This window comes from Schistocerca gregaria, chromosome 1, assembly GCF_023897955.1.
Source record: "Schistocerca gregaria isolate iqSchGreg1 chromosome 1, iqSchGreg1.2, whole genome shotgun sequence".
NCBI classification, from domain to species: domain Eukaryota; kingdom Metazoa; phylum Arthropoda; class Insecta; order Orthoptera; family Acrididae; genus Schistocerca; species Schistocerca gregaria.
This window is the reverse complement of record NC_064920.1, coordinates 996,348,339-996,420,427: the sequence shown is the minus strand read 5'-3', so window position 1 is coordinate 996,420,427 and position 72,089 is coordinate 996,348,339. Positions and strand designations below refer to the sequence as shown.

Sequence of the window (72,089 nt, the reverse complement as noted above, 5' to 3'; positions counted from 1 at the left end):
GGGGCAGACATTCTATCTGATCACCTGCATCCATTCATGTCCCTTGTGCATTCCGACGGCCTTGGGCAATTTCAGCAGGACATGCGACGCCCCACAGGTAGAATTGCTACACAGTGGCTCCAGGAACACTCTTCTGAGTTTAAACATTTCCGGTTGTCACCAAACTCCCCAGACATGAACAATATTGAGCACATCTAGGATGCCTAGAAACGTGCTGTTCGGAAGAGATCTCCACTGCCCTTGCAGTCTTACGAATTTATGGACAGCCCTGCAGAATTCATGGTTTCAGTTCACCTAAGCACTACTTCAGGCTTTAGTCGAGTTCATGCCACGCTGTCTTGCGGCACTTCTACATGCTCTCGGGCGCTCTACACTATATTAGGCAGATGAACCAGTTTTTTTGGCTATTCAGCGTAGTACAGAGTTACTATTTTCCTTGCTGGACCATGTGATAGCATTGGGAATCTTTAGATGTCGTTCCAGGCTTTGTTATTTAAGAACATGTTCCTTTGTCTATGTTCTTACTCTGAAATAGCATCCAGTACTCATTGTGATCACGTTTAGCTAACATACATGCCCGTTGTATACATTTGAAATACACAAAATTCTTGCGACTGATAAATGCATAATAAGCTATCGAGATAATGAGCAGTGGTAAAGGTCTGGAAGTTTAAAGCATTCACACGTTCCTTTCAGCTTCCCAATGAAAAATCTTCTCCCTGGGCATTCGTGTTCATTGTACAAATGAGGGTATTCTGTTTCCCAAAAACAAACATTTTACTAACTCATTTGGCATTAGTGTGAAGTGTTGCTTCGTCATTAAAATTAACCTCTTTATGTGTCGTCGTCATTGTCCACGCTTGTCAACATCGCAGTGCAGTAGTCAGATCATACAACATAATCTTCTGAAGTGAGTGCGAGGAACAACTGCAATGTGTATGGCTTCATGAGCAAGCGCTTATACAAGATTTTGGCAACGGTCTCTTATGGGATCTGATGTCACCACTTGCTCTACGTGTTTGTTTCTGTGGGCTTCGGTGCAATGCTGCTCAAACGCTAACAACGTTTTCTTCCTTTCCAAACACAGCCCTTCTCTTCAAACTATTTGCACTGGGCATAAATAGAGACTGCTGGGTGGTTCCTGACGAAATTGTGTGCGAAATTCGCGGTTGCCAATTTTCTAGCACACTCTGGCGGCTGTATCCTGCAACAAAAGTCCTACGCCCATACATAATAACACTCCAGAAACAGGCTATTAACAGGTTAAGGTTTGGAATGAATAAGCTATATCGTTTCTTTTTTATGAATTTTTGAAAGAGTAATGTTTTGTGTGTTCACCTTGTGCAAATTTCATGTTATTTGTGTTACTGTATGTGATATTTTATGTAGACAGTTTGTAGACATGTTGATATTTGTGTTATTTATTACATTCTGGTACTAGTGGAAGCAATTTCCTTCTCCAAATGGTGATTATTCTGTTCATAAGTTTGCCTTATGTGATCGGTTTCGTAATGACTAAGCAAATATAATTTGTGTTATTTTTGTTGCTATTTTCCATTTATCAATCATTCCTTTCCGCTGAATAATCAGTTAGGTTTTTACCAGTAAACCCCCGAAACTTCAAAGAATCGAATTCCTCTGTGTAAAACAGCTTCAAACGTCTGATTACAAAACAGGTGAGTATGCAAGAAAAAGATTCGTAAAGATTCAAAATTATGCTTAAAGTTTACGGGAAGTCGCTACGTACTTTCATTATGAAAAACTGCATTAATACAATCCGTGTAATTTGCGCTGCGTTTCAAGCAAAAGCAACTTTTTCACGTATTTCAGTGTCTCCTGAACTGTGTGTCGCACAATGATAGAGTATTGCAGGTATTCAGTGGTAAATGTGCATACTGTCTACAAACTTTGTCGAGAATAGAGTAAGCAGTAAAGAAGTAGTACATTAAAGCTTCATGCCTGATACTGAAGTTTGACCACATGAACAGCGAAAATGTAGTAAGCGATTACCCGACGGCAAAGTAAAAATGCAAAATTTGTCATTAACAAAATATCAGTACACTAAAATTCTGGACTAGACCAGGTTTAAACTCTAGCTTACCTGTTTATTGTGGGCAGCAGCCTTTACCATTAGGCTACCTTTTATTTTCACTGCTACTTATCCTTATAGCGCACTTCACTCTTACCAAAATCGCCTTCGTTGGTGTTAGCACTCGGCTAAAGAAATGCTTTTCTCAAGGTGGTTTACCACAATATTTGTGTTCCTCCTTATTTCAAAGGCAAATGAAGCAGCTTTGGTAGATATTTATGCCTAAACCGATGAGACTATCCTATCTTCTGAGTGTGAATTCTGTTAAAGTTGCACATCCCACCAGAGGCACCAAAGTAAAACGCACACTTCGTTCTCAAGAGTTAAGAAAATTACTACAAATAGAAAAACATAAAAGAGAGAGGAATAGACGATAAGAAAGCTACTTTTCTAGAATCTGTAGCAATCCAGCAATCATTGTCCGCCACGTTCTAGGACATGTTCCCAACTCAACTAACAGTATTCTCATCTCATATTATTATTAATAAAGTTCTAAAGAGAGAGATATTTATCTTCTAGGCAGGATTACAGCTTCTAGTGACGATCAAACTGGGTAATATCTGTAGTTCTCTCTGGTTTGTTCACTGATAGTATGTAGCAAATAAATGTAGTATGTAGTAAACAAATGTAGAAGCTTCCATGTGAACATGTGTAGGTATTATGTTTGGATGCTGGGTAGGTACTCCAGTCTGCTATCAGTACATCGCTCGAGGACATCTGTTACGTCGACCTAGTTATGAAATGAGTTCTTTGAGTCTCCATTTCTAGATCTTGTACTGGTCGGAGCACGTAAATGGTGGGATAAGGATGCCACCACATGACATGTCTCACGGTATGGAGCTATCGCTAGGTGGTGTCCAAACGTTTCTGCCTAATAGGAACTGTGTATGTGACCACTTCAGACTGTCGCTGTGGGCAAGAATTCGTTATGTACATTCACACAAATGTGGCGAAATCTCTGTTTGGGGTGTCTGTGTAGTATGGTTCTGCGAGTGACATGGGTTGTTCTATGATTTTTTTGTATATGCAAGTCGTGGAGTGATGAAGTGTCTATTCACGTATATGACAGATAGAGGTACTATACTGAGTCTAAATAATCAGTTGCAAAGGTCAGATCACCGCGTCTTAAATACTTGTTTAGTTATCGAATCTTTCATTTTGCTGCTATCTTACAGGTTCTTCTTAGGCTCACCACCTTGCAACGTAGCGCCGGTGTGGCCGTGCGGTTCTAGGCGCTTCAGTCTGGAACCGCGTGACCGCTACGGTCGCAGGTTCGAATCCTGCCTCGGGCATGGATGTGTGTGATGTCCTTAGGTTAGTCAGGTTTAAGTAGTTCTAAGTTCTAGGAGACTGACGACCTCAGATGTTAAGTCACATAGTGCTCAGAGCCATTCGAACCATTTGAATCTTGCAACGTACATTCTGAGCCTCCAGTCCCTCCTGCCATTGCTCAGAAGCATTTTGGTGATAACAGTTGGCAGTTTAAATATCTGAGCATAATGTTTCAAAGTCATACGAAATGGAACACGCACGAAAGATCTGTCAGGTAGGTGAATGATTGATTCTGGTTTTTTGGAAGAGTTCTAGGAGAGTGTGTAGCTCATGTATAAAGGAGATCATGTAGAGAACACTTACATGACCCACTCTTGAGTAGTCCTTGACTGTTTGGGATTCCCACGAGGTCAGATTAAGTGAAGACCGTTTCAGAGTCGTGCTGTTAGGTTTTTTATTAATAGATTTGATCACTGGTACTACAGTAATGCTAAGTGAACTCAAGTGGGAATCCCAGAAGGGAAGAAGACACCGTTTAGCCCTCGCATCATCTGCAGTAGAATAGGGGAAAAAATGACTATCAGTGCTACAAAGAACTCTCCACCATGGAGTGGCTTGCGGAGCATGAATATAGTTGTACTTTAAAAATGTGCATATGCTAATTGTAGTAACACACCACTGCCGAAACCACTGTCGCATAACTGGGTGACGAAGAACCGCGGCAAAGTGCTGGACATCAGCAAAAAAGAGCACTTTTTGGAACCTGTTGAGGGCTACTTGCTTTTGCGTCATTAAGGTCACATGGATGACATAGAAGTTTCCATGGATGCCACGTCTGCTGCGACACATAAGCTCGATTGCTCTTTACCTCCTCCATTTTCAACTAGGACTGGTTGGTGAAAGGGGCTTTTACCTGACTGCTTTAATTGCTGATTTATCCCTGTTCCGCATCGCCTCACCACCCTGTACACACTCCTGGCTGAGTCGCAATTTCGGCAGCCTCTTGCTTAGATAAGATTGTGATAATACCGTCTGCATGGGCAGTTGCTACCATCTTAATACCTTGAAATACTACTCTTGTTTAGGGCACTGGTCAATGTCCTCAGTAATGATGTCAGTGAGGGGGCACTGTTCCTGAAAAGCTCTCTGGATTCATATTCGTATGGGCAGGATTTCGTTAACTTTGATGAAAGCGTGTGTGCTTGAAATGCACATCCACACAGCGTTAATGATACTCTGCTGGAAACCTAGCACTTTCAGACTCAGTGACGTACGCATTTAGATGAAATTTATGTCACATGCATGTTGAAAATGCAGGAAAATCAAGGTCATTGGGTTGTCCAATACCCAAGCTACCTACGCATGTTGGAAATTGTAGCCGGCCTGTGTGGCAGTGCGGTTCTAGGCACTTCAGTTTGGAACCGCGTGACCCCTACGGTCGCAGGTTCGAATCCTGCCTCGGGCATGGACGTGTGTGATGTCCTTAGTTAGGTTTAAGTAGTTATCATTCAAATTCTAAAGGTGGCAGGGGTAAAACACAGGGAGCGAAAGGCTATTTACAATTTGCACAGAAACCAGATGGCAGTTATAAGAGTCGAGGGACATGAAAGGGAAGCAGTTGTTGGGAAGGGAGTGAGACAGGGTTGTAGCCTATCCCCAATGTTTTTCAATCTGCATATTGAGCAAGCAGTGAAGGAAACAAAAGAAAAATTCGGAGTAGGTATTAAAATCCATGGAGAAGAAATAAAACCTTTGAGGTTCGCCGATGACATTGTAATTCTGTCAGAGACAGCAAAGGACTTGCAAGAGCAGTTGTACGGAATGGACAGTGTCTTGAAAGCCGGGTATAAGATGAACATCAACAAAAGCAAAATGAGGATAGTGGAATGTAGTCGAATTAAATCGGGTGATGCTGAGGGAATTAGTTTAGGAAATGAGACAAAGTAGTAAAGGAGTTTTGCTATTTGGGGAGCAAATTAACTGATGATGGTCGAAGTAGAGAGGATATAAAATGTAGACTGGCAATGGCAAGGAAAGCGTTTCTGAAGAAGAGAAATTTGTTAACATCGAATATAGATTTATGTATCAGGAAGTCGTTTCTGAAAGTATTTGTTTGGAGTGTAGCCATGTATGGAAGTGAAACATGGACGATAACTAGTTTGGACAAGAAGAGAATAGAAGCTTTCGAAATGTGGTGCTACAGAAGAATGCTGAAGATTAGATGGGTAGATCATATAACTAATGAGGAGGTATTGAATAGAATTGGGGAGGAGTTTGTGGCACAACTTGACAAGAAGGGATCGGTTGGTAGGACATGTTCTGAGGCATCAGGGGATCACAAATTTAGCATTGGAGGGCAACGTGGAGGGTAAAAATCGTAGAGGGAGACCAAGAGATGAATACACTAAGCAGATTCAGAAGGATGTAGGTTGCAGTAAGTACTGGGAGATGAAGAAGCTTGCACAGGATGGAGTAGCATGGAGAGCTGCATCGAACCAGTCACAGGACTGAAGACCACAACAAGAAGTTCTAGGGGACTGATGACCTCAGATGTTAAGTCCCATAGTGCTCAGAGCCATTTGAACCATTTGGAACTTGTAGGTAAACAGTGCATCTAAAATCCCATGGACAATGCACTGGTTTGATAGGTGATAAGGATGGTACAGTTTACATTTTTAGTCAGCTGTTGATTGCCCATGTGAAAGCTTGAAGTCGGTATTCAGCATAGTTATGAACCTGTAGTTTCTAATTGACCTAGATTTTAGTGTCTTAAGAAAGAGTACCATCCTACCGTTTGCAAATGCTTACTGGCTGGTCAACGCCCAACAGGAGTTCCTTAAGCCCATAGGACATGAAGCACCTAAGATGTACACCTGTGCAGCAGCAGCCCGAACTTACATGTTTGGTACTGTACACTGGTTCACATTGACCAACTACACGATACACACAGGATATTCCTGGTTCGAATCTGCACTTATGCACTACACAGTAATAACGTGTGGAACTCCAATGAGACTGTCTGACTTAATGTAAAGTCGTTCATTCAAATTAAAACGTCCCACGAGCTCACGGTTCTTATTTATCAAGTAATTGTTTATATCTATTATCATAATTATTACTGTTTATTAAGTGACTCTTGCTCTCTCGTGTAGGTATCACAGAATTAATTTTATTACTGTTCAGAGTTAGGGACTCAACTGTTCGTTTTATATTATGACATTTGGTCACACATGCATGCGTTTATGTAAATTTACATTTATACAAAATTTTGCTCTTGGAGGATGCAGCTGTTTTTGGAGCTATGAACTTGGTACTGGCTGTTACTGTTAGGATTTGGTCAGAACAACGACTACTACTACCACCACTACGACGCTGATGAAACAAACATTATAGCCAACTACACTCCTGGAAATGGAAAAAAGAACACATTGACACCGGTGTGTCAGACCCACTATACTTGCTCCGGACACTGCGAGAGGGCTGTACAAGCAATGATCACACGCACGGCACAGCGGACACACCAGGAACCGCGGTGTTGGCCGTCGAATGGCGCTAGCTGCGCAGCATTTGTGCACCGCCGCCGTCAGTGTCAGCCAGTTTGCCGTGGCATACTGCGAGAGGGCTGTACAAGCAATGATCACACGCACGGCACAACGGACACACCAGGAACCGCGGTGTTGGCCGTCGAATGGTGCTAGCTGCGCAGCATTTGTGCACCGCCGCCGTCAGTATCAGCCAGTTTGCCGTGGCATACGGAGCTCCATCGCAGTCTTTAACACTGGTAGCATGCCGCGACAGCGTGGACGTGAACCGTATGTGCAGTTGACGGACTTTGAGCGAGGGCGTATAGTGGGCATGCGGGAGGCCAGGTGGACGTACCGCCGAATTGCTCAACACGTGGGGCGTGAAATCTCCACAGTACATCGATGTTGTCGCCAGTGGTCGGCGGAAGGTGCACGTGCCCCTAGACCTGGAACCGGACCGCAGCGACGCACGGATGCACGCCAAGACCGTAGGATCCGACGTAGTGCCGTAGGGGACCGCACCGCCACTTCCCAGCAAATTAGGGACACTGTTGCTCCTGGGGTATCGGCGAGGACCATTCGCAACCGTCTCCATGAAGCTGGGCTACGGTCCCGCACACCGTTAGGCCGTCTTCCGCTCACGCCCCAACATCGTGCAGCCCGCCTCCAGTGGTGTCGCGACAGGCGTGAATGGAGGGACGAATGGAGACGTGTCGTCTTCAGCGATGAGAGTCGCTTCTGCCTTGGTGCCAATGATGGTTGTATGCGTGTTTGGCGCCGTGCAGGTGAGCGCCACAATCAGGACTGCATACGACCGAGGCACACAGGGCCAACACCCGGCATCATGGTGTGGGGAGCGATCTCCTACACTGGCCGTACACCTCTGGTGATCGTCGAGGGGACACTGAATAGTGCACGGTACATCCAAACCGTCATCGAACCCATCGTTCTACCATTCCTAGACCGGCAAGGGAACTTGCTGTTCCAACAGGACAATGCACGTCCGCATGTATCCCGTGCCACCCAACGTGCTCTAGAAGGTGTAAGTCAACTACCCTGGCCAGCAACATCTCCGGATCTGTCCCCCATTGAGAATGTTTGGGACTGGATGAAGCGTCGTCTCACGCGGTCTGCACGTCCAGCACGAACGCTGGTCCAACTGAGGCGCCAGGTGGAAATGGCATGGCAAGCCGTTCCACAGGACTACATCCAGCATCTCTACGGTCGTCTCCATGGGAGAATAGCAGCCTGCATTGCTGCGAAAGGTGGATGTACACTGTACTAGTGCCGACATTGTGCATGCTCTGTTGCCTGTGTCTGTGTGTTTGTGGTTCTGTCAGTGTGATCATGTGATGTATCTGACCCCAGTAATGTGTCAATAAAGTTTCCCCTTCCTGGGACAATGAATTCACGGTGTTATTATTTCAATTTCCAGGAGTGTATTTAACATCTTCTTTGTCATATTTGGAACGACGTGCATCACTGATTCTGCAAATCAGGGATCCGACAGTTTGTTTATAGGTTTGTGGAGGTGTGTGGCATTAAATGTCTACGCACAGGTCAAGTAACATGCGTAAATAAAGAGCCGCTGATTTGCGTACGCGGCGCTGGCACCCGATAGCAACCAAGATGGATTCCGTAAGATTTACATCGGGTGTATTTGGCCGCTGACATATCAACGTGAGTACATTATAATGCTCCTCAAACCACTGTACCATGGTTATGGCTCCGAGACATGAACAATTATACTGCTAAAAGATGAAAGATGACATTGCCGTCGGGGAAGACAGCAAGCATGAAGGGATGCAAAGTGGTCGCAGCTGTCAGCGTGTCTTCGATTACTACCACACGCCCCATGCAAAAGCAGGAAAATATCTCCCATAGCATAATACTGTTACCACCAGCCTACGTCCATGGCGCACTGCACGTTTCGGGCCGCCGTTCATCTTGATGACGGCGTTTGTGGAGCCGACCATCGACCTAGTGTAGCAAAAATGTGATTCACCCGAAGAGCGATACGTTTCCAATGATTGACGGTCGAGCCCAGATGGTCAGTACCCCCTGCAATCGCAACTGATGATGTAGGTGGGTCAACGTGTGAAGACTTAGCGGTGGTCTGCTGCAGAGCTCCATGTTCAACAATGTACAATAAAGGGTTTGCTCCGAGACACTTGTGCAATGACCAGCATTGTGCTATTTTGGCAGAGATGCCACAGATCACCATCCATCCTACTTCATTGAGTAGACAAGCCTCCGAACCCTATGTTCTCCAAAGAGTCACGGACGTCCAACCATTTAGTGTCTAGTGGTAGTTTCACTGTCCTACCTCTTTTTGTACATGCTCACGACAGTAGCACGTGAATATTCGACCAGCTTCACCGTTAGTGAGATACTCGTTCACAGGCTCTGCTTAATAATAATCTGCCCTTTGTCAAAGTAGCTTATCTCAATGGATGTCCACATTTGTAGCCCACATCTTCGTTAGGGTGTTCCCCAACAGTGTTTGCTCCCCTTACATACTATTGTTACGCATGACTTGCCCGCAACGCCACCGGGTGGCACCCAACGTCGCTGTGGACAGTGGTCGTAATGTTTTGGCTTATCAGTGTATATTCCCTGTTGCTGAAGGAATCGTGGCCCAAAGATCAATTGAGGCCCAAAGATCCCCAGCAATTTGGGAAGTACGATCCCAAGACAGACTGCTACGTCCCGAAACAATAAACATTTGCTCTATTGTTGTAAAATATCCTGTCAAAACGAGGTAATTGTGTAAAAGCGTCATTGTCCTGTTGTTGTTTTGCTCAAACCAACAACCAGACCAAACAAATTATTCTACTGTACAATTGTTACGATATGATGATATACAACATTCTTGCACGCAGCACATTTGATGTAGTGTTTTCAGGTGCTTCTTAGCCAGCCGTAGACATAAAAAAATTTGTATCGTTCTTCCTACTTTTTTTTTTGAGATTCTGCTTCAAGTTTCCTCAATCTGATTTCCCTTTTGTGCTCATATTTCACGGCGCATTATCCTTTGGAGAAAAACTTACAGCCACATCTGCCGTTTTCATTGCTATACAACGTTCTTCCAGGATGGTCAACTTTACAACTACAGACAGCTCAACTCGTAAACAAAAAATATCCATTGCTACGGTAGCTTTTCTCGAGTGATATGCCTCTTTATTACGGTAATGGAAATGTCGTATGGCTAGGGCCTCCCGTCGGGTAGACCTGTCGCCTGGTGCAAGTCTTTTGAGTTGTCGCCACTTCGGCGGCTTGCGTGTCAATGGGGGATGAGACGATGATGATAGAGACACCCAGTGCCTGAACGGATAAAATCTCCGACCCAGCCGGGGCTCGACCCCGAGTCCTTGGTATGACAGTCCGTCGCACTGACCACTCGTAGCTAACTAGGCCGATTTTATTATAGCGAAAACTCAATATTGCCAAAAATGTGATATACACGTACAAACTTCTTTGAGGGATAGGATATGATCTTGCAGTGCCTGTGTTATTCCGAATTACGATGCAAAGTTTCTTTGGACATTCTTGCATGTCCAAAGGAACAGACACTGCGGCGACTGGAATGACGACTACGAAAATATGTGCCGGAGTGGGACTCGCACCTGAACTGTGTCCAAACGAGCTTCGCATCGTAATTCGGAATAACAAAATCATTGTCGTATATCGTTATTCCATTCTACAGCTCATGGTGGTCCATGTTCGCTATTGCGAATACATTTAGTGTATTCTTTGAGGGTGGAAATCAGTTGTTGGAGGTACATAGGGAAAAGTATGTCTCAACTCCTACTGAGAAAAAAAGGCAAGTCGTGAGGTTTTCACTTCGTAAGAAACGTTATTACACAACAAGCAATTACTAAGAATTCATACTTTATAAGCATCAGTAACCAGAGTAAGAGAGACTGAAGCTGCCAAAATTCAATCTTGCACGGAAATGCGAGGTAGAATTTAAAGAAAAAATGATCAGTTTTTAAGACGAGGTCATTACAGACGGAGTTGAAGATCGAATTGGAAAATAGCTAAAAAGTCAATAGGCCTTATCCTCTCGAATTAGACCATCGTGGCGTTTACCTTAAGCTAATTAGGGAAACCATGGAACACCTGAATCTGGATGGCCAGAGGGGAATTTGAACAGCTGTCTCCAGAATGAGAGTCCAGTGACTCACCATAACACTGTCAACCAGATGTCGTTACAATCGTATTCTGCACGGAAGATGGTATTCCGATCGATGGACAACCATGCCAACAATGACGTCAGGGCACATATCAAGCGGGGTAGTGTTTGAAGAGTAGTCCCACATCTTCTGTACACACAGTCACAGACGGTGTAGTATGGCACAGAGAAGACGCCTACAAACTCTCTGCTGTGGAGCGCCATAGGAAGAATGGAAGCATGGGAGTCGCATACTGATGTGGCGCGATGGTTTAATATGAATAGTTCTGTCGTTTCTCGGATGAGGCGACAATTTATAGAGACCGAAACTATATCCAGGAGACCAGAACAGTCTGACCACGTCTGACTTCAGGAAGAGTGGACAGTTATTTGACTGTGATTGCACGACAGTACCGCCTTAGTACTGCACTGCAACTGGCATCTGACCTCGCAGCATCCCCTGGACGTGTTGTATCGAGGCAAACGGTGTACGGAAGGCTTCAGCAGAGTGGCCTTTATTGTTGGAGACCTGCTGACTATCTTTGGCGTGTCTTTACAAAATGGAACGTCTAGAGGAGCCATCAACAAGCCATCTGGACAGTCGAACAATGGGTCAATATCCACAGTTGAGTTCCGATTTGGTCTGGGGAGTGATTCTTAACGGATTCGTGTTTGGTGAGCGCGTGGAACACGACTTTGGGACACAAACACTGTAGAAAGAGACTCATGTAGAGGAGGATCCCAAACGGTGTGGCCAGCGATTACGTTGACGACACGAACACATCTTGATGAAATTGTAAGGGTGGATCAGCAAGATTTAACTGCTGTCAAGTACTGTGAGACGATCTTGGCATTTCTTGCAGGGTTGTTGCGAGGTGCTATGGACCCACACTTCGCGTTGATAGACGATAGTACTCGACCTCATACAGCACGGGTGGGTGATGTTGTTTTGGAAATGGGACATATTGCACACTTGGGTTAGCCTGCTTGCTTTCCCAATTTGAACCTCATAGAGCACGTCTGGGATACACTAAGGAGACGGGTTGCATGACGTCAGCATCCACCAACCGCCCTCCAATACTTGTGAGTAGCTCTAAAGGAAGAATGGGCGTTATTACCTCAACATGAGATTGATGACATCATTCACAGCATGTCCCATCGTTGTCAGGCCTATATTGGTGCCAAAGGTGGTCGCACCCCACACTGAGCACATTGATTACTTGTCAGAATGTGTGTGCAAATCCGTAAAGTTGGTAAAAAAACCAAGAATATTTTCGTCTACCGTTATGCAAGTTGCAGTGTATTACGTTCTGTATTCCTTACATTGTTTCTACTTTACTATCATCTGTTTATCCTGTTTTGAAACAAAATAAACACAATCTTGCAAAATTTCCGTTTGCTGCATTAATTTTGGACACCAGTGCACGAGTCGGGGCGTGGAATTTCAGAAGTCTGAACGTGGGAGGGGAGCTAGAAAATCTGAAAAGGCCCAGTCTTGATATAGTGGGGGTCAATGAAGTGGAATGCAAAGATGGAAGAACATAGGTTAATATCAACAGCAGCAGAAAATGGTGTAGCTGAAGTAGGATTGTTAGGGATAGGAAGGTAGGTCAGAGAGTGAGTTGCTCAATGACAAGGTTGTGCTCATCAGTTTTGGCATCAAACCGACGGCGACGACAATAGTTCAAGTATACTTGACTATGTCGTAAGCAGAAGATGAAGAGGTATAGGAAGTATATGAGCACATTGAACGTGTGATTCAGTACGTAAATGGAGATAAAAATCTAGTCATTACGGGGATTGGAAAGCGCTTGTAGAGGAAGCAGTGGAAGAAAGGGTTGCGGGAGAATATGGGCTTGGTACTAGCACTGAGAGAGGACGGAGACTGACTTCTGCAATAAATTTCAGACAGTAATAGGGAATGCTCAGTTAAAGAATCACAGAAGGCGGCAGTTACGGGAAGATTTCGATTAGATTACATCATGGTCAGGCAGAGATTCCGAAATCTAATACTGAATTCTAAGGCGTACCCAGGAGCAAATATAGACTCACGTCACAATTAGTGATAAGGTGTAGACTAGTCAGGAAGAATCTATGCGCAAAGAAGTGGGATAAGGGAATGCTAAGGAATTAATAGATACGCTTGAAGTTCTCTAAGGCTGTAGATACTGCGATAAGTATAGCCCAGCAGGCAGTTCAGTTGAAGAAGAATGGACATCTCAAAAAGGGCAACCACAAAAGTAGTAAAGAGAAATATAGGTACAAGGAAAGTAACTGCCAAAACTATCTTTGGGTAGCAGATGAAACACTTCAATTGATCGACGAAAGAAGGAAGTACAAACATGTTCAGGGAATTTCAGGAATGCAGAAATACTAGTCACTTGCGAATGAAATGAAAAGGAAGTGATGGGAACCTAAGGTGAAATGGCTGCGTGAAAAATGTGAAGAAATTGAAAAAGAAATGATTGCCGGGAGGACTAACTCAGCCCACGTAAAAGTCAAAGCAACCTTTGGTGAAATTCAAGACATTAAGAATGGAATGGGAATTCCACACTTAAATGCAAACTAGCGGGTGGATACTTGGAAAAAGTACATGGAAGGCCTCTATGTGTGGAAGGACTTTTCCGATGACGTGAAAGAAAAAGAAATTGGAATCCATACGGAGAAGATAGGGATCTATAATTAGAGTCATAATTTAAAAGAGCTTTGCAAGATTTCAGATCAAACAAGATAGAAGGGATAGATAACAACCGATCGGAATTTCTAAAATAATTGGGGAAGCGGCAACCAAATGACTAATCAAGTTGGTCTGTAGAACCTGTGAGACTGGTGACATATCTTCCCTGCCGCCGATGGATAAGCAGCAGACAGCAGAAGTCGTACTCTTAGCTCACTTATTTGTTTCATAGTTTAATTCTTAATTTCTTTCGTGTTTTTGAGTAGATGCATAGTTTAATTCACAAATTTCGGGCGTGTTCTAGTATTTGAGAGTTGTAGCATCGCGTTTTAGTAACCGTATAGTGTAAATTCGCGTAGTCATCAGTCATGTGTTTGTTTTGAACGGCTTGTGAGACAAAATAGAGGAAAAATATTGTTAGGGATGGATAGGGACTGCGCCTGTTGTGTACGGATTCAGGGGGAATTGGCCACCGTCCGTAAACAGCTGGAAGCTGTGTTGGCTGTGGTCGACGGGCTCCAGGCCGCCTTTGGAACTGCGGGAACTGACAACAGATAACTACAGTCGAGACCATGTAAGACACTCCCTGACAGCTTGCAAGCCGGCCGCTGTGGCCGAGCGATTCTAGGCGCTTCAGTCCTGAACCGCGCTGCTGCTAAGGCCGCAGGTTGGAATCCTGCCTCGGGCATGGATGTGTCTGATGTCCTTAGGTTAGTTCGGTTTAAGTAGTTCTAAGTCGAGGGGACTGATGACCTCAGATGCTAAGTCCCATAGTGCTTAGAGCCATTCGAACCATTTGACAGCTTGCAGCACTGTTGCCAGCTTTCAACTGAGAAGTGCAAACGGCTGCAGGTGAAAACAATAGCCGTCTGCAGAGCTATGGCAACACTGAGGCGCTGCCATAGAGACGTTTATAAATTCGCGTTCATCTCGGATAGGCGAGCGAAGATTTCATGCCAAGACTACTGCAACAGTGGGAGACCTATTTGCCGACTCAACTATAGTTTTTCATCAAGTTCCATAGTCCTTGCTGCCGTTGTTCAGATCGGCATGCTTCATTTGTATTTTTTCGTGCCATTGACGCTACTATCAACGTTTGCGATCTACCAATAAGTGGCACAGAGAGCGGCAGCACGTAGAAAATTACGTATGTGTGTTTTCAGCACCGATGCAGGGGCAAAAATACTTCTCCCACACCCTCTCAATGCAGTGAACTGTTTCCTCCACTCACATGAGCACATGGTCCATATCTTCGCACTAACACTGGAAGAGTGTTACTCTTTGTTGTTCAAATCTGGTAGCGGCGAAATGGCGTTGCACATGCACGGAGGAGGCAAGACTTCCACTGGTCTACGTCATGAGCCGCAAACCCGAGGCCAGCCGAGCATCGGCGGAAATATCCGAAAGTGCGCTCTGAGCGGAGTACAAAGTGGGCACCTCTCCTCTTTCCTACGAATTTCTTCCAGGGGGCTGATTGAATCCAATATTGGGCCAGGAATGCTGCAAGCCGAGTGAGTGCAATTCTGAGCTTATCTCCAAGTTACACTTAAAGATTTTGTCTTCGTTCCTCTTCATCATTTGAATCCTTACTGTGTTGATTTATTGCAATACCACAACGTAGAAATGCTTTTCCATCAACGAATTGGCCACCACCCAATTTAACAAACGGATTCTACACATTTAACAAACGGATGATCTTTGGTTTGGCTGGTTTTACTTACAAGCTGATGGCTCCGGCTGACTTGTTTAAATTGGTTATGAGTTTCCCCAAAGCTGTAACATCTGTTCCTCAAGCTACACTTCTTTCAAGAGATCACAATAGCCTCCGGAATAGATGTTAATTTAATTGGATGTTATATTCTGTAAGGTCTGAAAATACAAGGGGCCAGAATTCTGCTAACCATAAGTTGGGTAACAGGACTTGGTGTACGTAAGCCAGGCGTCTGCCTGCCACCTGTGCATTAGCCTATGAGTAAGCTGTCGCATTTCGGAGAGATTACTTCCATGTGTCGTAGTAATGCAGTTACTGGATTAAGATTCTTAGCTCCTCTGGAAAGTTCAAATTACGAGTCTAATCATCGAAATTAAAGCCATCCCCTAAAACTGTTGGCATAAACCACTGGTAAAGATTATCACAACTTCTTTCCTATAGAAATGCCACAAGGGGCACTTGATATTGTATCCTGGGGGTACATATATGTTTATAATTTGTGCATTTATTGCACAAACAGTATGGCCATTTATTGTATAAACAGTACGGCCTCACACCACACTTTCAACATTTACCAAGCTATAAACACATAAGCCACCCCACTACAATTCTTAAACTCCAATATTTTAATACTCAAAATAATGCAACTGCAGCACAGTGTATGTATACATGACTTAAATCTGACATTGTAACTCCCTTGTCTTCCGACCAGAGATTCTTCATCCCAATATTTCTCAATGTGACTAATTTGAATTCACTTCCGTTAGACTCCCAATCTTGCTTCTTTTAATGCATGCTTAGGATGACTTTGGAGAAGATTAAAAGTATTTGACTTGTTTTCACATGTTTCTGGGTTTTTTATTTCTACGGTCTTGGTGGATTGCAGAGTCTGACCCTGTGTAGTATCGATAGGAAACTCACTGGTCAATCAAGTGGCCTCAGCAGGACAGACATTTCATACTTTCCGCATTCTTCCCTCTGCGGACGTTCAGCTGCTTTATCACGATATATTTCTTGTCCTGAGTTCCTAAGTGAAGAGGGCCTTATATAGATTCGATTGGATGATGTCTGCTTCCCATTGTGTCGCATTTCTGGCTCGTCGGTATTGTTACGCGAGTTGCTCTGGCCGCCTAAGTGTCCAAGGGTGCCTGTCTTTCTGTTGCATCCCATCTTCCTTGGGGAACTTCCTTCCCTTCAAGGAACTCTCTAAAATGATCTGCTGCACCACAAACTGCGCAGTAAGGGGCAGATCCTCATGTGCTACATCTCGTAATCCCTGTATATTTACATGCGATGGAATGTGCTCCAACAAAATCTATTCCCAGAGTTAGCACCTATAGTAATGTTAAAATGAGCCACATTACGCCATTTCTCCTGTTATGTTATATATTTTCCCATAAATGGCTAACACACACTGAATTCGATCGTTGTCCATCTCAGTGGGAACACTGTACCCCTTTGCAGTACGTAACAGTAAACCAGCGTGTGCAACTGAAACTTGATGGATTTCACCTGTGAATGGCGCATTATTTTCGTTCTTTCGTGACCATGTAGAAAGCAAAAGTGGATCGCACTACATATCAATACGGTCTTCATATGGTAATCAGTGACTGTCCTTACAAAATTGCATCATTTGACTACAGGGGTGTTGTCGCCTGATAACAACAACACACATCTATACATCATAGATGCCATGGACAGACTGCACTTTGAACATGCCGCCAGGCTTGACTCAGACTTCCCACGTATGATTTTATTTCATATATTATTGATGTTACACGTACTATTATGTCCAATTATGCTAATTAGTTCTGCATCGTATCTTGCCATTAGGATGGACACTGCCCATAAAAGGAAGAAGAATCAGCAATGATTAACAACATGAGGATGCAAAAGGCAATGGAAACAACTGTTTTGAAGACACACAATGTGGATCCTCAGGATATGGGCCTCTAACTGAAAAAGCGTCAAATGATCTCTTCACTGGCAAAGCTATCTGGACTAATCCTCCAATACGATCTCCAGGATTGAACTGCCAAGAGGCAGGCGACCACAGGAATAGATGCAAAAATGAACTAAATGGTAACAATCTACGAGTCGGGGTGTGGAATGTCAGAAGTTTGAACGTAATAAGGAAGCTAAAATGTCTGAAAAAGGAAATTAAAAGGCTCAGTCTTGACATAAAGGAGGTCAGTGAAATGAACTGGAAATATGGCAAGGACATTTGCTCTGACGAATATAGGGTAATATCAACAGCTGCAGAATATGGTATAACGGGAGTAGGACTCGTTATGAATAGGAAGGTAGGGCAGAGAGTGGCTTATTGTGAACAGTTCAGTGACAGAGTTGTTCTCATCACAATCGACAGCAAACCAACGCCGACAACAGTAGTTCAGGTATACATGACGACTTCGCTAGCAGGCGATGAAGAGAGATGGAAAGTACATGAGGATGTTGAACAGGTAATTCAGTACATAAATGGATATGTAAATCTAACAATCACGGGAGACTTTAATGCGGTTGTAGGGGAAGGGATAGAAGAAAGTATTACAGGAGAATATTTTATTAGCTAGGTAACAGTAATGAGAGAGGAGAAAAACTAATTGAAACGCAAAAAACATTTCATCTAGTGATAGCGAATATTCTGTTCAAGAATCACAAGAGGAAGAAGTGTACTTTGAGGAGACTTGGAGAGATGGAAGATTCCTGCTGAATTACATCACGGTCAGACATAGATTCCAAAATCCAAATTTGGATTGTAAGGCGTACCCAGGAGCAGATAATGACTCGGATCACAATTAAGTAATGATGAAGAGGGGACTGAAGTTTAAGAAAATAGTGAGGAAGAATCACTGAGGTAGGAAGTGAGATGCTGAAATACTGAGGACTGATGAGAAGCATTTGAAGTTTGCTAAGGATGTGGATACTGCGATAAGAAATACCAGAGGAGGAAGTCCGGTTGAAGAGAAGGGAACATCTATAAAAAAGGCAATCACAGATGTTGGACTGCTAAACATAGGTAAAAGGAAAGTAAATGTGAAGAAACCTTGGATAACAGAAGATATACTTCAGTTGATCGAAGAAAGAAGAAAACAAAAAAATGCTCAGGGAAAGACAAGACTACATCTACATAAATTGCATAGGAATGAAATAAACAGAAGTGCACAGCAGCCAAGGCGAAATGGCTGCAGGAAAAGTGTGAAGAGATCGAAAAGAATTGCTGTTAGGAGGACTGACTCCGCATATAGAAATGTCACGAAAACCTTCGATGAAATTAAAAGCGAGAATGGTAACATTGAGAATGCAAACGCAGAGGAGAGAGTGGGTAGGTGTAGGAGCGCATGGAAAGCCACTATGTGGGTTAGGAGTTGACCGATGATGTGACAGAAGAAACTGGAGTCTATATGGGAGACACAGGGAACCCAGTACGATCCTGTATTAGAGCCAAAATTTAACGGGGCTCTGGAAGACTTGAGAACAAATAGGGCAGATGGGATACATATCATTCCACTGGAATTTCTAATATAATTGAAGGAAGTGGCAACCAAATGACTATTCACATTGGTGTGTAGAATCTATGAGATTAGCGATGAAAGCAAATATTTCTGAAAAATATTATCCACACAATACCGAAGATGCAAAGGCAGATGAGAACGAGCCATCGCACAATTAGCTTAACCTCACATGCATACAAGTTGCTGACAAGGAAAATATACAGAATAATGGAAAGAAAATTAAGTAACTGTTAGATGAAGATCAGCTTGGCTTTAGAAAAGGTAAAGGCACAAGAGATGTAGTTCTGACGTTGTGGTTGATAATGGAAGCAAGACTGAAGAAAAATCAGTCTTATTACTACGAACCAAAACTTTCCAATTTCTTTTTCTCAGCTACTCTCTTTGTCCAACATTCCTATGCTCCACAAACGTGACACATCAGATATTAATAGCATATTCACAACCACGTAAATTCAATGGACAGATGAGATTAAAATATTCCGTGACAAGCTGACAGTAATTAATGAATAATGTGTGTGTAGAGCCTCTTTATATCCTGATCTACGAACAGAATGGTCATACCCTTCCCTTTCCCCTCAGAATACGACAGGCAGTAGCCGTCGTTCAAGTTACCCGATTCGTGAGGCCCAGTTGAACTAAATTAGATCCTAATCGTACTATACTCATTGAGTGTACTCAACACCCATACAGTACGATGGGGGCAGCAACGTTCATTTTAAGAAGATAATGCAGAAGTCAGTCAAGCTACTTTCACTTTTTCTGGATACCAGTACATCAGGGCACAGATGTGCATTCAGGTTCGATTCTGGGGCGAGTGACACAGTTTGTTCGTGTGGTAGGGTGTGTTTGAAAGTATGTATGTTTTATCGTCGGCGTGTCTGTAGGGAGGGAGGGGGGGGGGGGGGGAGATGAGAGCGACAAGTACACCTCATCCAGACTTCTTGTTGTTATTGACGTCTCCCCCCCCTCCTCCAAAACACACACACACACACACACACACACACACACACACACACACACACACACAGTTTTAGCATGCCTCAGATTCTAATAATAATAACAAAGTTTCCGCATTCTGCTCCTAGATGGGCGAGTCGGGACCGACCGATCGCCGCGTCATCCTCTGTCAATGGCGTCACTGGCTGCGGTGTAGAGGCGGATGTTATCGGGCTTCTTGACATTAGAACAACTACTAATCTGTCGTTTAGCTCCTCAGTAGGCCTCACGAGCTAAGTGCACCCAGTGCTAATCCTTCCAACAAGGAAAAAATTCCCTGTATTGGGAATCGAATCTCCATCCTCTGCATGGCAGTCGCAGTGCAGACCGCTCAGCTACAGAGCCGGACAATAATAACAGCAGTGCTTAATACAACTCTTTTTCGTAATTTCCATTTGCAGTTCAGAGAAACATGGCATTTAAAAAAACATTCGTCCGAAAATTTGAGAACTACTTTCGCCATGCAGATTTCTTGTTGTGGTCTTCTGTCCAAATACTGGATTAATACAACTCGCCACGTTATTCTATCATGTACAGGCCTCTTCATCTCTGAATAACTACTGTAGCCCACATCCACTTCAACCTGCTTGCAGTTGATTTAGGAACTATAAAGGCAATAGACACTCTGAACTTTGACAGCGTCGTAATTAACACGGTGTAAAATCGAAGTATGTACTCACCATTGGTATTTCACTTACCACTATGATGTGAACACAGGTCCACAGACTGACTATACAAGTGTGAAATGATGAAAGGAGGGGGGAGGGGAGGGGGCGCTGTTGCCTTTGTTTCTTCCGGTATTCGGGGAAGTTTGTCTTTCTGTTATTTTCTTCTTAGGGTGGGTGGGGGCATTGCCTTTATTGCCTAACTGCCCGTCGGTTGCGGATTCCACCTGTTGACTCACGAATCATGTTGGATGTTGTTGGCAACAGCCTTGGTCAGGAGCCCACACGATCCAGACACAGACACACACACACACACACACACACACACACACACACACACACACACACACACACACACATGTTGTGAATAGGCACCTTCACCTATCTGGAACGTTTACTGCATTCGGTCAGGCCGCAAGGTAATCTATCCATGAGGGCTAGCCTTTAAGAAGAAACTGAAAACCATCTTGTGATACACATGGTGTGTAATTTTCTAGAAACTTTCCCATGTTCGAGACCTTCAGTTTTCATACTACTTCATTCTCCGGAAGTTAACTGAAAATTTTAGGTATTGATACATGTGAAAACAAAGCACGTCGGCCTATTCCTTCACGAAACCTTCCCTGTCAACTCCACAGAATAGGCGCCATGCTTCTGAACTTGTTCGTGCAACTAAAATCACCCGTACATATCGTGTGAGCAGTATCGCAATCAGCAAGTCACTCTGTTCAACAGTTCTGTTGAAACTCTAGTATCAACACTCTTGCGTCAGCATATGCAACATCTTATACAGTCGTCAAAAACTTTTTAGAATTCGTAGCCTACAAATACATTAAGACGTCATATAGCCTTGCTGAAGCCTTGGTATAGCCCCTAGATTATGTTGCAATGTGGTTTCAGAAGAAATTCGATTATTTCTACTTATCTGTACCTTTTGTTCCCTAAATACTGTTTTTGTTGCCAGTTTCCGTAATGTGTTACGTCCAGCTATTACCCAAATTTTTAATCGTCAGATTCATCACTTATTAACGTTTATGTAACCAAACACCAATAGAAAATTTCAAAAAGCTACAACGAATCAACGTACCTTAATAACAGGACTCTAAATGTGCCCAACGCAATAATAAAATAGCACACAAATAACTGAATCCTGTTATGTTTCATTTTCATACTACTTCTTACACTGTGTTTCAACATGTACTTTCTTCCAGATAGTCTCGAAGGTTCCAAGTAAAATTCGAGTTGTAAGACACGCTAACACTCTTACAGAGGCAGCATTAGCAAGTAGACGGGAAGTAAGAGATTGAAAACGTTGACCATTTCAAGCAAACATCCTGGCATTTGGTCTGTAGTTAGGAAAATCATTATAACCCAAGTCAAAGGCCGGATGAGGGTTTGTACTCCACTCCTGTACAATCCAATAAACCAAAACTTTCCAAACTTTCTCGTGGCGACAATCATTCTAACACAGGGTTTCACAAGGCCATCACTGATGTTAAGAAAAGAGAATCTTTTTAAGCAATTTATATTTTAAAGCAATATCAGTTTTCACATTTAATTCCTGAGTGCAGTATAGTCGTACGTTAAACACCTTTCTACAGATACAAAACTTTTCGATACTATCACGAAATCAATGTCTATAGTGACCCTGACGAGAATTACAAATCTGTTATATTAGCTCGGATATAGGACACATTCACACGTATTTCCTCAGCTTTCTCAAACTTGCACATTTAACTGTTTTTGTATGTCAAAATAGAAAATACGCTCTCACACGAAAATTTTGTACAAAACTGCTGAAAAACGATGACTGCTCTTTTACACGGGTGGGGTAATATTGCTCAATAGAAATCCACTAGTTGCATAGATCTGATTCTTGGTACTTACGTTTTATAGTGCAGTTCTTCTGATCCCCTAGTTCCTCTTATCTGACGCGTGATCTGTTTACAATGAATGAAGAGTGTCCTGTATAATTTTATGCGAACTTTTTCATTTGTTTTACATATTGAATTTACACCTTACGCTACACTCCGGGTGTAGGGGCACCCAGTGTCGAAAGATCTCAAGTAAACTTAATTTTATATTTGCTTATTACTTTCATTTCAGCGCAGATCACACGTTCAAAGGAACAACAGCTTCGTAAAAAAAAAAGGAACACGAAGGGAGGTAGGACAGAGTAGCGTTTTCTAGAGTTTTTTTTTCTTATAATCAGAAACCTGTTTACCAAAAGACACACAGTTTTTCATCAGCCAATGGTCAAATTTTTTTCGCTTCTGCAAATAGACTATAGTTACATAGATGAACCGTATGAAAATAAACATGAAATCTGTAAAATCACTATGCAGTTCAACTAAAATATTTCAGTAACACGTCTTAGCTTTCAGTTTAAGAACTGATACTAGTGACTTAATCCATTGGAAACAAGGTCAAGTATGTTTAAATTAACTTCAGCCGATGGTGTCTTATTAGGGGCAAATGTTATCGCTACAATGTGATTTAATAAGGAGTATTTGCGACACTCGTGTCGCAAGGTTATTTTTCCGATTAAATTCTATAAGACAAGCGACAATTTTGCTCCCTTTACAGAAAAGGGAAACTACTGAGCTGGTTGTACTAAATTTCTAGGCCACTATCTAAAAAAAAGATATAGATTTTAAGAAAGTATAACACTTAGAGACATACTCATCAGAGACAAGTGATGTACACATGAAGAAGATGCTAGCCATCTGGATAGTCACTTTTAACTTGTTACCTTCATCGTGTGTCCTGGGTATATTGCTTTCTCGATATTTATCGGCTCAGTTTCATATCCCAACAATCGTTAAAAACAAAATTTATCGTGCGGTAAGTACCATTATTTACAGAACTAACTCGGTGTAAATACCTGCTTAATACTACTGCGTCTGGTGGATTCAGTTGTCACAATTAACAACCACCACATCTATAGCCCATCGTAAATATCTTACTTTGGGCAACAGTGTTTGGGCTTAACGTTTCCAATTGGCCCATCTCCACTATAAAGAATTATGGATAATTTCCAAAACATAACGAAATCTTCTAACAAGGCAAATGAGCTTAGGGTATTAGCGCTTTAACAGTGAATACCTAAAGGAATTGCGTGAAGACGTCCAATGTAACGAAATTTTGGTTCCCTTTTGCATTTTTCATGGTTTGAGTGCGAAATATGTACGTAACATGGACCAGGATATTCGTGGGAGCGTTTTTAGTAGCTAACAGGCCGATAAGTTTTCTGAATACACTTGCAGTTTTAGTTTTTATAACGAAAAGTGCCTTAAATATGCCGTGTGAAGTCTTTATTTCACACTGATATTCGTTGGCTTCACCAACTCACAACGAGATAGCCTTCGTCGAATCGGACCTAGACTCCCGGCTACGCTCGGTTTGTCAACACAAGTAGTGTTTCAGGAGACGATCACACACCAGCTAAATTTTAAGTAGATTTTTTCGTAAGTCCGTAAAAACTGTTTGAAATAATTTTCGTTTACCTGAAATAAAATTCGAAAATAAGGACGAAATGATGGCATCTGCGGCGCATACGAACACTTCGATGCGTTTGGTGCTGGACAAATATTCACCAAAATCAAATAAAATAAACGAATGAGATCCGCACCTAGAAAACAGCGCGAATAATTCTCTCATTTGTTGTGCTAACCATTGAGCGATTGCTCCAATCTGGTTACTGCAATTCTTCCCCGTAACACGTTTTCGAAACACTTCACCAGATGGCGCAGCGACTGGCCCCAGGTGTATCCCCACCACAAGCATCAGGCCACCTTCTGGACAAGAGCAAGCACGAGTCACGCCGCACTGTATTGTAACTGGGCGACTGTCACTTGTATACACACTTATTTTAGAAAAGTGGGAGTGGCTAGAGGTCGAGGGCGGGGAGGAAGTCGCAATTCTCTCAAAGAGATCATAACAGAATGATATAGACTCACGTGCAGCCTTCGTGTGCAAGCGATTGCACAATAAAGGAGTTGCGTCGCTGTTGCCTCATTTGCGCCAGAGATTATAACGACGACGCGATCCCACTCGGCTCACAGTTCGTCGTTGGACGTCAACTTGGGCACAAGCAATTGGTACGTTGTACATATGAGCTTACACCTTTCCAAGTGATACACCGGTACTAGTTTACATAGAGCCGATGATGTGCGGTGAGTTCGGAACGAAGGCTGGGGCGAAACTAGCTATACTGTCAGATGGAACACTCGATCTGTGCTTCCAAAAAGACGCAGCAATTAATATTCACTTTCCGTATTGTTAAGTTAATTTTCGAATTGATCCGCCGTACCAAATACATTGTACAGTCGTTTAACGGTTCTGTTTTTATAGGGTGCAAACTGTCTTCGATCAGCATGCTTTCCTTGTGTTTGTAGGCAATATTTCAGAAGCGAAAACTGAATTGTAGAGCAACAGTCAGGGTTTTCCCTTAAACGGCCGTACGCGACTGCTACGGTCGCAGGTTCGAATCCTGCCTCGGGCATGGATGTGTATGATGTCCCTAGGTTAGTTAGGTTTAAGTAGTTCTAAGGGACTGATGACCTAAGATGTAAAGTCCCATTGTGCTCAGAGCCATTTTAAACGGCCGTAAGTTTGAGAGTTTTATATAAAAAAAGGCTAAGGAATGGATTTCTTTTGAAACTGCAATTAGTGACGGTTAATATGTCGCAAGTACACATTTCGGGTGAAGAGGCTGATCAAAAAGCTCACGCTGAAAAAAAAAAGCAAGTTCTTGGACTTAAGTTTTTCAGTGCCATAAAGTTGGAGGAAAACTACCTCCCAACATGAAAATGCACTAGCTTCATTAAGAGTTTCGTACTCATTTAATTTGTATTTCCACTTAACGCTTAGTGTTCCTAAATGTTCTTCAGGGGCTACTTTTACTTTTCATAACTATGTATCGATCCATGTAAGCCTCTCGTAAATTTGTCACCGTATTGCTATATAAGAATTTAAACGTGAAAATGAGTAAATACTTCAAACTGTGGGAGAAGACAGCGACGTCAGGTACAAAAACCGTGTTCAATTAACGTTATTTCTGTCGAGGATGTTAAACGATTAACTGCCCCTCCCTTTCATCATCTTCAACCCTCAGTCCCTGCTGATTAACTTCGATATATAACAGCGCCCAAAACGTCAATGAATCATAAAAACATGGGCGAAATTTTCGATTGGTTATTGTGTGTCTAGGGCCAAGATGTGTTCACACCACAATGCCTCTTTCCTCCTCGTGCGACCGAGCTAGGTGGCGTAGTGGTCAGGACAATGGACTCTCATTCGGAAGGACGACGGTTCAATCCCGCGTCCAGCCAACCTGATTCAGGTTTTCCGTGATTTTCCTAAATCGTTTCATGCAAATGTCGGGATGGTTCCTTTGAAAGAGTCCCTAATCCGACGACTTGCAGTTTGGTCTCCTCCCCAAAATCAACCCAACCCCCTCCTCCTCGTACGCGATCATGGCTACAAGGAAATAAAAGGGCACGCACAAAATTTGTGGAAAGAACTAATTGAGCGTTCTCGTGTCTACGCGTTGCGTTATGGCGCAAGCAGTCAGCTTAGCTTTGGTTGAGCTTCTGTGCTCGGGAGCTTGAGCTGGAAAAAACAAAAACCGGACTTTAGGTAAAGTATCGGGGTACGAAAAATACGAGGTGTCGACCAGTTTGCAAATTTCAGGTCACAGCGAGATTTTAAATTTTCTGCGTGGGCAACTGCAGCGATAAGGCTGACACAAACATTTCGCTAGGTAGTAACCAGCGACTTATATACCATTCTGAACTATTTATTTCGCTTTTCAGTGCTTATTCCTGAAACTGAGAAATACTTTAGGACTGTTATTAACTTTTAATGTCATTTCTGTTTTATAAAAAGTTGTTTTCGCAACTTTAATCATGGAAGATAATATGTAGATTAACATCCTCGGACTCGGCAAATTTGGACATTTCATAGACGCCAAAATCCCCTATCATTAGTGTCCATTTCTCGTTCTAGTAGTTCATTGAGGAGCTAGACATACATTGTCAGGCTCCTTAGTTTTTGGGCTATTAAGCCGTCATAGCATAGTTCCCACAGAATTTTCATAAGACATTACTGTTTTAAGAAAAGATACAGGTTTTCCCCTATCTTGGCGTTGGGAAAAGTGTTGTTATTCAGCATATTTTTAATGTAAGGTATCTCAATTCACTTAATTTGAATTTTGGATAAAATTTGACTTCGGGCGGAGACTGCGTAGTGTGCTAGTGTTGGCAACGCGAAATCTATCTGTAAGAGCACACTAAGTGGATCAGTGGTTTTTAATTACGGAAGAAGGTAGTGGATCAATGTTTCCTTAATATACAGAATGGGCCTTGTATTATAAATGAACATTAATCCTTCAAACTCCTCATGTGACTTAATTTAAAAAAAAAAAAGATCCACTCAATCATCCAAGATAACATACAACGCTGCCTTACGTAAAATTTAAACTAAACTTGTTAATATTACAGTACTTGCTGTCTAAATATAGCTCATGGAGTAAGGGATTTGCAGCATGATCAATAGGTTGCTCCCATAGTTGAAAAGGTAAAGTTTCTATGCGCTAACATTTTAAGGTTTTCGTCAGTTTTAACACAAACCGTACGAAGAAGGTGCGTTTCGGAGACCTTTCACTGCGTCCACCCACCTCACCGCCGTCCCACACCGAACTCTGGGTTATTGTGCGGCCCAACGTTTGCGTGGTTGAGTAATTATGGTGTAGGGTAAGTGGAGAGTGTTTGCGCAGCATTCGGTGACATAGTGTAACTGAGGCGGAATATGGGGAACCAGATTTTGCCGAAATAAATGGAAAAACGCCTAAAAAATCATCCACAGAACGGCCTGGACCCCGGACCCTGACCCTAGTCCGCTCAGGAAGCAGCGCGTAAGCCCTCGAGGCTAGCCGGGCGGGCTTAAATTTGCATGATTTCCTAATGTACGTGCTTAAAATTTGTTCTGTATTTGCAGTACGTATTGCTGCAACACGAATTTGTCATTCTTTAAATTATAGGCCTTTCCCATATGTTTACCGATTTTTAAAAAAAATGTACATCTTTGTGCTCCACACAACCGGCGAATACAATGCAAGGTCGCAGAATCCATCGCCAGGTTGCGCGATCTGTATTAACAGATACAGTGTGTATAGACATGGTGCTCAGATGAATTGCATGTGAATCAGCCATGTGTGGCAATGCTGCTGCCTGCTGCGTCTCGTTTGTATAGTAATTAACGTAGTTTTGTTTCGCCACGCCCACTTAGCGTACGCACTTTAAAGTTAGAATTTATAGTTGAGAAGCACCAACTACTCTGAAACGTGAAGTTCAAGCAAGAGTTCCCACTTTACGAAAAATGAATACAAATATAAGTACACTCACTCTCACGGATTTTGCATTGCTCAGAATTTTGAAGTTTGGGATAGGAGTAGAAATTTATGGAGTATTCATAGCATCAATCATGACATACATCTAAATATCTTATTTTGAGTTATTTATGGGAACTAGTGTACCATTGAAGTTTCTACGTGCTAAATAGAACAAGATATTAAATGGACATTTGACACAGGAGCTGATGTATTCGCGAAAAAGACTGGGGGTTTACACAGCACACTTGGTGTCAATGAAAAGTGAAATGTAGCCTATTCTGTAAGCTGAGTTATGAAGCTGTGGGGTTTGTTTAGTACTAATCCTTGTGCTGCTTAGTACTGCTGCTGGGGGAAACATAGGTGGGAATGACCATTTGCTGCCATCCCCACCCCCACCCTTCTCTCCTTGGATCTGCTTATGTTCACAGCAATCTGCCCTTAGCATTTTCTTCCCCTGCTCCAAGAAGTCTACTTAAAGGTCTTTGTCCTAAGGGTTTCTACTCTCACATTTACCTGTCTTGATCCCTCCTATCTCAAATAGATGTGGCCAGCCCATCTTCTTGTCTTGGCTAGGAGATTTGTGCTGTGCCACTTTCAGTTCAGCATATTTTCGCAATGTGTCTTATATACTGATATCAGGACAGTTCTGTCTCAATTGAGATCCATCCACAATCCTCGCTGATACTGATTCCAGTATTACAACAGTAGTAAACTTCGTAAACTCTCAGGCTTCATTTCTAAATTGGTGGGGACGGGAGTCAGAATTTAATGCATTATAAACCTGCTCTGCATGTGGGCACAGCCTTTGTCCCAACCCATGAGATTGCCATGCTGGCTTTTCATCAAGGTGCCGATTGCCGTGATCTAGAGTGCCCCTCACCTAAAATAACTGTCCTTGTCTTGGCTTCTACAACATCTGATCATCATATTCCTACATTCCTCCCCCACCAATAGGTCCAATATTTTCTCCAGGATTTAAAAAATCTTCACCTTTCTTTCTTACACTTACTGTTCTGTAGATTTCTGCGCCCCATATACTAATAGGTCCTAGTCTGATTATAATTTTAGATGTCCTTTTTTGTATGACAGTGTTTCAATAAATTTCAGCGCCCATTTTCATTAAATTTGTTTTTTGTACGTTGTGGGACCCACAGATCCATCTGATAACTGCTTCTGGTGTTAATGTTGTGGAAAAATCTCATGTATGGAGACATGTCACTTTGTGTTGTTGAGTAAAGTGAAATACAAATAAAGGAAAAAAAAAGAAAAAAAATGGCAAAGAAAATCTATTGCAACAGATGTACAACCAGTCTTGGAATTCTTATGAAAATAGTGGGGTGTGCAGTGAGTTGCTATGAAGTATACTGTGCTGGAAATATATTTCATGATACTGAGTCACATTCCCATGTTTGAAACAAGTGAAAGCAAAACAGTAGCAAAAAACAAAGAATATTGAAAGGTGAATCTGAGAGAGAGAGAGAGAGAGAGAGAGAGAGAGAGAGAGAGAGAGAGAGAGAGAGAGAGAGAGAGAGAGAGAGAGAAATTACACATTCACAAGAACATCATTCTTAGACAAAAATTTAGAAATCATAAAATGGACTGAAATGTACTGTGGATTGCATTTCGTAACTTACCAGTGAAGAGTAGGTTGAACTTCAGATGATTACAGCAAATGAGATATTACACCAGAAAGTGACAAAGCAAAAGCAGTGAGACTGTTTCAGTAGAGCAGAAGCAGACTACAAGAAAAATCAAATAATTAAAGACTAAAACTGCTGCAGTGTCACTCCCTTACACTTCAAATGCTCTCTGCTAACATCCAGGGTGCAATATAGCTTCAGTAGGTGAGATGACACTGGACAAATTGTCACTAATGGATTTAAACCATCATATAAGTTTTCTGCAGTTTCCACAAATTACCTGAGGAATGTACCTGGATATGTTTTTCCAAGATGATGCAACAACTTCATTTCACCTTCTAAGATGTTACACACTTTAAATGACGACCAGAGCAGTAATGAAATGTTCTTTTGTCTTTATAGAATAATACCTTCAAGCTAACAAAACAATGCATATGAAATACACATGATCAGTGGAATATGAAACACACATGATCAGTGGACTGGCCTGTTTCTAGATTTATTCAACATCTTTCTCCTTACTTATTTGTTCTGTGGAACATTATGCAGTTGTATTTCATTTCATTGCATATCAATTTCACTTACAAGAACAGTTAATAAATCTCCACAGAAACTAATTCCTATCCTGTAATTGTTCTGATTACTGCAGAAACTGAATTTTATGAACATCATCTGTAGTACAGTTCCCACAAAAAACAGAGATAAAGTTAGTGTTTCTTGAAGTGTAAGATTTTGAGACTTGTTCAACATCATAATAATTACTTGCATATCAGTCCCTAATGAAACTTTTCCACACACAGACTGCCTAATGTAGCCCATACTATGGCTGATACAGTATTCATTTAATGATTCTAATCCAGCTTCACAAGCAAAACAGCTTGAAATATTCACCAGAATCATTGAAAAGTACTGTACAATATCGTTCTCATGTAAGATGCCTATGATTTTTCTGTGAGAAAAATGACAAACTTGTCACTGTCAATTCAAAATTGTTTAAGCTCGTGTCCAAACTGTTTTCATTGGATACAGATAGCTATTCTGTGAAAAGCTGCCCTCCATCAATAAATTATCGTACAACTTTGAACTAAGGTTCAAAAGTTGCCACTTAAACTGGGCCTATAAGAAACTATTATTGTGAGGCAAAGTCCTCAAGGTTTACAAAGTAATCAGAAATTTTTTAGACAATGTTTCCATATGAAGCTCCACTTGCTGATGTACCATGCTGCAGTCAGATTTGTGTCTAAACAGGGAGAGGCCTCTCCATGACAATGATAACCAAAGAACCATCTACATGGCCAGGTAATCGTGTATTACTGCATTGGCTAGCTGCTTTGCCTTATCCGTAGACGAGCAGCTTGTGTTAGCAGCAAACAATGTATCAAAACTAATATATAGCAATCCAAATGCCTTGCATGCGTAATGGACGTTTGCTCCCTTTAACAACTGTAAACCATCCAAAATAAAATCACCAGTGATGAAGGATATGGACGTAACAATAAACATGATGTAGAAATATTCTAACTGTACAATGAAATAGTAGAATAAGGGAAAATGAACACTGAAAGGGTTAGGTTATAATAAGTTTGACAGCTGTTTAAAAAAGAAGGGAAGAAGACAGTGATCTTAGTAAAATACTTAAGAGTTGAAATTTCTGAGTTACAGGGGAATGTCAGCGTTATTTAAAATTTATGAACTGAGATTTATTTTGATGAACTGCCTTCTCTTCAGGAAAATGCAAGAGAATTATCACACAGTCACAAGGAGAGACAATGGCTGGCCATTACTTACTTAGCGTGATATTCTAAATATTGACAGTGCAAACATATAAAAGTAGGAAAAAAGTAACCTAGCTTTGAGACCTGTTAGGAGGAAAAGGTACAGGTTGGAAAGGGTTAGAAGAGAGGGGTAGGTCATTCAGACCCCATGTTGTGAACACAAAACTTCTTTTCCTTTCTCACAACAGCTGAGTCTCAACCTGGTGTTTGAGTAACCTTACCCTTCTAATATTTTCTTGTTTGAGGAAGGAACTAACAGTTCCCAAGCCAGGATGATTTTTCCTGCTTTTGTCTATCAACATAATTGGAATTTCTCCTCTGGAAGTGCTGGCCAGTCAGCCTCTCTACTTCTAAATTTAATTTCCTCAAGTGAATTCATTGTGACTGTAAATCACCTTTATAATGTGTTTCTTTAATTTGTTGACTGGGACACACATTAATTGTTAGAAAGTTACACAGAAGAATGGAAAGAAAGGGTAATTTATCAGGTGTTATACTGTCATTAAAGGTAATAGCAAGGAAAGTAATGAAAAAATATTTTCTACTCTTGTGGTCACAGGAAAAACCTTGTACAATGTTGAATTGGAATGAAAGATTATGTAGAGAAAGCAGCAAAGTGAAAGCCCAACGAACTGTTATTTCGAGATAAAATTAATTCACTGATGTAAGGTAAGCTAAGAACTAATAAAGGGCTAGAAAAACTGCTTGTAACAGAATTAAGGTTATAAACAAATGCAACAGAAAAGTAATAGATAATACTGGTACTGGAATAACATAGCAATAGAGAAGTAAATTCAGATGTGTGGATCACAGAATGGTATGAAAGTAAATCTAGGTAGGAACTATAAACAAAACAGTAACAGAAGTTCAGAATGTTGCTATAGGTGTGAAAATATGGCATGTAGTAAAGTTTCTGCTGGTGCTTGGTGAGTAGGTTTTATCCATCCAATTACCTTATTTTCCCGAAATTTTTTTAGCCCTCCTAGGGAGCTGCATAAATGGAGAATGTTAGCTCTGACTTGCAACTATTATAGGGAGGATACATGTGTAAGTGGGAATTTAAGGAGATTGGACATGGATAAACTGACTAAACCTGAGGTTGTAGAGAGTTTCAGGGAGAACATAAAGGAAAAATTGACAGGAATGGGGCAAATAAATACAGTAGAAGAAAAATGGGTAGCTTTGAGGGATGAATTAGTGAAGGCAGCAGAGGCTCAAGTAGGTAAAAAGATGAGGGCTAGTAGAAATACTTGGGTAACAGAAGAAATACTGAATTTAATTGATAAAAGGAGAAAATATAAAAATGCAGTAAATGAAACATGCAAAAAGGAATACAAACGTCTCAAAAATGAGATTGACAGAAAGTGCAAAATGACTAAGCAGGGATGGTTAAAGGACAAATGTAAGGATGTAGAGGCTTATCTCACTAGGAGTAAGATAGATACTGCCTACAGGAAAATTAGAGGCCTTTAGAGAAAAGAGAACCATTTGTATGAATATCAAGAGCTTAGATGGAAACCCAGTTCTAAGCTAAGAAGATAGCAGAAAGGTGAAAGGGAGTATATAGAGGGTCTATACAAGGGTGAGGTACTCGAGGGCAATATTATGGAAATGGAAGAGGATGTAGATGAAATGGGAGATAAAATACTGTGTGAAGAGTTTGACAGAGCACTGAAAGACCTGAGTCGAAACAAGGCCCCGGGAGTAGACAACATTCCATTAGAACTACTGACAGCCCTGGGAGAGCCAGTCCTGACAACTCTTCCATCTGGTGAGCAAGATGTACGAGACAGGCGAAATACCCTCAGACTTCAAGAAGAATATAATTCCAATCCCAAAGGAAGCAGGTGTTGATAAATGAGAATATTGCCGAACTATCAGATTAATAAGTCACGGCTGCAAAACACTAACACACATTCTTTACAGACGTATGGAAAAACTCGCAGAAGCCAACCTCAAGGAAGATCAATTTGGATTCTGTAGAAATATTTGAACATGTGAGGCAATACTGACCCTACGACTTATCTTAGAAGATAGTTTAAGCAAAGGCAAACCTATGTTTCTAGCATTTCTAGACGCAGAGAAAGCTTTTTACAATGTTGACTGGAATCCTCTTTCAAATTCTGAAGGTGGCATGTGTCAAATACAGGGAGCAAAGGGCTATCTACAATTTGTACAGAAACCAGATGGTAGTTAGAAGAGTCAAGGGGCATGAAAGGGAAGCAGTGGCTGGGAAGCGAGAGACAGGGTTGTAGCCTCTCCCTGATGTTATTCAATCTGGTTCGTAACAGCCTAGGACTGATCATACATTGATTTCAAACATCTGACATTATTGGGAAACTTGACTGCAGAATTTGTACTCTATTACTGCAGGTTATACTTTGTTGCAGTTTGAGAAGACCCCAGCTACTAGGGAGTGCGTCCTTCCGTACCATGAAATGTCACAGCTCATTGTTATTTCTCTAGAACAAAAACATTTATTCTTTCTTTGCAGATAGTGGATTTGAATCCATAGATGAAATAAGTTTGGAACACACTTACAGTATGGCATGGGCATATGTTTGTGTGTACTAAGATTACTCTTTAGTTTAAAACTGAATATAGTCTCATAAAGCCTTAACAGAACTACTTTGTCTACAGGCATAGGGTAAGGTATTATTAAGATTAAGCTGCGCAGCAGGAGAAGCAATTGTTCTTTTGGGAACTAGGGACAGATTCTAGGTAAGCATACTGATGCATGATAACTGTATGGGGAAGTAACAGATAAGATTTGATGTTTTACGTTGGTAATATTCTGTAAAGCTGTGTATCTGCCATAACTGCAAAACTGTGGAACAAAGCATATAATCTACTGTGAATAGCCAGAGAACCAATCAATCATTTAGTGTTTGCTAAAGTAATTCTTTCTCATTGCAGTGGGCAACATTTAGTAGAAACAGCATCACCCAACATTATTTTTTAGAAATATGTAAACATTCTGTAATGAATAAGAAGTTAGCATTCAAGGTGTCTCTTTGGGGCAAGTGTCCTCTGTCTGCCCCCTCCTCCAATAATGGCAGAAAAATGCAGGCTCATGTTTGGAATGTAGAAATTAAAAAGATGGTAAATCAGCTATTATTATTATTAAATTGTTGTTGTTTTCCATTTTCACTTATTTACCATTCACGTATTTTCAAGACGAGAGGTAATCTGTCATTTCGGGAATGTAAATAAAGCTTTTCAAAGTATATTTAAAAAAAAAGTAATAGTTGAAGGTATTCTATGCTACTAATGTTATTAAATGGACAAAAGCATGAATCATGTACAAGGCGAGGAGGAGATAACAATAAGCAGTGGAAAAACAGTATTGCAGTACCATCATTCTAAAACGTAGATAGAAACAATAAAAAAATCACATATTTTTACTTTAATGTGATCAGAAAAACTGGGACAGTATAAGGAAATACAAAGTATGGTTAATTTTCTCATGTGTGGAAATCAAACTGCTTTATTTGGAAGCTGGACAATTAGAAATATAACGTACACACAATAACACAGTAATCCTCCTGCCCACACTGGCAAACATTAACCTTATTGTAGCAAACTATCTTACATTACTTTCAAATTCATCCATTAGGTGGATAATTTCACAGAACAAAATTTCACAAGAAAAGTAATCACATACGTAATTCAAGGAAACAGATATACTAAACAACAATGCATAGTGTCCTGTATGGGCACCACTTCTCTGTATTATTGCCTTCACAAAAATGTGAAATTAATAAATATATAAACGTGTCTCATCAGTTGCACAGCAGATGATGTAGATATGAATATAAAAAACTTACACTTAACTGAAGGGACATGATTTAAGAGTGCAGACAAACATGCTTTTCTACATCTACACTTTATGACCCACTATGAAGTGCAGGGCAGAAACTATGTCTCATTGTACCAGTTGTTAGGGGTTTCCCAATTCCATTAACTTGTGGAGTGTGGGAAGAATGATTCTAATGCCTGTGTATGTATTGTCATCTAATTTTGCACTCAGTCTCAATGGGAGTAATGTGGGGGGAGTTACAGTACGTTCATAGATTCATTATTTAAAGCTTGTTCTTAAAACTTTGTTTGTAGACTTTCTCTGGATAGTTCCCTTTATCTTAAGTGTCTGCCATTTCAGTTCTTTCAGCATCTCTGGAACACTCTGTTGGAGATAAAAAAAGTGATTCGTGCTGCCCTTAACTATATATATTAGATATACCCTGCTAGTCCTCTTTGAAACAGGTCCCACACAATTTAGCAATATCCTGGATGGATTACGGTGGGCGATTTTTAAGCATTCTACAATGGACTGATTGATTTCCCCAAACTTTCCTAACAATAAATCGAAGTCGTTACCAGCTTTAACCTCAACTGAGCTTATGTGATTGTCCCTTTCCATTTCCGTACTAAGTGTTACATCCTGATTACAGCTGCGACCCGCTGATATATTATACTCATAGGCCTAGTTTATTTTGAGTTTTGTCAGCAGCACAGCTTTACATTGCTGAACACTTAAAGTTCAATCTTTGCACACTGTGAAATCTGATCAAGTCTCACTTAGTATTAGTGCAGCTTAGTTTAGACTGTACTTCATTGTGGATAACTGCATCGTCTACAAAAATCAGAGATCACTGTAAATATAATATGGTAGGACATAAATATGAAACGTGAACATCAAGGTACCCTACTGACTTCCTGTGCTACACACGAGGTTTGCTATACATCTGTCCATGACTTAACTGTACAAGAAAAGAATCATCCTGCCTGCAGCGTCAGATGAGATTTTCAGCACTATTTGCCAATTTTCATAAGATGAACGTTGGACGACAACAATGCAACAACCGACAAGAATCCTACCGCCATTGGTATTCTCGAAGTATTTGTTTTTCAGCAGATGGAAAATGGTGGACAAAGGCGACTGGAGACGTAGTCAATTTTTAGAAACGAGGGGTAAAATTTCTATTTGCTGTCTTGCTTTTGCACAAAGCAGGATTAGGCAAGTTCCCAAGTCAGGCACACCGCTCTTTCACTTCAACGTTTCTATTTTGCTACTGTGCATTCGCATTCTAAAACAGCATGACCCAGTAATAGGTATTGCACATTTATTTCCTTTGAAATTGGCTGCCTTTACTCACGGCCACTTCCGTCTCGAAAGTGTTTTCTAATGTATGCAGGAAATTGCTTTTAAAAAAATATCGAAGATAGGCTGAAAAGGAATGGCAGCGTACGAAAAATAGTCAGATTTCGCAAAGTAGTAATATATGTTGATTTGTCCGTAGCTTCTAACAAGTGTGCCGATTTAAAAATATCGATCACAAACGAGTCCATGATTTATTTGATCTGCGTTTCAACAATAACATTGCGTTTGTTGATTGTTCACTGGTTCATAAGAGAACTGAATGAAAAGTACGGCACGTCTGTTATATTCTCTTCTATTTATCCATGGACTGGATGCTGGCCCTACAACCAGATGTGTGGTTAGATAATGAACATTGCATCATGTAATCCAAGTGTTGTACGTTTTTGATTTATAATATGAAGGCGCATTTAAATGAGCAGTATTTTGCAGCATAATTTAGTCGCAACCATGAACATATCCCTCTCTCTCTCAGCCGAACGAAAAATCTCTTTGCTTTTGTTAAAACCGGTTTTGTTACTTTGATGGTAATTATTCAGTGTTTGCTATGTGGAGTAATGGAGAACTAGGGCTTTCATAAATGTTTGATCTACGACCAGAGGGCGCCGTGGTTGTAACTTGTACACACTCGTATTTGTCCTGTCTGGGAGCGGTCATGCCACACTAACTGGACACTGACCTGAACCAGACGTGTAGACATATTACTGGATGTTTTAAGCCAACAAGAGTAAAACACCTATACGCCTTATCAGGAATTGTTCCGCCAAATGTCCGACGTTCAATACAGAGCAGAATTGAACGAACAGAACAGGTTAAAAGTAAACGTCATCCGCTACATGGGTACCAAATGCTACCATAATGCCTTAAGTCAAGTAGTAGTTTTGTCCACTCAACCCAACCACTCACAGATCCACCAAAAACTTCTAGAAAAAGACTGGCAGGAACAACAAGAATATGCCAACTATTCCGAGAAAGTGCTGCAACCAGGTGCGGAATTTGAGTAGGGAAATTGAAAACCCAGAACTGGTTGCGTTCAGAAATGGGCAGATGGAACAAAAATCTGCACAAGTGGGAATTAGTGTAAGTATTTTGTGTCCGTGAGGGAACATCCAGACCATGGACTTCCTGCTTCGTTTGCTAATAAACCAGCCAAAAGAGTGCACGGCCCAAGACCTGATGGCGTGCACCGAAATGGCGAGGGCATATGTGGACTTGAGGAAGAATGAAATATGAAACAAAGACTGCAAATATTTTATTATACTGTATATAATGTTCCATGTTTTTTATTTTATAAATTAGCATTGTAATATTGTAATTTATAGAGGACAAATTATTCTATGTGTAAGTTGTGAATTTATTGTTAGTTGTTTGTAGTACACACATTAAATTATACTCGTATTTGTGCTGGTTTTGGCACTTCTCGGACCAATTGCTCGTGCGAGATATTCGAATTCGTGCAGTATGGTAAAATTGTAGAAAATGTTCGAATCCATCGTTGGGAGCTGTATTAAATCTTTTTCTTTCAATTGTTTTGTGTAGTGTAAAAGCACTTTCTGCTAGCTCGCGTGCGTATATTTTGTAGCAATAGTGTGGCCTTGAAAAGTTTGACAAACATTAGCGGGAAATAATGGACGATAAAGTTCCAGCGAATATGGCTGCAATTTGCCGGATGGTATGTCGGCAACATGCAATTTTTATTGTCCGTGTAAACGTTACGTTTGTGATGTGATCAAAGAATCATGGAAACTCAACATACCCTCTGTATATTTGTTTCATATTAAGCTGTCTGATTTATTGCATTTTGTGGCGAACCTTATTACATTGAGATTCGGTTTCATCAGCAGTATGAGATATTTTTGCAAAATTCAGTTATTTGTATAATTCAGTTCAAAGAAGTGTGAATTTTGTTCCGGATATGCCGCTCGTTCTCTGACGTATTTATTTTTTTACCATCAAGACAGTTTTATACAACGTTGAAAGATTTTTTTGCTGTTGAGTTTTGTGTGTCCCTTATACCTCGAATAAGCTTAGGGTTTTATTTATTCGTGTTGTTTTTTCAGTGGTGTTAGATAGATCCCTTCAACGTTGTTACAATCTTTGGAACACACAGTATTTCACGGTTACAGAGCAGCGTAAGTTATTTAAGCAAACGCATAATTGTATCAATAAATATTTCTCACATGATATATATCTAATTTGATCAATGTCGCATATGACGGGTAGTCGTGGAGGGTTAATTTTGATTAACAGAATTCGTCAGACGCATCAACAGAACAAAATAACCACAGCTGTTACTTCGGTCACATCGAACATAACCCCAAGTAAAGTTCAGATAAAGTACGTTAAGTTAAGAAAAAAAGTAGAGAGATCGCGTACAGAAAGTACTGTTAAAAATCATATATGCACTACATGTTTGAAATGTTCTTTTCTTCCTACACAGACAACCATTGGGCTGCCATCTCTCCCACTCAAGCATTCTATCACGTGATCACGCCGAAGTTATAAATACAGCAACTGCGCGTGGTGTAAACCTCTTTTCCAAAGTAGCTTCTGACGCGGTAAGAGAGTTGGATACTAGGTTCAGAATGCCGGAGACTTCATCGCCGTACATAAATGGTTATCAACAGAATGGTCACATGGAGCCGGAAATATTGGAGGATACATTCCTGTTCACTTCGGAATCTGTGGGGGAAGGCCATCCAGGTAAGAGAGAGAGACTCAATTTGTTATATACTTTATTAAACCATGTGCTCATCATGGCGGATTTAGTTTGCTTGAATCTTACGCGCTTTACCGGTAAAGTGAATATTCAATGAAACGTAGGCGACAGCGCTATGAAGTTGTTTGCGATATTATTGAATATAATTGGAACTATATTCTTCCCGTAATATGTAATACTAATTTCAGATAAAATGTGCGACCAGATCAGCGACGCCATTCTGGATGCTCATTTGAGGCAAGATCCTGATGCCAAAGTTGCTTGTGGTAAGTAACAATATGCATGCTATTCGTGCATTTGTGTTATTAACAAGGTTTCGTTGGACAACAAACATGCATGCTAGAAATGGAATGGGGAAGGGAAGGGGGGGGGGGGAGGAGTGTCATTGTTATTGGTGATGCGCGAGGAATAAATTGTATTTGCCGAGTTCTGTTAATTCTTCGATCAGCATATAATATATTCGTGCAGATAGCGAGATAATGTTTCCAAGTTAATTTTGTCAAGCGCGCAGCCTACATAAATATTCTCTCAGACAAGTTTCCTTTCCTGTGATTAAATGTATTGAGTACAGCTAGTTTAAATAAATTTATAGTGGTTGCGTACTTTCTTAAATCTTTCCAATTTAAGTTAAAGGTTGTGTAAAATTTGTTAGCTTCATTGTTTATACTTATTGTGTACGATGTACTTTGATACTTCTGCATTGACTAATATTTTTGGTTTAATTGTAGTGCATAACTTGAATTTACTTTGTATTTTGTTTCCTCCAGAAACTGTTGCAAAAACTGGCATGATTCTTCTCTGTGGTGAAATAACATCAAAGGCAAACGTTGATTACCAGAAGGTGGTCAGGGAAACAGTGAAGCACATAGGATATGATGACTCTTCTAAAGGTACATTAAGTTTTATTGCTCTCCACTGAATGTTTTTTTAAGAAATGTTGTTGACAAGACAAAATGCAGATTGCTTAGTAAAAAAAAATGTGTGCCTACATTTCTTAACCTTTTTTTATTGGCAAAGGTAGTTCAGTGTATTAGCAAGGGCAGTTCTATTCAGCAATTGACTTTGTGGATTTTTGTTTACAACCCTTCAGGAAGTGCACGGTGATCTGCAATAACATGTAAATTCTTACAGCTGACTGGAAGTTTGTGTCCAAAGGCCAGTTTTCTTTGTCAGGTATATTATGAAGTGAAGGTTAATTTGTCGACATTATGCATAGAGCATTACTTGTATGGATTTGGTTAGTTTAATAACGTGCCTTTGCTAAGATAATGCTGATTTCTGTGCTCGCATTCGTAGGCTTTGACCACAGGACACTCAATCTTCTGGTGGCATTGGAACAACAGTCGCCAAATATTGCGGATGGAGTCCACATTGACAGGCAAGAGTTGGATATAGGTGCAGGGGACCAGGTACTAATGATTTATTGTAGGGAGGTTAATGCTTTCTGTAGCATGTAAAGTAAGAAGCAGCAGCAGCAGTGTCATCTGCTGTGTGTCTAGCAAGCAAAAATTCCACCATTGCAGATACTTGAAGCATGAATTGGCATTCAGAATTTCTTTCTCAAGAGAACTGTCAAATACGCTGGGCTATCATTCCAAACCAAAATGAACAATTGTTCATTTGTTTTGCTAGTTGGCAGGTAGATGGACGTATGTGAAAACCCTTATGGGTTCTGGCCCATGAAGTATTTTCATAAATCTTGTTTTCTACACAAATGACTCTTTTTCCAGAAACACTGTGATCTGTGCCGTATTGACTGTGCTTAATTCCTTGATGGGATGATGGCTTGTAGTATGATTATTTATTTATTTGTAAAGCAGGTAAAGAAGAAAAAATTACAACCAATTTATGGTGAGCAAACACAAATCACTATTCTAATGCAGGTGAGTGCAGCGCTGCTGTGACAACATTCTTGGAAATAGGTGGTAGCAGCTCTGCTGTAAATGACACCACGCTTTCAGATAGATGGTTTCAGCTCTGCTGTAAAATACTCGTTCCAGGAACAGGTGGTCGCAGCTCTGCTGTAAATGACACCATGTTTTCAGAAACAGGTTGCAGTGTTGTTTTGTGATGGTACCATGTTTCCAGAAAAAGGTGGTTGCAGTTATGCTGTAAATGACACCTTGCTTCCATGAGCAGGTGACTGCAGCTCTGCTGTACTGACACCCTTATGGGTATGGTTTTACTGTTATAATAGTACATTTCAGTATAATTACTTATTGTAAGTAGTGTAAGATTTAATGTAAAAGATTGCTGTTTCTTTCATTATCTTAGCTATGCATTTATAAAATAGCTTGAACACCCAGTGAAACATACATTTTGATGTCATGGGAGGCATAGACATTGATTGAAAACTGTATTTGACCCACATTTGTTTCTGCCAGCTTAAAAAAGTCAAATTGTGCACATCTAATTTGCTCAACCCTCTTCTCCCACAGTTCTGGATTTAGTGCCTTCCTAAGACACTTGATGAGTGATCCTGGGAGGCAGCTGCAATTTCCATGCTAAACGTTGCTTTGTTTGCTTTAACTTCAATTTATTATTTACTGTTTGTATGTGAGTTCTTATTATAATTGCTCTAAATTCACTGCTTCCCATGACAGAATGTTTGAATATGCTGACTGCCAGCTAAATTTAATTTGACTTAATCTTGAATTAATTCAGCAAGCTATTACAATACTTGATGCATGAGTCTAAGAATATGCATTTTTTGGCATTGGCTTTAGTTACGGCAAACTGCACCAAACCAGTCAGAAGATAGGCCATAAACTATTATTTTCTGTCATGTTTTGTCATTCATGAAATATTTCTTCATAATGAATGAGTATGATTCATTGGGTGGCTGTGGCATTTCTCTGTATGTTTTTATAAACTAAGGTAACTACTGAAAGTATTTTTAAGTTTATGTGATTACAGTGCTTGTTTATACTTGTGGAAATTGCTTGTATTGGTTTAATAACCCATTGGCAGATACTTGGCTCCTGGAAGGTTGACGTCTGGCACCAGTATTCTATATTTTACTCTTTGTGTATTGCAACATACCACCTGCATAGACAATATGCATGATAAATTAAAACCAATCTTTTGACTGATTTTTGCTTTAATTTGGAGTGCATGTGTTCAGATTTTCTGAGCTTACTGAATGTGGTAAGATTTTTAACATTGTGGCATACTAACAATTTTGGAACTTGCTCATTATGGTTTACTGAGTTCCTGTTCTTAAATTAAACTTTATTTTATTGGTATGTAAATTCTTAAGGCAGTGCAGTAATAGATGAAATAGACCTCAAGTTGTCATGAAAATAGATTTGCGTAGTATTCCACATAAAGATTTGGCTTAACAATGCCTAAAACAATGTTTGTGACGAAAATATCTTTTTGTGTGTTAATATTTATGAAAACTTGGATTAGCTCCTTCTTGTTGTTGGACATGCATTAGGTGCCACATCTCTCCATTTATTACCAAATCTGGAACATTCTCTAGCTTTTTTTTCTTTTTGGTAATTCATCCAGCAGTCAATGGTTTAGGACTTGTCATTCAGCACAGTGAAAATAAATAGTTCTAAAATGAACCTCCACACAAAATAGGAAGACTGCTTTTATGAGGATAGGACAGGTGGGCGATGGCATCAAAGTAGGTACCATCACATATTTGCTGGAAATGGAAAATCTGAATCATGATCCCAGGACACGGCAAACTCCAACCTCTCAAATATGAGGTCAGTGTCTTTCACAACTGCAATGCCTCTTTTTACTGTAAAATGTTGTTGTGGTTACATACAGTTTACGTTCTTCATTGTTGTACATATTGTTTTCATATCCTTGTGCAGTTTGATAAAGGTTTTAAGGTTTTATTTCTTGATCAAAATGTATCGGTTTTGTTTTTGCCTAACAAAGTTGAAGGCCACTATACATGCACTGACTGGCAAATAGGACACTTAGACATATTTGACTGACCAAGCAAACTTTCATAGCCAGGATGCTGACCTGACGGCTGAACCACCCCATCCAACAAATAGTGGCATGTGTAATGCTGATGTGCCAACTTCCTAGCAAGTTTTCTTTAGTCACTGTTTCTGAAGAAATTTAAAGATTGCAGTTGTTTGTGGGACACCTTGTGGAATACAGTTGCAAAAAAGTGGAGCACTTTCATTATTTCAATGAATCCATAATGGTTTTGTCACACATACAGTCTATAGAGCTTCTGTTGATATTTAAAAACCGAAGTAACATTCAGTGGATGTTGATTCTAAAATATACTTGCTTCATTGTGACATGTTAGTCCAGCCTATATTGAACCCTTCTGCTATGAAGAACAAAGCTGCGAAAGGTTGTTCTAACAATTGCTAAATTGTAGATGATGTGCACACTTTTGTGTGTAGTCTTATTCAAATTTGACTAAGTTTCTTAAACTTACATCTTTTTTTAAAGATACATGAATTAGTAATGTTTACATGAAGGTCTTTTTATTTAATTTGCTTTGCTGTGGTTTCTTTCCTCAGTATAAATTGTATAGCAGGTTTCAGAGATATTTTGTTAACAATTGTGAGAATATAACAGCACTGAATCGAAAGGTCCTCTACACTTCTGCCAGTGGCTAGAAATTGTAATGTAGCTAACAGCTTCTCCTTGCAGCTTACTGCTTCATGACTTTTTTAATAGTTTTGTGATGACAAGCAGTTCTGAAGTGCATGTTTCACTTGTTCTTAAATAACTATGAAATCTTTGGTTCCCAGCTACTTAAATAACAGAATGTGGATGAATTTCCTTCCTTGCAATGGCCACTTTACTCACAGATTTCTGTTATCTTTTCCTTTAAAACAACCAAGACACACTAGTTTTTGTTTTACACAAAAACCAATTGGGAACTCATTTAACTTGAACACAGTGAACCAAATGTAAACAAATCACTCCAGGGCAGCAATGTAATCAGAGTGCAGTTGTGTGGGACATATGTATTTCGCCACAGAATTGTTGGTCGGCCAGGAAATTCCACACCCTAGCCAGTATCCCTGATTTTTCATTTCTTTCTCCGATAAAAAGTTGAAATCGAGTTTATGCAGTGGCCTAGTGGATTTTATTATTCTTACTTGGCACTGTTTGATTAAACTTCTTGAAGGTAAATACACGGTTCAGTCTTATTAATGTGACCACCTTGTTATACGTTACTTGCAGTAGCCACCCAAGCAGCAGGTTGCAGCACTAGCTGTGGAGGTGTGTTGGGGAGGGGGGTTGCAGGAAGCAGTGCAGTCATTGTTTGTTGGAATTTGGTAATGAAGTGATATGTCTGGTGTCCAGAAGGCCATAATGGCTTTCGGACCAAGAGTGGAAGCATTTCTGAAACGGCTACATTCGTGAACAATTTGCATGTTGCCTTGATTAAAGTAAACTGTGCATGGCAAAATGGTGCTGTCAGAAAGTGCCAAACAACTGGTGTGCCATGGGTCTTAGATGATGGGTGAAAGTTGGCTGCAGATGTGTGCAGGATGGTAGGTTTCAGAGTATTGATCAACTGACCGCACAACTGAACCAAGAAGCTATCAAGTGTCTCATCGTCAGTGAGTGTCAACATGTGGCCTTTTCAAATGGATAGTGTTTCATGCTCCATTGGACAGATGGTTTTTTATGGCATGAAACGCTATGCAAAATTTGTCAGAAGGGTCCAGGCCAGGGGTCATTCCTGTAGGCAAAGTGGATCAACAAATGTATGCATTTATCCTTGGGGACCATGCCCAGCCCTAAATACAAGTTTCCTTGAAACTTTGTATGATGGCTTCTGCCAACAAGATAATACAATGTCACATAGATCACAACGTGGAGTCCTCTTACAATAATGTGCCCAGTCGGTGTGCAGTGGACAGTGCTCATGTGGGGAGAGCAGTAGTGGTGGGTGTTATGGTCAGGTGCTGTAGGGGAAATGGCTGAGTGCTGGAGAACTACTGTAGTAAACTGAAGCCTATGCTCACATATTTTGTAAGTGGAGCCTCTACACCATTCAACAAGATCTCTCACCTCTAATGTGACTAGTACTTAAACAGAATTCAGCTGAAAATATTCATTTGTGTTGTACACACACAGAGAATTTTGGAAGAGTGGTTTGAGTTAGGAGCTGTGAGGAAAAGTAAGGTTGCTAGCTTATGAAAAAACACATCCTCAGTACAGAATGAAAGTGTAATATCTTCACTTATATTTTTCCAAAACTTGACAGCATTTCCCATTTTACTAGCAACCAGTTCCTCTTATAAATCAATTTCTTTCAAAATGTGTGTTGTTAGTGAAATAATATAGTAGGTAATTAAGTTTTGCATAATAATTGTATCGTAAAATATTGTCCTGTTGCAGGCTATCATTTGCCACAATCTTTTCAGCATCTCAAACCGTTCATGAAATATGTTGTGGATATTTCACTCTGAGAAAAACAGTAAATAGTGTGCTATATCAGATCAATTATCTCGACTGGTGACGGACCACTTTCCAAGCATACAGAAAAATTCAGTATGTTAGCTATGTTTCATGTGCAGCAACACATTATGTAACATGCACCTTGCATAATTTTAATGACCCCTATTTCTTGTTGCAAACTTTTTCTTATGTCGGTCAGCACTTTACTTCCATGTACATACAGATCAACTATGACCTTTAATTAAATGATAGGCACAGCATCCTGAACCTGATAGGCAATAAATAAGGCAGATGTGAAATATTTTTAACATATTTCCTGTAAAATAGTTTGAGAAAGATTGCAGAACATGTGCATCGCTTATATTATTGCCAACTAGCCAGAATGTGGCTGGCACACACTGTGTACGAAAGTTGGCCACTGTGCATCGGCCACCATATCCTGTGTGTGTGTGTGTGTGTGTGTGTGTGTGTGTGTGTGTGTGTGTGTGTGTGTGTGTGTGGTGGGAGTTTGAAGAGTATCAGGATGAGTTCACTGCACTCCCCTGGCCACTGTAAAGGCTTTATTTAAACACAGTCAAGAATCTGTAGGTCCACCTAGCTTGTTTATGCCATGGATCCTCAACAAAGACACCTAGTGCAGCTGTATGGCACTGGGTACCTTCCAGGACCTATCTTCATGCACGTCTTGGTTTGTCAGGCTTTAGATATGTAGGTCACTTCAGTTGGGAAGTGGTTACATGATGATGAGTCCATGTATATTGCTTGTAATCAAAAGAAAATCGATAATGGAATGTAACAATATTACAAAATACTCACCATATAACACAGACGTTGAGTCTGATAGGCACAAGAAGACCAGCAATTTAAGATTTCGGCCAATAAGGCCTTTGTTGGTAGAGCTTGCAAGCCACACTGCAAGTGAAAGCAGCAGTGTTGCAACTGGGTGGTGGTAAGGGGGGTGCTGGGGTGGGGAGGGTGATGAGTAACAGGGTGGGGTATAGTGAAATACTGCTGGGGAGCATACAAAGATGAGGTGGAGAAATTATAGGGCAGCTAGGATTAGTTGTGAGCTAGACGGAGGGAAGGGGAGAAGTTGGGAGGGTTGTGGAAAACGAGAGAAGTAAAGAAAGGGTGAATTGATGAATGGAGAACTGTATGCTGGAATGGGAACAGGGAAGGGGTGGGATGAGGAGTTTGAGGCCAGGAGGGTTATGGAAATTAAGACATATTACAGGGAGAGTTTGCACCTGTGCAATTCAGAAGAGCTGGTGTTAGTGGGAAGGATCCATTTGGTAAAGGCTTTGAAGTAGTCATTGAAATGAAGGATGTTTTATTTGGCAGCTTGCTCAGCAACAAGGTGGTGGTGGTGGTAGTATGTATGGGACAGGTCTTGCATCTAGTTCTGTTAGAGGGATATGAGCTGTGAGGTAGGGGTTGGGAGCAAGAGTTGTATAGGGATGGACGAGTATACTGTGTAGGTTCAGTGAATGGTGGAATACCACTGTGGGAAGGATAGTTGGCAGGACCTCTCATTTCAAGGCATGAAACACTGGGTGGTACTGAGGACCTGAAATGCAGCCCTGAACCTTTCCTCTGAAAGCTCTAGCACCACAGAAGTAAGACTTTTCCAAAGACCTCACCTTTTGCCCCACTCACAAACTCACTTGTGCAGGACTTGTTATGGATCTCTCCTTCTCCCAGTCCCTACAATGAAAACACCTTTGCCACCGATTAATTTTCCAGAATTTCGTAACCTTCAACGGTAGTCACCATCATTCCCCAAATCCCTCAGTGTGGAAACTAACCTTACATCCACACAGAAAATTGCAGTCCACCATCTAAATAATCTAAAAACTGATCCTGGCCTAACAGTCTTAACCTGTGGACAATGTCTCTACAACTGTTGTTTTGCACTGCAGCAATTACCTGGTAGGAGGACTAGCAGTTGTCAGGTACATCTATCTACAAACCTTGCCACAATCATTCTATTCCAGAAATCTAGCAGTACCTCAGGTCACTCCTCAAATCCTTCAGTCCATCCCAGTTGTTTGTGCCCCACTGAGAGAATCTCTGCTCTTCTAAACAAGCACCTTCAGTCTATTACCAGGAACATACACTTCTATATAAAAGATATCAATCAGTTCCTCCACCAACCCCACAGTTCCTGTCCCTGTACCACATGGTGCCCTGCTTGCCACAATTGATGCCACCTTTCTTTACACCTGACATCCCTAACACCTGTGGCCTTACTACTGTTGAACACTGCCTTTCTCAATGCTGGACAGATTCAAACAAACCTCCTTCCTAGTCGCCATGACTATATCCCATCCCCTTTTCGAAGTCAATACCTACAGACAAATCGAGGGTACAGTTATGAGCACCTGCATGGCACCATCTGATGCTAACCTATTCATGGGCCATCTAGAGGATGGAGGGTAAGGACACCTTATGATCATTCCTACTGAAGCTCAACAGCTACCCCATTTGCTTCATTTGGTCGTACTCAACCCAACAAACCATCTTCGTAGATGTTGACCTTCACCTCAAAGATGGCTGCATCAGTACCTCTGTCCACATCAAACCTACTAACCCCATGCAGTACCCCTTCACTTTGAAAGCGGCCACCAGTTTCCATACTGAGAAGTCCCTTCCATACAGCCTAGCCACCCGTGGTTGTCGCATCTGCAGTAATGAGTGTTCCTTCTTGAAATATACCAAGTGTGTCACTGAGGTGTTAGCTGATCTTAATTATCCTCTCAACCTTCTACAAACACAGATCTCCTGTGCCTTATATCTCCAGTCCCTCACAACCTCCTAAAGTTTCACTGTCTGCCCACAGAGGAGAATTCCCCTGTGTGCCAGGGTTTCGACTGCCTCTCAATGTGCCCCGAATTGAGAAATGTTTCCCAGTGGTGTTCTATTGTCCACTGAACCTACACAGTATACGTGTCCATCCCTACACAATCCTTTCTCCCTCTCTCTTACCTCATGGCTCATACCTCTGTAAGAGACCTAGATGCAAGACCTGTCCCATACATCCTCCCACCACCACTTTATCTAGTACAGATACAAACATCACTTATCCCATCAAAGGAAGGGCTACCTGTGAAACCAGTAATGTAATTTACAAGCTAAGCTGCAACCACTGTGCTGCATTCAATGTTGGCATGACAAACAAGCTGCCTGTATACATGAATACCCACTGACAGTGGCCAAGAAACAAGTGGACCACCCTGTTGCTGAGCACACTGCTCAACATGACGTCTTTCATTTATTGACTGCTTCGTATGGATTCTTCCCACCAACACCACCTTTTCTGAACTCTTCCTGCAATATATCCTACATTCCCAAATGCTGGAATTTGTAAACAGAATTGTCTTGGCTAATTTACTGTAGTAAAACACATGTTTAATAGCTGCTAGATCAGCGATTACTGTGAGAGGCTTTTTTTCTGTCAATTTTGTTAAAGCTGAAACTGTCCTTGGTCTTATTAAATGTAGTTATGTTGTAGAAATAGCACTGTCTAGTCAGAGGTGCATTTATAGGCTTTTTATTTTTAGAATAAATTAAGAATACAGAGGTTGGTACAAAACCATGTCACTAATGTTTATGCAAAAATTTTCTTTGCACTGTTTCTGGCAAATCCAGTAAGATTAGTTACCCCTTTGAAAATTGTCCTGTGCAGTCTCATACAGGTGTTCTACAAAGTAACTTCAAACATTGTCAGACTGTCGTTCAGCCAGAAAACCAATGTTTGGTTTGAATTTGGAAGTGATACCTTTGCCCCAGGAATGTGTATGTTCTAAATTGAAGCAAGGAAAAATCAATATTAGAGTATTTTATTCATTGATGCACTGGGGTTAAAAAATTTCGTATATAAGTGCAGTTCCCATTTTTTAAATTTTTTGTTCATGCGCTCCCTTTAGCTTTTCTCCATTAAGAAGAATTTTAAGAACAATTTTGATGGAATTGAGGATGAGGACCTATGCTGCAGTGAACAAGAAGTTGCGTCATGTCACATTGTGTTTGTTACTGCTTATGTGCATGCTTGACTTACGAAATTCCAGAATGAAAATTTCGTTGTAGTGGTGTGATGAGTTTGTTTAAATAGGGTTCTCTTTTCTTAGGAGTCAGACACTTTCTACTTTAGTGCTAAACAGGGGCTACAAAAAATCTTGAGGTGAGTCCCAAGAAAAAGCAGTTGTATTTAAGAAATATCAACCTCTGCTTAACTTAAAACATGTCTTCATCCTTGACTGAAAGAAGCATCATTCTGCTGCAGAGTGAAAATTCTATTCTCGAAGCATCCCTTGGCTGAGCCATGTCTCTACAATGTCTGTTCTTCTTGGGGTGCTAGCTCCGCAAGTTTTGCAGCTGAGCTTCTGTGAAGTTAAGTAGGTTCATGAGGTAGTAATGGAAGTAAAGGTGTGAGGACAAGTCACGAGAATGGTGGTTGGTTAAGTGCGAAAGGTTAAGGTCCTGAGTTCAGGTCTGTCTGGCTCATGTTTTAATCTGCCAGGAAGTTCATGAGCACACACTCAACTGCAGTGAAAATTTAATTCTCTGGTATTAGAACAGTCAAACGCACATGCATAAGCAATAATAAACAGATCGTCACTCCAATAATGGAATTTTTACTTATGGAGATAAGGGAATACGTGCGAGATGGGATATTAGTGACGTGATAAAACTTCTTGCCCACTGTGGTGCGGGTTACTTGCCTTCAATTGCATAAAAGTTGAGAGTAAAAATCCTTTAAAAAGAAAAACTAAGGCATGTGTGTGAAGAAACACAAAATTTTTAAAAAAAGCCCAATTGTACACACTGATAAAGTTCCACACAGTGTATAGCACCCTGTTGTGTTCTAAAATTTCATGTAATATTAGCTTTAATATGTCCTTAAATACTGTCTAAAAATATTTTTATTACACCAGTAACTTTTGTGTGATACTGTTTCTTGTAGTATATTTATACCAGAAAATCATATTGTTTTGCTGCCGTATTCGTTTAAAATTCCATGCATTGAAAGTTGTAGATTTAGTCAGTCATTTTCAGTGAGCAATAAGGAATGTCGTGAAACCCACAGTACACACACAAATGCCCCACAAAATAGTTTGTGCTTAACTGCTTTTCAACTGTGTAATAATTTTTCTTTTTGCTGATAATCGTTTGTGCAGATAGTGTACTTTAATTTTACTGCCTATACTTTGAAGAGGAAAAAACCACTTGTAACACATACTGTTCTGAGACATTCCAGCTGTCTTGCTGAACTGTGAATTAAGACTTTTTGTTGCTGGATCTCAGTGTGCTCTGCTTTAACCATTACAAAATGCTTATAATGCTTGTTGCATTGGGTTGCCAAGTTTTAAAGTATAGCCAGATGTTGAGATTTTGATAAATTTGTGTGCTTGATTAGGTATTTGTTTTTTGCAGTGCTTCCAGATTCAGAGTAATTTAACAGGGTTGCATTGAGCTATGGTATGTTTGTGTTGTGTTAAGTTGCAAGTTGTCCTTGTCTGGTTTGTAGGGTTTGATTACAAGATCTGCAGCGTGCTGTTGTCTCTGGATCAGCAATCTCCAAACATTGCTGCTGGTGTGCACCTGAACCGTAATGATGATGATGTTGGTGCTGGTGATCAGGTGATTTCATTAAATTTGGCTAGTATTAGAATAGTACAAAGCAATAGTGTATTTTCTTTCTTACTTTCATGTGAATGTCACAAAAATTAAGTTTTATACTTTTATGTTGTGATATGAAAGGGCATTAACTGAATGTGCTTCTTTAATATCTGCATGGCAGTTAACAGGGTCCGTTCAAAATTATTTTGCAAAATTTATGCATATGCTTCAGAAGGGTATCCTTATAACCCTTCCACTGCTGTGGACTAGTACACACGTCCTGGTATGCCGTTCCACAGGTGCTGTGGAAGTGTACTTGTGCACTGCTTAGGTATTCCTAGTTTACTATGGCTGTCTGTGTGCGTCCTGAGCCACCAACCTCTCGCTGCTATGGACGAGCTACTTTCATACACGTCATTCCGTGATACAATTTGTGAAAGATCTTTTTTGGATGTCTTCAGTTCACAAGATAAGACATTTATGACAACATGATTCTTCGTGTTCAAGGATCTGAATGGCTGCATCATACAGATTCCTACTTAGGATTTAAAACCCAATAATTTGAGAATGAAATGAGAGAACATTCTGCTCCCAATTTTAAACAAAATATTGATATTTTATGTACATTTCTTTCACTGCAGTGTGAAAACTAAAATCTACCATGTGCAAAGTTCACAAAATGTGTTTTTACCTTTGCAAACTAAAAATTTTGTTCTATGTCATCAATTTGATGCGGCACAGTATGACGGCTAATGGGAAGAAACTGGGTTCCTTGAGTGAAGGTATCAGAGTGTGACGTGCAAAAAGTTTTTGGAAATCTTTATAACATTTTGTCTTGGTTGGAAGTCTCTTGGCACAGGCGCCAGTATTTGGTGAACAGTACAGCCATATCAAAAGCTGTCATCATCACGGGATGCAGAGAGTGCGTGCGTAGCAGCAAAATGGGTAACAGGAGAAATTCAGATAATTGAAATAATTGATTAAAGAGCAGCATAGCTTGACAGATGTGTAGGGTACACTTAGTGCACGGGAAGATATAAAATGTGTTTAGTTGTAAATATATTCTATTGTGCAATGCCTTTTAATTTCCCTGCCACATACCAGTGGTTGGATATTGTTTTAGATTTTCATGATCAATTGAACTGCAGCATTAGCACTTTGTTGGTTATTAGGTGAGTTGAATTGGTGTTTAACAATGAAAGCTTGCAAGGAAAAAAAGTGTGTGGGAGGGCTATTTGTTTTGGTTTCATTACAATTGATAATTATCTAAATGTGAAAATAACTACAGATATGAATATAATAGAGGGAAACATTCCGCGTGGGAAAAATATATCTAAAAACAAAGTTGATGTAACTTACCAAATGAAAGTGTAGGTATGTTGACACACACCCTTTTCTCCCCCTAAGGTAAGTCTTTCTGCTCCCTGGATTGGAATGACTCCTTACCATCTCCCTTAAAACCCACATCCTTTCGTCTTTCCCTCTCCTTCCCTCTTTCCTTATGAAGCAACCTTAGGTTGCAAAAACTCGAAGGTTGCAAAAACTCGAATTTTGTGTTTGTGTGCCTATCAACATACTAATGCTTTCATTTGGTACGTTATATCAACTTTGTTTTTAGATGAAAATAACTACATATTGACGTAATCTGTCGCACTTCAAATTATTGTTGTAAGTCAGTTTGAATGTTGGGATGTAATGGGAGACAGGGCAGACTGGCTCATTTACCATTGCAGATCTTTTGTGCAAAAAGATATAGTACGAACTAAAAATGTCTCCAGTGTTCTTATGAAACAAACTAATTTGCATTGTAAATTGTTGTTAATGCAGCAAATTAACATAGCTTCTATGGAGACATGAACAACTGTAGAGTTAAGAGTTTTGCCTTGGCCTGCTGTAAACTGACAATTTTCTTAGTACAAAGCTGTATCCTATAAAATAGTGACTATTATTGGTCGTACAAAGTTCAGAATGTAGACAGCATAAGCTCTTGTGAGCTGGGAACTGTGAAGTATAGCACTTGGAAGTAGTCTTCTAGATTACTTTCTGCCAAACATGATACCTACAAATTAGGGTATTTCTGTAAACATACATTTGTTTAATTTAGTGTTACATTAGCTCACTTGATCTTTATTTTACAATATTGTTTGTTCTTGCATCATGCTTTACATAACAAATAAATGTTCTTAAGCTCAATTCTTTTTAACTGAGTGATTTAATTTTCTTTGGTGTAATGTATTTTCAACTGGTTGGACTAACTGTGCATTTTCTTTCAGGGTCTTATGTTTGGTTATGCAACTGATGAAACAGAAGAATGCATGCCATTGACAGTAGTGTTGGCTCACAGTCTTAATCAAAAAATTGCTGAGCTTAGGAGAAATGGAGAGTTTTGGTGGGCAAGGCCAGACTCAAAAACCCAAGTTAGTTAATACTTTGTTACCAGAAATATAAATATTTATAGTACATATTCTTTCATGTCTGCTTTAATGTTTAATCTCTCTTATTTAGGTAACATGTGAATACTATATGTCCCATGGAGCTTGCATACCCCAGAGAGTTCACACAGTTGTTGTTTCTGTACAACATTCTGAGAAAATTTCATTGGAGGAACTCCGTACTGAAGTTATGGAGAAAGTTATAAAAGTTGTTATTCCTACAAGATACTTGGATGAAAGGACGACATTCCATATTAATCCATGTGGCTTGTTTGTTGTTGGAGGTCCACAGGTAATGACTGCTAATATTTCAGTAGTTCCATGATATGTTTATTGTAAATAATTTAGATAAACATTATCTTTGTAATGTAAAAATCAGCATTTTATTGGACGGGATTTACATTGCAGAGTGATGCCGGATTGACAGGTAGAAAGATTATTGTGGACACGTATGGTGGATGGGGAGCACATGGAGGTGGTGCATTTTCTGGGAAGGACTTCACAAAGGTTGACAGATCTGCTGCGTACGCTGCTCGATGGGTAGCGAAGTCTTTGGTGAAATCTGGTTTATGCAGGAGGTGCCTTGTTCAGGTGAGTTGGTCCCCTCACCCCCACTAGTGTAACAGTTTAAATGCTGTTCAGTTTTATTCTGTAAGTGGGGTGGAGGGTGGTGATAATAATTCAGTTCTTTATATAGTTTATTTTGCCACTAAATTTTCTTAATTATTGCTGCCAAAAGACTAAAACTCATCCTGTCCCAATGATGTTCATTGTATTTGCTACTCTTGACGGTTGAATGACGACAAAGTATTCTGAGGATTTGGGTGAGTCAGTAGGTATTCAACAGGTTTGGAGTACCCTTTGGTAATAAATTGTTTTGTTTCAGGTATCATACGCCATTGGTGTAGCAGAGCCCCTGTCTATAACTGTATTTGATTATGGCACTTCTCAGAAAACCCAGAGAGAACTTTTGGAGATAGTGAAGAAAAACTTCGACTTGCGTCCAGGAAGAATTGTGAAGTAAGTCTCTCTCTCTCTCTCTCTCTCTCTCTCTCTCTCTCTCTCTCTCTCTCTCTCTCTCTCTCTCTCTCTCTCTCTCTCTCGTGTCTTAGGTGGTTCCCTCTCCTTACCGATGTAACAAATACAGCACAAAATATAAGCATTGTTTTGATGCATACATAATGGTGGTGGTGGTGATGTGGTACGGGGGAGGGGGATGATTTCTGTGGAAGTAAGTTAAATGGTTTGACAGTTCCTACACACTAACTAAAACAATTTGTTAATTTTCTGTTGCAGGGAACTGAATCTCCGCAATCCTATTTATCAGCAAACAAGCACATACGGTCACTTTGGCAGAGATATTTTCCCATGGGAACAGCCAAAAAGATTGGTTGTTTGATAAATGAAGAATTTTAAATTTAGATAAAAATTGTCATGAATTCCAGTTATTGTTTTACGTCTTACTGTATGATTTGTCAGTGTAATGTTGTGCAGTATACAGTAATTCACTATTTGGTGTAAAATGTAAGCAATTTACTGGCCAGTTTGAGGCAGGAAGCTGATGAAGTCTCATTTTTAGGTGTTCTGAACCTTTGCTTGTTTTGGCTTTTCTATACATTTGTACACCTGTGTGTTATTACTTTTTGTTAGTATGTCAGTGTAAGTTCTGTACAGTTCTACTATGTTTTTCAAAGTGTGAGAATTATTTTGCTTGTACGTGGTTACAAATGTGTAGAATTGCCTAAGTGTAAGCAGGCTTTTAAACAGATTTTGTGGGGGAGACAAAGCACATCTCTTGGCAGATCACAGTTGAAGGTACTCCTTCACTGCAAAAGTGTGTGGCAAAGAAAGCACCTTTCCCACTAGAGCTCCTTCTCTTGTTGGAAACTCCACACATTTTGTGTTGTGTTTTTGAAAAAGAATCTAATGGAAAAGAGCATTTCCGAAAACACTCCGATCTGTCAAGATGTGTGGAGAGTAACAAGCAGCCATGACTTTACTTTTGCATTTATGGTAGCAGCACTGATGTTCTTTAGAAAAGGTAGTGATGTCGGTGTTCATGTAGGAAGTTACGTCTTTGTTATCTGCCCAGGTTGAAAATAATTTGCGTGATTTAATGAAATACAAGAGGAAAATGTGACGTAATCTCAAATGCTGTATTCTGCATTGAGAGAACAGTTGTGTGTGTTTTTAATTTATAATATTCCTGTGAATTGCATTGTGATTTTGTCCTGTAAGTTAGTGTTTGAAGTAAGTGTGTCATGTAAGCTCTTTAGGAATGAATGCAGCTTTAATTCATATCTGATATTCACTGTTCAAATAAACTTTTTTCTTACATTTGAGTTTTTAATTTCATTGGTCCTTGCCATCAGGAGTGTGTTTAAGCTGTTCTATTTATTTTCCTTCTGGGAAGCTGAAATGAAATGCGCAAAGTGTAACAGCTCTTATTGGAGCTCTGGAGGGGGGGGGGGGGAGTACTTGCAGCTGCAACTTGGTCTACCAGTAAAAAACAAAACTTCATTGTAAGGGAATTTTATGGAATTAAATCAGCACCTGATTGGAAATTGTGTGATACTAACTATATTGTACAGAATATTCATATGATAAAAGCTACAGTACATAACAAATTAGAATCTTATGTGATGTTTGAGGCATGTTCTCTATATTTAATTGGGTTTTCATTGGTTTGGGGAGGGGGGGGGGGGTGTTCTTGTAAAGACAGTGACTTCTTGAAATGGTGATGGATTCCTCAAAAGTCCCAAGTTTAATGCCTTCAGCAACCTCAAGGTGAGATGCTCTATGTAGATGTTGACTGTAAATTGCCTTCTTTTACTGATGGAAATAATGAATGCTTCCTGATGCTTAGCATTGGGCATGTTTTTGTAGTCTTAACAAAATACAAAATTGCAGCTGCTCAGTTGCAAATAGTTGTAATACAAAATAGGTCGCTTGTGTGAAGGGAACCTCCACAAGTATTGGTGTGGATGGCATTTAGTGCTATCACTTGCACTTTTGACTAATCTTGGAATAGTGATTTATTGTATAAAGAAATATAATTAAATAACATGAAGATTTTTCAAAATTTTGTTGAACGTTACTCAGTTGCTGCAATGAAAATGGAGGACAACTTAGGAATCTGCAGCTTATTCTGGTCCCAGAAATGGACCAGTTATTCAGTAATTCTTTGTAGTGGACAGAAAGATGATTCCTGTATTGAAAATGAACTCTGTGGTTTCAAAAAGTTTGTAGCCATATAAACAATAATTCTTGCACCAAGATTATGCAACTAGTTGTGGCTACTGTCGTGAAACATGTGAACAGAGAAACCTAGTGTGGGTAAATGAAGTTTTGTTCTGGACAGGCTGCAATGCATTTTGAAACTGCTTGTGATGTTATTTGCTGAGGATGCACTATTATCCTTTCCAGAGAAACCCTAATGAACAGATAGTAGTTTACATTTTTTACTGCACAGTTGTTTCACACTAAAGACACCAACCACTTTCTGGAATATTTCATCCATTGACACTTGCAGTCTTTCATGTAACTATCAATACAACCTTGCTACAGATAGACCTAGAACTTGGGTCCAGCAGTAAAGCACGGGCCTGATCTCACAATGCCACTGTCTCAAATTTTGGTACAACAATGGATTTTTTCTGTCTGCCTGTAAGCCAGCCTTTCTGTCAGTGGTGTGAAATTGGCCAGGAATGATACGTGGTTCAGTTCCCCATGTTAACATTGGTTGCCATGAGGCCAGTGGTAATGTAGCAGAGCTGCTGGCAGTCAATCTGTTTAACTGTAGGGTACCTTTCCCATGTGTGATTACTAGGATGGGTTGGGGACCCAAAAGTTGCAGAAGTAACATTCAACTTTTACTGGGCTGTGGAGCCAAAAGAGATTGTTGACCCTGTTGTATGTCTTCATTTCTGTGGATCATATGGAAGAAACATTCCTCAGAACGTAGGCAAATTGGCTTGGTACAGATTTATAAATATCTTTAGACCAACGGCTCATGGCAAAGAACACTATTTCCTGCAGTAGCTTGACAGTTTCTGAACTCTGTAACCTGGTCCATATCCACAGTAGCCATTCTTGATATCTGCTTCCAACCACCCTAAGTCTGTTGCACCACAGAACCCCGCAACACCTACATGAACCACCACTCCCCTACTACACCATAGATGTTGCAAACAAATCTCGTGGGCTGTACCCGTCTCTAAACTTCTTAACTCGACTCTGACTTCAAACTAACTTCATATAATAATTATATTAAAAACAAAGATTCCAAGGCTTACCAAGTGGGAAAGTGCCGATAGACAGGCACATTAAAAAAAAAAACACAAAATTTCGAGCTTTAGCAACCGACGGTTGCTTCGTTAGGAAAGTGGGAAGGAAAAGGAAAGATGAAAGGATGTGGGTTTTAAGGGAGAGGGTAAGGAGTCATTCCAATCCCGGGAGCGGAAAGAGGTACCTTTTCTCCTTCCCTCTTTCCTGACGAATCAACTGCCGGTTGCGAAAGCTCGAAATTTTGTTTGTGATTTTTTTATTGTGCCTGTCTACTGGCGCTTTCCCGCTTGGTAAGTCTTGGAATCTTTGTTTTTAATATATTTTTCCCATGTGGAAGTTTCTTTCTATTTTATTTACATCATATAATAATTAGTTCGATATGCACATTTCTAACAGACCAAGAACAAGTGTACATTTATTGTTAAATTTTTCAAGTATCACCCCTTCTGGTGCCAGGATTAAAACGAAATTTTGTTTTGTATATAGTCTGTTTGGCTTAATACCCTGTTCTCTGAAGAATTTGCTTTGACTGTGCATTGAAGTCTCAAACATCTTAATCTAAGATGGTTAGTATAATGTTTATTCTTTGTGATAAACTGCACTATGTGCATTGTAAATGTAGTATGCCACAGACATTTGTTTTCAGAAACATGTTCTTCTATGCACAAAACTTCCCTGAATGTTCAAAATCACAACAGTAACTGTAGACATTACTTTTAGCTATTACATGATGTATTTGCTGTGAGTGAAGTGATTTACAATGCCTGACTTGGGGTTAATACCACCTTTCTCCAGTAGCTGTTTCTGTAAAGGACCAAAGATGGGAAAGTGACGAGAAGTAGTAGAATGTTGTTAGGCATGCAGAGGATGTTACAGAAAAAAAACATACGTAAATATGACAGATCTGTGAAATCTGTCTTAAGTCAGAAGGCAAAAGGCTTGGAAGTCATGAGGCAGTTCACTTGCAAGTTGGGAAGTTATCACACTGCTCAACCAAGAAACAGTGAGACTTAGATTGGTGTTCATTTCAGAACACACTTTGGCATATTAGTTTTTTAGATGCGTGGTCTCGCGGTAGCGTTCTCGCTTCCCGAGCACGGGGTCCCGGGTTCGATTCCCGGCGGGGTCAGGGATTTTTCACCTGCCTCGTGATGACTGGGTGTTTGTGTCGTCTTCATCATCATCATCAATCATCCCCATTACGGTCGGAGGAAGGCAATGGCAAACCACCTCCACTAGGACCTTGCCTAGTATGGCGGCGCGGGTCTCCCGCGTCGCTCCCCTACGCTCGGTAAACGGAGTATGGGACTCATCATCATCATCAGATGGGATCTGATTGGGAAGCCATTGCTGGTCAACTTTGGTTTGACTTTAGAGACTCCTGCAGTGAGAATGTATTGCAGCTGGACAAGTGATGTATACATGATAAAATTTCGTGTGGAAGTTTTATTCTTTTATTAATAATTTAAGCCTGTTACATGCCATTGGCTTTAAAATTAGATGTAAGTGAAAAAAACATTCAGTGTTTGTCTGGTTGGACCAAAAGCTGTGAGAATTTTGTAGTAAATTTGCCCACAGAAACAGTACTGCAAGTGATATTGATAGTATTGCTATTTGTAGGCTTCACATTGGACTGTAGATAGCAGATTTTAGGCAGCAATTTAATCAGTGTAAGTGTAAATATGTCCTTAGGTGGCAAGTAATTCTGATTAATTACCAGTTGACTAATGTGGGAGAACTGACACCGTGTGGCCACTGAGCCACAGCTTAGCATTTATGCGTGACACAATGGCCTGATGTGGCAGGGAGACATCTATAGCTATGCATCCTTGCAGGCAGTCAATGTGTTAAACAATAACAGGTTACTAATGAAGTGCATTAATCAAAGTGCCTTACATACATAATTTAACAGCTAACAGACTCTTACTGGAAGACTTATGCCATTTTTAAGCTCTTCTTCCAAAAGCTAACTTTTGCAACTGCTGGGTATAATGGATTACACACTTAAGTGGCAAAATCGTTGTCATTCATAAAAATTCAATTGTTTGGGAACATGAAATCCATGAATGGCTGCAAATGGTGTCCAGGTAGCTGAAATAAACCATTTTGTCAGTGATCAGTTCACCTGGACCAGAAGACCCAGTCCATCCCATGTTAACACAGCCCATACCATTATGAAGCCACCACCAGCAGCACAGTACCTTGTTGTCAACTTCAGATCCAGGGCTTCATGAGGTCTGCACCACACTTGAACCTTACTATCAATTCATACCAACCGAAATTGAGACTCATCTGATCAGGCCATGGTTTTCCAGTCATCTAGGGTCCAACCGTAAAAGTCACGAGCCCAGCAATGTCGTACTGTTAGCAAAGGAACTCGTGTTGTTCATCTGTTTGTTGTACGTCCCACATGGATTTCTGTGGTTATTTCATGCACTGTTGCATGTCTGTAAGCACTGACAACTCTATACAAACACTCTTGGTTGTTAAATGATGATCATTGGCCACTGCATTGTCTGTGGTGAGATATAATGCCTGAACTCTGCATCCTTGTCACTCTCTTGACACTGTGGATCTTGGAATAGGGAATTTCTGGAATGGAATGTCCCATGTGTCTAGCTCCAAGTACCACTCTGCTTTTTAAGTACTAATTCACATAGTGCAGCTGTAATCATGTTGGAAACCTTTTCGCAAGAAGTACCTAAGTTCAAATGACAATTCTGTCAATGCACTGCTCTTTTATACCTTGTGTACACGGTACTACCGTCACCTCTATATGTGTGTATCACTGTCTTGTGACTTTCGTCACCTGAATGTATATGGGGTGGTTGACAGCATCATATTGCTAAGCCTTAGCATGTGCTAAGATTGAATAGCCTAAAATATTGGTATCTTTAGAATCACTGAAGAAACAAGTCACAGATGTACATTTAAGACTTCACCCAACAGGTGAAATCTGCATATTTGCAGTGCTAGTGTAATGGCACTCTAGCACTAGTCTGTAAAGTACCACATTTAACTCATACACAAATTTGTAGAAAAACATTTGATCAGTATTGTAGAGTGGAAAGAAATGAAGTTGTAGTCTCATTTTTGTGTGAAGTTCTGATTATCATAGCTCTGATCTGTTGAAGTGAGATTTCAGAATTCCACAGTTTTACACTATCATGTAGCTTTGCTATTGGTCTGAGTAGCATGTTATGTGCTGTTTTAAAACCTTGTCCTATAGGTAAGCTGCAGTACTGGATAACATTAAGGGCACCTTTATTGCTCAAATTATCCATCTGTAGTCTTTGGTGGTGGTAAATGTGTTGATGTTAGCATTGCATGAGGTGTTGCGGTTTAACTTGATAAGTATTTCTTCTCCTTTGTAGCATCGTACTTACAGCTTTTCTCCATCATGATAGAGTGTGATCTATAAGAAACTTGCTTTATTGATCAGTTTGATATAAAGTTCCCCCTTTCATTTGTTTCATTGAGTTTCCTACTTACATTGCATGACAATATTGTATTAATGTAGAAAATTGAAAGTCAAGGATGGAAATTTATGCTCCAAACTACAGTACAAGCCATTATTGTATTGAAATGGCAAAATAAGTAACATTTCTCTCCTTGTCTCCTTGTATGCTGTTTTCTTGATTTCCAGTGCCCACATGTTGCTTGGGAGTAAAATTAAAAGCACAGTAAAAAATTTGGTAATTTGTTCCTTGTTCAAAGACTACATGGCTTTAAGGATAAAACTGATGAGCAGTTATTAGTTTCATACATAAATGTGTACATTAGATCAAAACATACATATCCAAAGGAAGCTCCAATCGTTTTGGTATATTGTGCCCCTGCCTCATGTAAAACTGCCCAATGGATGGCTAATAAAATTTTTGAAGTACTGCTGCTTCCATAATACGGGGTTGTTACAATTGAAGTTCGCTACTTTAGAGGGCCCCCATGAAAAACGAGCATGTCATTGTACGACAGTGAAACTTCGTGAAAACATGCTCGTGTGGCATAATAGTAAAAAATTAGCCATTGAAAGGAACACATTTTAATTCACACATGAGATGGTAACATTTGTTAATTAAGCTCTAGGTTACAAACATTACTCAATGTGACGACCATCTGTATCTGTGACACATGGAACCAAGCTGGAGACTGCTCTACTATTGCCCAAAACAGTGGTGGAACAAGGAATGGTCAGCTGTTGTGACACTGCACATGCACTGCTTGAAGATTGCACGTAGCGTGTAGCATTATGAGCCACAGCAACAGTAACTACTTCAACAATTTGTGGTGCAATTGGCTGTCGGTCCCTCCTAGGAGCAATTCCCATGTCACCATTTAATTAAACACACAAATCATGTTCTTCAAGTGCAGAAAGAGAGGACCCATCCGTATTACTCTAATGCTTTCATACTTGTGAAGAACAGCAGCCCTTTTGCTGCTGTTTTGTTAAAATGGCTTTACGAATAATGCCCGGCACACCCTGTCCAAACCCATGGTGACTGCCTGTAACTGTAATGCACACTAATGCTTATGTTTCATCCATATATTGCCCTGCCAGTACTGATGCCTAGTGGCAAGTCATGACACTAACTACCGACAGCGCAAGTCCTGCAGTGCACAGTCTGAACATCATTCCTCGACTTGGGTTCCTGAATAGTAAATAGCTTTCTGTTTATGTGAATTTGCAGCTGTGATGCATGGGTCAGTCCATACCAAGTGGTCTAGTACTGGTTGCTTGACCATCTCAGAAAAAAACTATACAGGATGTTACAAAAATGTACGACCTAACTTTCAGGAAACATTCCTCACACGCAAAGAAAGAAAATATGTTATGTGGACCTGTGCCTGGAAATGCTTACTTTCCATGTTAGAGCTCATTTTATTACTTCTCTTCAAATCACATTAATCATGGAATGGAAACACACAGCAACAGAACGTACCAGTGTGACTTCAAACACTTTGTTACAGGAAATGTTCAAAATTTCCTCCGTTAGCGAGGATATGTGCATCCACCCTCCATTGCATGGAATCACTGATGCAGCCCTGGAGAATGGCGTATTGTATCACAGCCGTCCACAATACAAGCATGAAGAATCTCTACATTTGGTACCAGGGTTGCGTAGACATGAGCTTTCAAATGCCCCCATAAATGAAAGTCAAGAGGGTTGAGGTCAGGAGAGCATGGAGGCCATGGAATTGGTCCGCCTCTACCAATCCATCGGTCACCAAATCTGTTGTTGAGAAGCGTACGAACACTTGGACTGAAATGTACAGGAGCTCCATTGTGCATGAACTACATTTTGTGTTGTACTTGTAAGGGCACATGTTCTAGCAGCACAGGTAGAGTATCCCATATGAAATCATGATAACGTGCTCCATTGAGCGTAGGTGGAAGAAACTAAAATGAGCTCTAACATGGAAATTAAGCACTTCCAGACACATGTCCACATAACATCTTTTCTTTATTTGTGTGTGAGGAATGTTTCCTAAGAGTTTGGCCGTACCTTTTTGTAGCACCCTGTATTTGCTGGGTGAATTCTCCAATGTTTAGTAGTCACAAAAATATTTTTTAAAAACATTTATTGTTTGTTATTTTGAAATGGGGGCCACATTTATTCCAGGTCACATGTGTTTTTTCATATTTGCAAGCATCTACATTTTTTACAATTATTCAGTAGTGGATTGTCCTAAGCCTTTAAGATGAAATGCATTTAGTTCAACACACTCTGGGCTACAAATTAACATCATTATCACTTTGCTGAATGTATTATTTAATATATTTTTATAGTTCAAAGTTATCAGACACAAATTTAAAAAACTCAATTTTTGAACAGTAATTTTCCAAAGAAAGATTAATTTCTCAGCTTTAATATTTTTTCTGCTATTACACTCTATAGTTTAGTTACTTTTTCTAGAGTATCAATGGTTAGCCGCTTACACTTAAAAAAATTCTGTATTTTTAAAAAATGGATTTTTTAAATTTTCCATTTTGTGGCCTGCAATATCTTTGTTGGGGGACCAGATAAAAACCTGAAAATTTCACAGTTAATAGACCTTTATGATATCAAACTTCAAAATAAAATTCAGTTGGTAGTTATGAGGAAAAGATTACAAACATGAATCAAAAATACGTTTTTTAACGTCTTCGATATCGGGTGGGCTAATCAAATAAAGTAAACCAATTGCGTTACACTAGCGAATGATTATTTGTCAAAAAAATGCTGTGGCAATTGTTTCAGTAGGCTAACAGTTGCATCTGCAAGCTTATACAAGTCTGATTGTTGTCTTCCCCCTTGCACCAACAATTGTCCACTCACACTTATTTAGCTACAAGTTCTTGAAGTTTGAAATCTAAAAATGGTGTCTCAGTGTTCTGTTGGTGTTATTATTAATGAAGCAAGTCATAAAAGTGTTTATGGAGTGTATCCTAAAGACATTTCTTTAATGGAAGATTACAGTGAAGAAGAAAAAGTGTTGTTTTACTTACGTGTCGGTCCAGAGGTCAAATCAACATACAGGTCTCATGAAATGAAATACTTAAAAAAATTTCATCACCTTCTTGGTCCGTCTTCCATGGACCCTTTTAAGAAACATAAGAAACCTATAACAAAAGGTCTGTGAGAAATAACATTTGATCATTATTCTAAATATAAAAGCCCTTTTGTCACTCTCATACCAGGAAAATCATTGTGTCCAACGTGCTATTCTAAGATATTTGTTACTCACAAGAGAAAGGGGTAGTGAAACCTCAGATACAGAATTTTGTGACCTATCAACAACCATTAAAAAAGTAGATATAGCTTGTGAAATCCTGGGTATATTGCCTGCTAGTAAAATTAGAAAACTAAGTCAAGATAAAAGACCAAGTGCCTTGAATATAAAAGTTGAGAAAGTGGCACCTACAGTCAAAAAGAATTTGGAAGTCCCATTTCAAAATACAATTAGTACTAAAACAGATGGAAGTTCTAAAACTTCACCGGCCAAATACTCTCCTGGAAATTGAAATAAGAACACTGTGAATTCATTGTCCCAGGAAGGGGAAACTTTATTGACACATTCCTGGGGTCAGATACATCACATGATCACACTGACAGAACCACAGGCACATAGACACAGGCAACAGAGCATGCACAATGTCGGCACTAGTACAGTGTATATCCACCTTTCGCAGCAATGCAGGCTGCTAGTCTACATCTACATCTACATCTACATCCGTACTCCGCAAGCCACCTGACGGTGTGTGGCGGAGGGTACCCTGAGTACCTCTATCGGTTCTCCCTTCTATTCCAGTCTCGTATTGTACGTGGAAAGAAGGATTGTCGGTATGCTTCTGTGTGGGCTCTAATCTCTCTGATTTTATCCTCATGGTCTCTTCGCGAGATATACGTAGGAGGGAGCAATATACTGCTTGACTCTTCGGTGAAGGTATGTTCTCGAAACTTTAACAAAAGCCCGTACCGAGCTTCTGAGCGTCTCTCCTGCAGTGTCTTCCACTGGAGTTTATCTATCATCTCCGTAACGCTTTCGCAATTACTAAATGATCCTGTAACGAAGCGCGCTGCTCTCCGTTGGATCTTCTCTATCTCTTCTATCAACCCTACCTGGTGCGGATCCCACACTGCTGAGCAGTATTCAAGCATTGGGCGAACAAGTGTACTGTAACCTACTTCCTTTGTTGTCGGATTGCATTTCCTTAGGATTCTTCCAATGAATCTCAGTCTGGCATCTGCTTTACCGACGATCAACTTTATATGATCATTCCATTTTAAATCACTCCTAATGCGTACTCCCAGATAATTTATGGAATTAACTGCTTCCAGTTCCTGACCTGCTATTTTGTAGCTAAATGATAAGGGACCTATCTTTCTATGTATTCGCATCACATTACACTTCGCTACATTGAGATTCAATTGCCATTCCGTGCACCACGCGTCAATTCGCTGCAGATCCTCCTGCATTTCAGTACAATTTTCCATTGTTGCAACCTCTCGATACACCACAGTATCATCTGCAAAAAGCCTCAGTGAACTTCCGATGTCATCCAGCAGGTCATTTATGTATATTGTGAACAGCAACGGTCCTATGACACTCCCCTGCGGCACACCTGAAATCACTCTTACTTCGGAAGACTTCTCTCCATTGAGAATGACGTGCTGCGTTCTGTTATCTAGGAACTCCTCAATCCAATCACACAATTGATCTGATAGTCCGTATGCTCTTACTTTGTTCATTAAACGACTGTGGGGAACTGTGTCAAACGCCTTGCGGAAGTCAAGAAACACGGCATCCACTTGTGAACCCGTGTCTAAGGCCCTCTGAGTCTCGTGGACGAATAGCGCGAGCTGGGTTTCACACGATCGTCTTTTTCGAAACCCATGCTGATTCCTACAGAGTAGATTTCTAGTCTCCAGAAAAGACATTATACTCGAACATAATATGTGTTCCAAAATTCTACAACTGATCGACGTTAGAGATATAGGTCTATAGTTCTGCACATCTGTTCGACGTCCCTTCTTGAGAACGGGGATGACCTGTGCCCTTTTCCAATCCTTTGGAACGCTTCGCTCTTCTAGAGACCTACGGTACACCGCTGCAAGAAGGGGGGCAAGTTCCTTCGCGTACTCTGTGTAAAATCGAACTGGTATCCCATCAGTACCAGCGGCCTTTCCTCTTTTGAGCGATTTTAATTGTTTCTCTATCCCTCTGTCGTCTACTTCAATATCTACCATTTTGTCAACTGTGCGACAATCTAGAGAAGGAAGCACAGTGCAGTCTTCCTCTGTGAAACAGCTTTGGAAGAAGACATTTGGTAATTCGGCCTTTAGTCTGTCATCCTCTGTTTCAGTACCATTTTGGTCACAGAGTGTCTGGACATTTTGTTTTGATCCACCTACCGCTTTGACATAGGACCAAAATTTCTTAGGATTTTCTGCCAAGTCAGTACATAGAACTTTACTTTCGAATTCATTGAAAGCCTCTCGCATAGCCCTCCTCACACTACATTTCGCTTCGCGTAATTTTTGTTTGTCTGCAAGGCTTTGGCTATGTTTATGTTTGCTGTGAAGTTCCCTTTGCTTCCGCAGCAGTTTTCTAACTCGGTTGTTGTACCACGGTGGCTCTTTTCCATCTCTTACGATCTTGCTTGGCACATACTCATCTAACGCATATTGTACCATGGTTTTGAACTTTGTCCACTGATCCTCAACACTATCTGCACTTGAGACAAAACTTTTGTGTTGAGCCGTCAGGTACTCTGTAATCTGCTTTTTGTCACTTTTGCTAAACAGAAAAATCTTCCTACCTTTTTTAATATTTCTATTTACGGCTGAAATCATCGACGCAGTAACCGCTTTATGATCGCTGATTCCCTGTTCTGCATTAACTGATTCAAATAGTTCGGGTCTGTTTGTCACCAGAAGGTCTAATATATTATCGCCACGAGTCGGTTTTCTGTTTAACTGCTCAAGGTAGTTTTCAGATAAAGCACTTAAAAATATTTCACTGGATTCTTTGTCCCTGCCACCCGTTATGAACGTTTGAGTCTCCCAGTCTATATCCGGCAAATTAAAATCTCCACCCAGAACTATAACATGGTGGGGAAATCTACTCGAAATATTCTCCAAATTATTCTTCAGGTGCTGAGCCACAACAGCTCCTGAGCCCGGGGGCCTATAGAGACATCCAATTACCATGTCTGAGCCTGCTTTAACCGTGACCTTCACCCAAATCATTTCACAATTCGAATCTCCCTCAATTTCCTTCGATACTATTGCACTTCTTATCGCTATAAACACGCCTCCCCCTTCACTGTCCAGCCTATCTCTGCGGTATACATTCCAATCAGAGTTTAGGATTTCATTACTGTTTACGTCTGGTTTCAGCCAACTTTCTGTTCCTAGTACTATATGGGCGTTGTGACCGTTTATTAATGACAGCAGTTCTGGGACCTTTCTATAGACGCTCCTGCAGTTTACTATTAGCACATTAATATTGTTATTCCTTGTTGCATTTTGCCTACTCCTGCCTTGCCGCGTCTCAGGAGGCGTCTTGTCGGGCCTAGGGAGGGAATTCTCTAACCTAAAAAAACCCCATGTGCACTCCACACGTACTCCGCTACCCTCGTAGCCGCTTCCGGCGTGTAGTGCACGCCTGACCTATTCAGGGGGACCCTACATTTCTCCACCCGATAGCGGAGGTCGAGAAATTTGCACCCCAGCTCTCCGCAGAATCGTCTGAGCCTCTGGTTTAAGCCTTCCACTCGGCTCCAAACCAGAGGACCGCGATCGGTTCTCGGAACGATACTACAAATAGTTAGCTCTGATTCCACCCCGCGAGCGAGGCTTTCCACCTTCACCAACTCCGCCAACCGCCTGTACGAACTGAGGATTACCTCTAAACCCAGACGGCAAGAGTCATTGGTGCCGACATGAGCAACAATTTGCAGTCGGGTGCACCCAGTGCTCTCTATCGCCGCCGGTAGGGCCTCCTCCACATCTCGGATGAGACCCCCCGGCAAGCAGACAGAGTGAACACTGGCCTTCTTCCCCGACCTTTCCGCTATTTCCCTAAGGGGCTCCATCACCCGCCTAACGTTGGAGCTCCCAATAACTAATAAACCCCTCCCCCCGTGTGCCTGCTCGGACCTTGCTGAAGGAGCAGCCACATGTCCACTCACAGGCAGAGCGGGCGATGCCACACGGCCAGCCTCCACATTGACCCTCCGCCTCGTGCGCCGCGAACGCCGCTGAACCCGCCACTCCCCTTGGGGAGAGGGTGGCCCAAACGCGCCCGGTACCCGCGAAGATGTCTCGACAGCAGGGACAGTGGGTGAAGAATGTAACACCTGGGGTGTACCTTGCGACGCACCAGACTCCCCACTGCCGCTACACTCCGAGGCAGCAGCCTGAAGACGGCTGACCGCGGACATCAACACGCTCAGCTGTTCGCGAAGAGTGGCCAGCTCCTCCTGCGTCCGTACACAGCAGCCACACATCCTAGCCATCCTAAGAAATCAATTTACTATAGAGTGTTAATCAGCTTTTAACTGGACTGCTAATTCACTAAAGGCGGTTGATTATTGACTAAACTGTGATTGCTAACCACTTCTTGTAGAAACAAGGAAAATAACACTACCTGTCTCTGGACGGTATTGAAAACAAACACTAGCACTACTAGCACTATGGCTGACTAAAGGGACTCTCTGACTGTATTCAAAACAAACACGAGATCTATGGAACACGTAATAGCACTCTACTATTAAAGCTTCCTAAAAGCAAAAACACGCAGAAGAAGAAGTGACAAGTAAGAAAAATACAGATAATACTTAAATTAAGGTAGCTCGCTGCACAGAAGACGTGAAGCAGACGGCGGTCCCATGGAGACGATCGTAGAGATGCTGGATGTAGTCCTGTGGAACGGCTTGCCATGCCATTTCCACCTGGCGCCTCAGTTGGACCAGCGTTCGTGCTGGACGTGCAGACCGCGTGAGACGACACTTCATCCAGTCCCAAACATGCTCAATGGGGGACAGATCCGGAGATCTTGCTGGCCAGGGTAGTTGACTTACACCTTCTAGAGCACGTTGGGTGGCACGGGATACATGCGGACGTGCATTGTCCTGTTGGAACAGCAAGTTCCCTTGCCGGTCTAGGAATGGTAGAACGATGGGTTCGATGATGGTTTGGATGTACCGTGCACTATTCAGTGTCCCCTCGACGATCACCAGAGGTGTACGGCCAGTGTAGGAGGTCGCTCCCCACACCATGATGCCGGCGTTGACCCTGTGTGCCTCGGTAGTATGCATTCCTGATTGTGGCGCTCACCTGCACAGCGCCAAACACGCATACGACCATCATTGGCACCAAGGCAGAAGCGACTCTCATCGCTGAAGACGACACGTCTCCATTCATCCCTCCATTCACGCCTGTCGCGACACCACTGGAGGCGGGCTGCACGATGTTGGGGCGTGAGCGGAAGACGGCATAACGGTGTGCGGGACCGTAGCCCAGCTTCATGGAGACGGTTGCGAATGGTCCTCGCCGATACCCCAGGAGCAACAGTGTCCCTAATTTGCTGGAAGTGGCGGTGCGGTCCCCGACGGCACTGCGTAGGATCCTACGGTCTTGGCGTGCATCCGTGCATCGCTGCGGTCCGGTCCCAGGTCGACGGGCACGTGCATCTTCCGCCGACCACTGGCGACAACATCGATGTACTGTGGAGACCTCACGCCCCACGTGTTGAGCAATTCGGCGGTACGTCCACCCGGCCTCCCGCATGCCCACTATACGCCCTCGCTCAAAGTCCGTCAACTGCACATACGGTTCACGTCCACGCTGTCGCGGCATGCTACCAGTGTTAAAGACTGCGATGGTGCTCCGTATGCCACAGCAAACTGGCTGACACTGACGGCGGCGGTGCACAAATGCTGCGCAGCTAGCGCCATTCGACGGCCAATACCGCGGTTCCTGGTGTGTCCGCTGTGCCGTGCGTGTGATCATTGCTTGTACAGCCCTCTCGCAGTGTCCGGAGCAAGTATGGTGGGTCTGACACACCGGTGTCAATGTGTTCTTTTTTCCATTTCCAGGAGTGTATGATGATTTGATAGGCAAGCTAAAAACTAAATGCAGTACTTCAAACAAAGAGGATAAAATTAAGATTATCAATTTACTGCCGAATTCTTGGAGTCGAGGAAAAGCTAAGTGATGAATTTAATGTGTCAGAACGTCTTGTTAAGTTAACAAGGCAATTAGTAAAAGAACAGTATTTTACCAGTATTACAAAAGAAAAGTGTATCTAATTTGGTAGATGAAAACACAATCAATTAAGTTATTAAGTATTTTGACGATGACAATAACAGCTGTTTGATGTCAGGCAAAAAAGACTGTTTCTGTGATAGAAAATGGTTCTAAGATTCAAAGACAAAAAAGGTTAATATTGTGTAATTTGAATGAACTATTTACTGACTTTAAAAAATAAAATCCTGACATTAAAATTGGAAGATCAAAGTTTTGAGAGTTGAGACCAAGATGATGTACTCTTGCAGGGGCATCTGGCACCAATAATGTTTGTGTTTGTTTGTATCATCAGAACATAAAGTTGATGATAGGTGGGGCCAATCTTAAAGACCATTTGGAAGTTATGATATGCAATATTGGCAGTTACAATTGTATGATCAAGGGAAAATTTGAAGATTGTCCAGACAAACAAGCCTTCCTTGACATGTTTGAAGAATCTGAAGAAGATGATGCCTGACAATATAAAATACAAACAATGAGTGACACAAGACCAAACTGAAATGGTGACAGTCATAAAATCACGAGAAGAGTTTTTTGAAGTGTTGGTGGCCAACCTTGAAAATCTGAAAATGCATCATTTTATTGCAAAAGCTTAAAGTAAATTTTTGAAAGACAAAAAGCAAACCTTGGCAGCTGATGAATGCTTAGTTCTTGCTGACTTTTCGGAAAATTATTCCTTTGTTGTTCAAGATGAAGTAAAAGGGCACCACTGGGTAAACAAACAGGCCACAGTTCATCCATTTGTATTCTATTATAAAGATGAAGATAACCTAATGAGCCACAGCTTTTGTGTCATAAGTGACTACCTTGAACACAACATTACAGCAGTGCACATTTTTCAACTAAAATTAACAAACTACATTAAACAGGACCACCCTTCCATAAAAAACTGATTTTCATTTCAGATGGGCCAGCAAGTCAATATAAAAAAAAAATTATAAACATCTCCTTTCATAGAGAAGATTCTGGGTTTAATTTAGAATGGCACTTTTTCGCTTCATGCCATGGGAAGAATGCTTGTGATGATGGTGTTGGGGGTACAATGAGGTGAGCTGTCACAAAAGCAAGTCTGCAGCAGACTGATAACAATCATATCATAACACCTCAATAAATGTTTGAATTCTGCAAAAAACATATCAAAGGAATTACCTATGTTTTTGTTCAATGTGAGGAAATACAAGAAGTCTATGACGGTGTCTTGAAGGAAAGGTACAACACTTGTCAGAAGATTAAAGGCACTCGATCTT

General features: G+C 40.8%; 1 protein-coding gene across 8 annotated transcripts; it reads left to right on the top strand.

The window, feature by feature from the left end:
- The first annotated feature begins 24,403 nt into the window (after window positions 1-24,403).
- On the top strand, window positions 24,404-56,098 carry LOC126278447 (S-adenosylmethionine synthase). 8 transcript variants are annotated; one of them, XM_049978612.1, is made up of 11 exons: window positions 29,550-38,721; window positions 38,840-38,926; window positions 39,030-39,292; window positions 39,497-39,574; window positions 40,076-40,198; window positions 51,238-51,350; window positions 53,603-53,746; window positions 53,835-54,053; window positions 54,170-54,352; window positions 54,648-54,781; window positions 55,058-56,098. In XM_049978612.1, exons 3-11 carry the CDS (start codon window positions 39,175-39,177, stop codon window positions 55,158-55,160), a joined length of 1,215 nt encoding a protein of 404 aa, XP_049834569.1. In that variant the 5' UTR covers window positions 29,550-38,721; window positions 38,840-38,926; window positions 39,030-39,174; the 3' UTR covers window positions 55,161-56,098. The 8 variants fall into 8 exon arrangements, with proteins under 8 accessions (XP_049834525.1, XP_049834534.1, XP_049834584.1 ...); XM_049978604.1 differs by having other exon boundaries at window positions 38,653-38,721; window positions 38,813-38,926; XM_049978568.1 differs by lacking the exons at window positions 29,550-38,721; window positions 38,840-38,926 and adding an exon at window positions 24,404-24,723.
- The last annotated feature ends 15,991 nt before the right edge of the window (window positions 56,099-72,089 follow it).

What these genes read in the sequence shown, in the direction of transcription:
- LOC126278447 (XM_049978586.1), top strand. Translation starts at nt 38,793, where the DNA reads ATGTCGCATATGACGGGTAGTCGTGGAGGGTTAATTTTGATTAACAGA. An exon ending in TGATGCCAAAGTTGCTTGTG is followed by an intron (nt 39,575 to 40,075) that starts GTAAGTAACAAT and finishes TGTTTCCTCCAG; the next exon opens with AAACTGTTGCAAAAACTGGC. An exon ending in ATGTTGGTGCTGGTGATCAG is followed by an intron (nt 51,351 to 53,602) that starts GTGATTTCATTA and finishes ATTTTCTTTCAG; the next exon opens with GGTCTTATGTTTGGTTATGC.